Source organism: Lampris incognitus, chromosome 18 (genome assembly GCF_029633865.1).
Source record: "Lampris incognitus isolate fLamInc1 chromosome 18, fLamInc1.hap2, whole genome shotgun sequence".
Taxonomy (NCBI): Eukaryota; Metazoa; Chordata; class Actinopteri; order Lampriformes; family Lampridae; genus Lampris; species Lampris incognitus.
The window spans coordinates 26,941,607-27,013,695 of record NC_079228.1 but is presented as its reverse complement, the minus strand read 5'-3'; the positions used below and the strand labels follow the sequence as shown (position 1 = coordinate 27,013,695).

Here is a 72,089-nt window from a genome sequence, read left to right as displayed (position 1 = left end):
GGATCTGGCCTCGGATACTCTCTGATGCAAAAAGAGAGCGAGTTTCACTTTTTTCAAGTGACAGCAAAACCAGGGACCTCAAAGCCTCGTCTATGGGTTTTCCCCAAACACAATTATAGCACGCAAAGGCCAATGACACCAAATCCACTCGGAATGGCACAACCTCGAGAGAGGAAGTTAGGTGACAGGCGCAAATAAAACAGCCAAAAATAACTCCCGTTCGAAAACCACTTTCTAAAAATAACCCGAGGCAAGACCAGGTGGGTTTTCTTTTCCATTTCAAGCTGCCAGATTTATGCTGCACAACGTACATGTTGCAGCCCAGCAACGCTTAACATTATGAAAACACACACTGATGCTTTCATTGGCCAGTCTCATTTTCCAAAAGCCTTCGAAAATAAACACAGGACGGGCATGACTAGATTGGTAGTGTGCTGTAAAGGTGACGCTGTACTCGGCTGAGGAGGTTGGTGGGCTCATACCAACATCCACTCTTGGTATGAGGACATATGAAACTCTGTCTAACCACAAGATGTGCGGTGCACAGGCCGGGGTCACAACCAGGAGCAGAGAGAAAAGACCACCATGTGGGAACTGGGTTGAGGTTACTGTCCTCGAACCTGACTAAATCGTACCACAGTCCAGGGGGCCTCACATATAACCGTTGTGTACACACAAAATGGGGCCTGAAAGAGGCATATGCCACTTCGCATGCAAAAGTTGGGATCTATAAAAACAAACTTGATGGGAGAACATGCGCACCTGTATGGAAACTCTGAGCCATGCATACAAACATTTTGGAGACAGGAGAAATTGGTGACACAGATGGTGAGGTAGTGAATTGAAGCCAAATTGTTGAAATTAATTTCCCTTCATATCACATGTTACTCATGGATTCAAATCAGCAGTGTTATTTGTGCTTGTGCTAGTGAGCAATAACTATTCCATAAGCATCTTTCAACTGTAAAAGACATAAGCCATCTCATCCAAAGGAGTTGAATCAAGTGCAACTGGACTTGGTATATATCCGTGAAGACGTTTCGCCACTAGACCAAGCCAGTCTAGTCAGACTGGCTTGGTCTAGTCAGAAAGGCATGAACTGAGGAAGCCTCTGGGATGAGAGGCGAAACGTCTTCACGGATATATACCAAGTCCAGTTGCACTTGATTCAACTCCTTTGGATAACCATGACCTGGATGAATGAGAACATTCACAGACACATAAGACAACTCAAATCTCAAATCAAATTCTGTTCAATATTCCATCAGTGCCGTCTCACCATCACATTCCCCACACCTGGAGTACAGAGGAGAGTATGGACTGTATGGTAACTTACTGATGAAATTATCATCTGTTGTAGAAATCCAAGATGACACCAAATAGCATTAAAGAATTGCAGAACAGAGCATCAGTAGCTTTTGATAATGCCTTCTAATACTGTGCATAGATCACCAAGTACAATTTTAGTTCTCATATAGTCTTTGGGTGTAAAATCGCTGCAGTGACCATGGCGATGGCTGCCACACACACTCTGCCCTCTCCAGTCACCTCACCCAGCATATCTTCACCCCCTGCACATGCATTGTGTAAACTAGCCAATGACAGCTCTCGCACAATCACTACACTGCATATCATATCCTCATTACTAGTCCTAATCATAATGCAGACCATGTTCAATAATAACAAAACTGACATAAAAAATAAATTGTGTGCACCTATCAAACTTCCCATTTCAAATGATATTCTAGGGTGGGAGACACCACTGATTGACACGATCATGTTGGCAAGATGTGAAGCAATCAGTCTGATTGCTGTAAACATATAAATGCTGCGGTGACACTCGTGCGTAATGCTGCATGATGGATGCACTGGCACTGCTAGAGGACTATGTGAATGGAAGAATCAGCAGGGAACTAGTGTTCAGGGAACACGAAGATTTCCTGGCCCATGATGACGACTGGCTAATAAGCAGATGCGGATTCCCTAGAGCCGTGGTCTTGGATCTATGTGCTGAACTGGGTCCAGCATTAGACGGACCAACCTGATGGAACTGCGCCATCCCGGTACAAATACAGGTACTGACCATGCTGGGTTGTCTGGCAACCGGTTGTTACCAGCAGGAATTATCTGATGTGTGTTTTATATGATTAACCCTATATTTTGTTTACCATCCTGTCTAAAGCCCCTTTTGGGAATATTATAACTCTTAAATTCTACCCTAGGTCTGGGATATCACAGCCATACCTGACTTCAATAATGCCTGCCATTTTGAATGGGATTGCATCAAGTTCCCTTACACTGTGGGAGAGCAGGCCAACATCAAAAGGCAGTTTGCAGCAATATCCCAGTTGTCTAAATGTAATCGGCTCAATTGAATGCGTCAATATTGCTATAAGGGCTCCATATGAAAATGAATTCATTTATGTAAATTGAAAGCATGTGCATTCAATTAATGTTCACGTCATATGTGAATAACTTGGTCCGGACAAATGTAGTGGCACAATGGCCTGGCCACCACATGACTTTTATCCTGACACACAGCAGTGAGGGGAGCAGATTACAGGCAGGCGCTGTGTGTGATGGCTGGCTTCTTGGTAAGTTAATAAACAACGTATTGTAGAAATTCTATCCATTCAAGCCTGATGTATAATTACCCGCAGAGGAAATGCATTACAATGATGCACACACTTGTGCATGCTCAGTTGTGGAGCATGTCATCGACCTCATCGAATGCATGCAAATGGCGGTCTTTAGATGCCTCAGGTGGCAGAGTTTTATACCATCCAAAAAAGTCATATACAACATGGCACAGAGGACTGGCCTATGTCTCCCTCCTGGCCTCCCATGCATGACGGCCGTGACCCACAGCCTCCTCCCCGACAGGAAGGGGGCAAGAATCCATGAGGATGTATTGTGGCATTTGTAAAAAAGGTAAAAAAAAACAAACCCAGCATTTTCATTTTCTAACAAGATCTTTTAACGTTGTTGACATTTCACACGTCTCTTTGTCTCAGTTCGTCAGCTGCCTTTTTGTGTCTGTAAGACAGCATCAGTCATGATCCAGTCACTTCCGGAGGCGCCATGTACATGGGATGCATTGGTGCCAGGGACGGCCGGACACTCTACGGCCACACGCCCCTCGCCACCTAATGCTCCCATCGACTCTGGAAGAACTACAGAACATAACAACACATTAGCTCACTGCACTAAAAAAACAAAAATATTTAACCCATAAGTTAAAGCTTATGTATTTCAATTACATGTCAATTTTCCATCCAATTTGATCACATAACTCCAATGTAAAATATGACAATTCAAGAATAAAAATGTAATATTTTACACGAGTTATGTGATTAAATTGGATGGAAATTTTACATGTAATTGAAATACATAAGCTTTAACTTATGGGCTTAAATATTTTTTTTGAGTGATGTGCTTTCTCATGAGTCTGTTTGTTTACTTAGCCATGTACTAAAAGATAAAATAGTGCTTTCCCGGGTTCGTCTGTGGTCTTAGCCATGTCAGTGTCTCCCTCCTTCTCTGACACTATGCCACACACACACATTTGTTTCCCAGAGTATTGAGGCAATTTCTGTTTCCAGCGTTGTGAGCTCGGGTGTGTCCTGGCCCCACCAGTAGCACAATGATCTGACGGTGGGACACAATTTTTTTTTCACCTCCACCTTTACAGCTGACCACTTTTACTTAATTCTGGTACTGTCCTGTCTCATTGCATTAACCCCACCAGCAGCAACGTGTTGCCACTCACTGCTGTGGCCACCAAACAACAAGTGCTCTCTAACCTCCACCTCACCCACAAGCGCCTTGATTTCTGTCAGGAAATGTCTTTTTCTTGGCCTCCCTCTCGGTTTGTTGTTGTTGTTGCCACGATTCACAGTAGAAACCACCGATCAGCAGGATCGTTTATATGCATCAGCGTTGTCATGAGGAGTTTTGCATTGACCATTTATGGTTGAATGTGGGCGTGTCGAGGGCGGGGTATGAGGCTGAGCCACGTGCGCACATTTCCAGGTGGACTGTGATTTATAAAGGGAACATGGCCTGCAGGTGTGCGTGCGCACGGTTTTGTAAATATGATTTTTCGTTTTTTGGCGCACGCCATATTCAGCTTTTATACGCACGTACACATTTAGTACGGATCCTACGTACCGTTTTATAAACGAGGCTACAGCCCATTTATATTAATGAGGGCTAATATGACCGCTACAGACAGACACAAGCAGTCAGACAGTATACTCTAACCACCGCTCCTGTCTGCTGTAAATTAAAGAGAATTAAGGGCCCTAACCATTAAGACTACGTATGACATCAGTGCTGCACAGTGAGTCCTTGTCTATAAAAGAAAATTATGCTTACATTGTAAAGGTTGTGGTGGGTGACACAGTAGCACTGAAATGTCTGTAAGTCTATAAATAGTTTGCAGAGGCTGCTGTGCATTAGCCTCAGGCTGCAGACCCAAAAGGTGAGGAGCTGCTCCATTTGAGGACCGACTTAATATCGGTCTGAGTCCCTCATATACACAAATTAGCAACACGTATCCAGTCTTGAGCCGCTCACTTTTAACTGCGCTTTCATTTCTAGGAGTGTTTCTAGGCGACCACGCCCACTTTTGCCCAAATCCAGCAGGGAGGGGCACACTTCAAGCTGCTATAACTCTGTTTTAACGACAACGTCCATTTTTACATGCATCAGCCATAATTCCATGCATCGCGTCCTTTAAAAAAGTGTAGTCATGAAACAAACTTAATGTAACATTGTGTTTAATGTATACATTCATCTATATGTAATGTGTCATATAGTGGTGTCCCGTTGAACTCGCTCCCTTCATACGCCACACCAGCAACTTAAATGAAAGAGACAACACGTGAAAAACGCACGTTTTAGGTATGGGAGGTCAAACTCACCCTCTTCAGCAGACTTCATTTTCTTCTTGAAGTTGAGGGCAACGTGTGAAATCAAACTGTGAACACGGCGGCAGATGGGCACAGTCGTTTATCCATATAGCGGAATAAATATTCCCCAGCCCCTGCTTGATATCCTCTGTCACTGCACAACCGCAAGAAATCGGCTATATAATACAAAAATACGTTTAAAAAAGGTTAATTCAAATTCACTTTATTCTGATGCCTTGTCTAAAAACTGTCTTGGCAGTGAACTGAATTAAAAACACGAAGACGTGCGGGATGAGATCATGACGAAGAAAGACGCACGCCCGTCTGCTTTGGAAAAGTCTATTTCTGTCGCTGAAATGTGTAATATGGAGGAAGGGGATCCTGGTCCGTCCGGGTCTGTGTGACGCACTGCTTGCATCCAGGGAGGACTCTGGCGCTTATAAAGGCGGGGATCACCTCCCCGCCGGCGTACCGCCTCCCGATATGTGACGCACCCCCGCCTCCGACCAGCAGATGGGTCCGATGGAGATTCTCCCCTCACACTGGGATTTCTACACTAGACGCTAATTAGCCAAGCTGGCAATGAAGCCTGTAGGCAATAAAAATGAATAAAACAGGCTTTGCCAATGGAGAGCGCGGGGGGGGGGGGCATTGTTTATGCAACACAGCTATTATAGAAAGAGAGCACACTGGATTGGAAAACTGGAAAACATCTCAGTGACTGTAAACAGCAGAATAAAACAATACAAAAATATGAGGGGGCCAAGAGGTCCAAGCACATCCTCAGAAAAACATCTAGAGTCAAAATACTACGTTTGGTGTTAATACATCAAAGCGATGCTGAGATATGCCCTCACTTCCTGTTTGGCGGCTTTGCCTTGAATTCGATTGGCGGTGACGGACAAATAGTTTCGAAAATAAAAAATCCATCTTACAACATTTTTGTTTGTTTTTGTTTTGTCTGAAGATCATCTGTGCCACGTCTGGTGACGATTGGGCAAACTTTGTGGCCTATTAATTTACTTAAAAACATTTCGATAAAATCCAATATGGCAGCCGCATCAATTAGGTTGACATAGACAGTTGCTATGTCTCGGTCTTGGGACCTCCCACGGTATCGCCAGACATGTGAATCAGTTATTTAAAGCAAACACATCAACAGTTATTAGCCGTAACACATTTTTGCTTATTGCAGCATCCCAAGTGGTCAAATGATACATAATTTTTTTTGGCGCTTCTTCAGTATGGGGTCCCGAATCAATGTACCAAGTCTGGTTTTGTTGATACATCAAACAGTCGCAGAGTTATGACCTCACTCCCTGTTTGGCGGCTTCGCTGCCAATTTCGATTGGCTGTAACGGTCAAACGGTTTCGAAAATCAAAAATCCATGTAACTTTTGCGGGGCTTGGTCTTAAGATCTTACTTATGCTCTTTGCCCCCTATGGAGCATAAAACATCGATAGTGTTCCTCCAGTTGTGCCTCGCCTCATAGAGACCCATTTCCAGCAGTTCAGCCTTAGTCTGAACATCACCTGTAGCAAATTTAGTGAAAATTGGACAAAATGTGTGGCCTGTACATTTTTTTTAACTTTACCATGAAATCCAAATGGCGGAAATTGTCGTCATGAATTGCGTTGAACTCGGCTTGATCGAAGGAATCCAGCGGCACCTCATTTTTTAAAATCGGGCATACGGTTCCACTTACATGCCTGTACCTCCAACTTTAACCCATCGGTCGCGCCAGAGCGCTCAAGACACAGACATATAACCTGAAGAAAAGAATCATCGGCCTGTCCCCAGTAAATGTGCAAAATTTAAAACTTTTTACCAGGCGGTTCCCGAATATTTTTTCCTAGGATGAATCCGGAAAGTTCCCGCCCTCAGGCGCTAAGATTGGCCAGATCTGCCTGTCAGTCAACGCCGATGCGGACGCGCAACAACCCCAACCCTAGCCACGTTTGCTAGCTAACTGTTAGCCATTAGCCACGTTATACGGCATAGTTCTACGGGCTGCATAGACATCTCAGATAGAAGAAGAAGAAGAACGCTCGGAAAGCACTTTCGTCTGATAGATGGTTAATTGTTCCAGCAATAAAAAGTATATGTAAATATCAAAACCCCTGAAACTGAAATTTCTGCATTGTTTTCACGTTCACTCACAAACTGACATTTGGCTGTGCCATTTGCGTAGATCCGGGGGGTCAGGAACGCTCCGAAAACGATTGTTTGTTAGTGGCAGCATTTTAAGGCATCAACGATTCTGTGTTTGCTTTAATTAACATTAAAATTATCATCGGCACTAAAATTGGCACACAAAAAAAAACAATTCCCCCCCCCTCCACGTCTCTGTTCTCCCTGAGTCTCTGTTCTCCCTGAGTCTCTCCCTTGTATCCTGTTACTTGGTATTTCTCATTTGCCTATGCGGTTTCATCCGAGGTAGGATTTCACAGAAACTTCATCAGAGATGTAAGACGTTCTCCATCAGTGTTATTGTGCTCAAAGAAAAAAATGTTTAGATACAAGTATTTCTGATATGTCAGTGTTCTTTTTTGGGGGGGTTGTAGATTCGCGGAAACATTCAGATGAGTTAACTTTAGCATTGCTGGACAGCTGCAAAAGCATGCGTCTTACAACGTCGCTGTTCAGTCAGTGTTCAGTCGTGATATGACGTATACGTGTGCTGTAATATGTAAAGGTAGCTACTCATGTCAAAATGTGCAGTCAATACAAGGCCCACTTCCGATTTTAAACTTTATCCAGTGTCGTTCTGTTCACAACAAAGCCATACAATAGTTGCGCTAGTCGCAATTTCACGACTCTGCATTACGCCGTCCACTTTTCACCCACTCCGTCTATCTGTTCCCTTTCACATTCAAAACAAAGGCTGAGGAGTCGTTGCACGGCTGAATGTGCCGTAGCATGCTGCACAAGGAATCTCTTAAATCGAGATTTATGAGGAGACTAATCCTTGCGAGCGTTTTACATTAAACTGCTGCCATTTTCAACCTGATGTAGCCATTCATCAACTGATTACAACAGACGGCTGCTCAGCTGAAGGCCTATTGAGCACTCGCATCGCAGCAGTGGATACAGATACAGGTGATCTGAAGCAAACATGTCGGAGCACGGGCCTGGTTGTCAGTCACGCAGGCTAAATATATACGCTGCATCCTAAAACATATATATGACGGGATAAGACTTCTCTCAGATCTTGATATGGGCGTTCCATTGGTTTGAAGTTATTGCGAAGGCAAATGATCGTTTTTCCGCTTCCTTTCGACATACGGCATGTCTGTCAGGCGCAAAACACATAATTATCCTTACTTCCATAGAAGGGCTATATAAAAGTTAAGTCCTATACCCAGTCATTTGACACGGTGAACTGAGAATCTTCATAGACTTTTCCATAGGCCTCTCTCTTTGGTTGGTGTATACTTATTATTCAACTTAGCTTCTCGGTGTATGCTACGCCAGCCAGGGCTGTTGCTATCTTTGGCAGGTCTGGACATTTCAGCAGCTGGCTGTGGGCCTGTGGTTTCTGTGATGACAGTAGTCACATGGTGGCTCTCTAACAGTCTGCCCATCTCTGGAGGTGGGGAGCTACACTACAAAATGATGACATCTTATCAGCATGCTTCAGTCAGTATGAACCTGAGTGGAGCCATGTTATAATTGCTATCCATGGGAGGGTGGTGGAAGTTTTTAAAAGGTTGATGTTTTAAAATGTTCCAGTGGCATGTCATGTAATATTTTGGGCGTCCAGTGCTATCTCGTCTGTAAAATATCATTTTTTTCTTTCTTTTTGGCATTTCAGTGATGTGCTTCAGGAAAACAGTTTTGGGGTTCTGCCCACTGCTTTTTCGAAGGTTGAGCAGATGAAACTCACTGTGTCTTGATGTGCGTTGCAGCCTAGTCTTTTCGGGATGTGTACACCTCAACTGATGATGGTAAGCTGGAAGGGGAGGGGAACCAGCACACTCAAATAAAATATGAGGAGATGTTTCATATGACTCTTATAGAGCCAAATTTTGCTGGAAGTTGGCTAATCATTCCTATTTTTTGTTAGAGTGCATGTTTCCAACATTTCACAACAGTACACAAAATGCCACAATCTTGCCATGCTATAACACCAGTATCAAATTACATTACTGTTGTCAAAGTATACGTCTTTTTCCTCGCTTTAAGGCCTCCGTGAGATTTGAGTGATATGCTTCAGGAAAATAGCTTTAGAATTCCACTCTTAACCCATATTTGTCTCCATTTTTCAACAACGTGGCATGCACACCCCACGCATCCAATGCAATGTTTCCTACTCACCCATCAGGATTTCATTCCAGTAGAGCTTTCCAGCAGAGTATCCCAAGAAGTGACGGCACATGTGAAATCCTAGACGCCAGTTTCATCATGGGGACATGCCTCGGTTGCTCCCGAGTCATTTAAAGAGCCCCACTCATTTCTTTGACCTCATGGAAATCTCTCACCCGGGGGTCTGGGGGATGGATTGTGGTTGGGGACGGGGATGAAGGGGCCTAACTGGAGCAAAGCCGGGGTGGGGTGGGGTGGGGTGGGGGAGTTGGGTGGTTGGTCACCACTACTCCCCAGCTACATGTAACTGAAACATGTGCTCCAGTAAACGCTGCACCCCCCTGTCTGGAGTTAATAAATAGCTCTCCTGTTGCTGATTGACGTGCAGACCCATTCTACGTCAGGGCAGCGCTGAGGCTCCGTTGTTTTTCCACCCGGGCCTGTTGTTGGTTAGCGGACACTTTGGTAACGGGCCATCGCAGACCGGAAGGCTCCGGAAGCCGAACAGGAAAAAAAGGATCGTGGTAGATAATCAGAAACAGCGCAAGTGTCATGTCTCTATAATGTGGACTGGCCAAATCCTGAGACTGCTTTTGTTATTAAAAACGCTACTTTTTACTGACACACTGCCCGACCCCCCAGATTTTTCTGCGATTTAATGTGCACGTTGACGTGTATTTACATGCATGCACTCAGGATTAACACAGTGATTCATGGGGTCACGTTCTGGACTGCTTTGATTGGTAGCCATGTTTGAGGAGTTGTCCCAGCATTGTTGCTTTAATCACAGAGGCGCATCTTGTTGCCAAGAAAAAAAGAAAAAAAAACATTCCAAAAACATTTAACATTACCCTGGTACACCACCAGCCTGAACCCAGAACCTTTTAGATGGATTATTTGCATTATTCATAACAAAACAGATGCCATTTGATGCACACCTTTACCAAATGTGCAGTACGGCACATATAAGTGCATATATTCAGTGTAGGCAGCCCACATGGGACAAAAGCCCCCTTACATTTGCACTGATCATGCCGTGTGCTTCCAACTGAGAATGGCGAGCGCGGTTTCTTCTGGCTCGCTGCTTTTAGTCGGAGAAACCTGAGCCATGCTCACAACCAGTCTGGTGTTTTTCCTTGTACTCACCTCTTCTCTGGCTGTCATCCAAAGTATGGACAGACTCAAGCCAGTGACATGCAGGGTAATCTTTACTCAGCAACTTATTGGCCAGCTCTGATGGATAACAGATCCCAAATGCTTATTCCACACGATTTAAATCATAGATAGCCTATATCACAAGAACCTTTTGCTCCCAGGAATCATTTGAACTCATTTTTGACCCCGTGTCTCACCTTGTTCCCAACTACATTTCCTCGAATTTTGCCTAGTGTATCATTATCCTTTGGCCTTGTGTGTGTGCGTGCATTCATCAGGGATGTGTGTGTGTGTGTGTGTGTGTGTGTGTGTGTGTGTGTGTGTGTGTGTGTGTGTGTGTGTGTGTTTATTAAAGGGGGGGGGGGCATTCCTTCTCTGTTCGCCACCAGATTTTGTGGGTAACATCTGCAGCATGACACGGTTTGGCCGGCATATGATGGAAAAAACTTGACTCGTTTTTCTTTCCACAGTTCTCACCCCTCCAACATTCAGTGCCCGTCTTTATTTTTGTGTGAATTAAAAAAAAAAAAGGTGGAACATTGGATGATGCTGCCTCAAAGTTATTCAAAAAAACAGAGAAATGACCAGTCAAAATGTTTGGCTTTCCCACCGCTGAGTCACCCGTTTTTTGTTTTGGAAAAATGACTTGGAAGGAAACTGCAAAAAAAAGACATACTGTTACCCTTGTGCTTTTGTCCCGCCACCTGAAAGTACCAGTTTGAAATGTGATTCTTGATGCAGTGCCATAACACATTAGAGATTTTTGTTTTCCTCAACCATTACAACTAAAGTCACACTCTGCAACACCTAAACCTGTTTAGTGACAGCGTTTCGTTGAGCCGTGTTGGGATTATTATTCAGGCTGACAGAGAGTGGTGGTGTTGAGATTTGCCCCGCTGCCTCCTCCCTTGAAGTCAGCTTTCCTGTCTCCCGTCAATGTTCTCTTTTTTTTCTGGGGTGCTGTGACGGAATCCCCTGGTCTGTTTCCTGTTGTGCAGGGCCGTTGCCAGGCGACAGCGGCCCGCCTCCAGCAGGGTGGGCGGAGGTGGGTGCGTGGGTGTGTTTTGAAGGAGGGGGGGGGGGTTCTTCTGAGGCAGCAGATCCCTGAAGGCGGTGGGAGTGCTCGCTGAGCGGGAAGCTTAGATTCCCGCTCCAGGCCAGTCACAACACCGATCAACAGCTCCCCCATGCACGCAGCGCTTCCACGGCCTCTCAGCTGTTGGTTCTGGTTACACAAGCTGCACATACCCCAGGATTTATGCCACATAAATCAAGAATGCAGCTTGCGAGGCTGCAGGGAAGTGGAGTTGCTGTGGACCGGCGGGTCTCTGTGGTACAAAGTGGAGCAAAAGTTGACATAGCAAGATACAGGACACCGCGACACTGCTGGTATCTGGGCAGCACTGTGAAATAAGGCATACAAGAGGTTTATAAATGGTTACTGATGGGTAATAACACTTTGTTAATGCAATATAAATCACTAACAAGCTGTTGTAATACAGTTAATAGAGACTTTTGGTGCTGGTTACACAAGCTCCACATACCTCAGGGTTTATGTCACATAAATCAAGACTGCAGCTAGAGTGCAGGGAAATATAGTGACTAAAGACCAGTGGGTCTCTACGGTGCACACTGGTGCAGACCTGTGTGATTTACACAAATTCATTTGGGGGGGGGGGGCCCTCTTTTGGCCATGACAAATTGTCTCCATCACAATATTGAAAAACTCAAACGCCAATGCTTCAATCAATGTTACAACCTCCCCTTTTAATGGGGTTTTGTTTCTTTCAGGGGGGTCAAATTTTCATTCAGGGGTGCTCAGCCCCTCAGACCTGCCCAATAATTCACACCCTGCAGCAGACCTATGACATGGCCTACAATACAGGCCTGGAGTATACACCCACAATACCAATACCAGTATCAATATATTGTTAAACGGTGCTATTGGACTGTTTGATTGATAATTGTTGCATATTAGAAGGTTCAAACCAAAATTGTTTGAACATTTTCAAACACGTGTTCAGGATAAACGTTCGGGGTAAAGACACTTGGGCCCATCTTCAGGATTATCGCAATGTGAAAAACACCTTCAACAATGTGCAGACTGATTTCTAGGCAAAGGGTAAAAACAGCAGGTTGAGAAAGTTATCCGAAAGACCGTTTGTCCGCCATGTCAAACTGAAGCCTTTCAAGTTTGGGAAATACACACATCAATATTGTGTTTTGATGTTTCCCAGACTTGAACAAAAACTAGAAATCTGTGATTGTCAGTTGTCAGTAGTGCGGAGCCTCGTCTCTCTCTCGTCTGCTGTGATCTGAACTATCTTGTAGCGTGTCCCCGGCGTTACCAAACCAAAATTTGAAACACATGTTGATGAGTCTTCATTGAGCATGCCCACACAGCAGTTTGAGTCGCACCTCTAGGGGGCGCCATAAACGCAAAAAGGTTTACGTTTCACAATGGACCGCATCGCTCTTTATGGTTCAAGATTCAAGATTACTTTATTCGTCCGGAGGGAAATTTGTCTTGGACACGAAGGCTACCACATACAAATACATACAATATAGTGCAGTAACAGACAAAGTGCACAGCACAGACAAGTGCAGACGTAAAGTGCATTCAAACACTAGGTGCAACACAGCCCCTCCCTCATCTCACACCCTCCTTATGTCCTGAGTTTAGCAGATTTCCGGGTGGAGGGATGAAAGAGGTTTTATACCTGTTCAGGTATCATATCCTGTATTTAACTGGAACCCTGCAGCCTCTACCTGATGGGAGCGGTTCGAATCCTGAACACAGGGCACGAGAAGGGTCAGCAATAATGACCCTAGCCTGTTTAGCAATTAGCTTCTCAATGCGCCCCCATCACTTTCACTGCTGTGTGGACCAGTCTGTTTATTTGTGATTTTAATTTAACTGATATGCTACCAAACCAAGCTGAAATTCCCTATTCCCTCTGTCCAACCCCAAACACCTGGAGTCTGCACAAAAAGTAGAGTCGCTGTTGCATCCTGGTACATACAGAATCCACATGGACATCCCAAGACAGATGACAGTCAATATGTACACCCGAGTATGTGTAAGAATGAACCTGGGTAATACAAGCATTATGGATCAGTGCCCAGATGACTGTTTGTACAATCCTTTGCATATAATGTGAACAGAATGGGGGAAGTCACACATCCTCGAGGAATGCCTGTGTTGATGACTTTAGACTCAGATCATGTCTGGTTCACTCTGACCTGCTGGATGCTGTTGGTCAAAATACCACCTGATGATATATGGGTCAGCAGACATCTGTCTGAGCTTACTGAGAAGGACGTGTGGCTGCAGGGTGTTAAAAGCAGAGCTGAAGTCTACGAACAGCAGTCTGACGTAGGCCTTGGGGTTTCCAAGGTGTTGCAAAATAAAATGTATTAACGTTAGGATCGCACCGTCAGTGCCACGATTGTCTTTATAGGCAAACTGAGAAGAATCTAGCTGTCCATTTATGTTTGACTTCAGCTTCCACACCATCATCTTTTATAGAGGTCAGGGCTACTGGTCTACAATCACTATTTTCCTGAGGAACAGGCTTTTTTGTTGTTGTTGTTGTTGTTGTTGTAATAATTGCCTTTTTCCAGAGAGATGGAGCTATATGTGAATCATCAGCCTTTTGACAGACAGACACCCAGGCTGGTGCATGTCTTCCAATGGAAAGCGGAGACACCATCAGGGTCTGTTGCCTTATTGACGTTTGTTCTTTTTAAATAGTTTTGTGATTTCTTTGGTACCAACATCTATCCTTGGAGCACAATCATCAGTTGTTATGGTGTTAAGGACACCGTCACGTTCTAAGGGGAAATCATATGAATCAAACCTCATGTAGAAGTTGTTCGAGTCATTTGGCCGTAGCGCTGTCATTCTGTTATGCATGGCGCTTTCCTGGTGGAAATTGTGCTTCTACTCTCAAGGATCAAGTTGACTTGTGAAAATCGGTTGTGACTGATGAAAGAGACTTATTGCGTAATAACCAAATCTTCACAGATATTTAAGTTGAAATCTTCAGCGGACAACTGCCAGCATGTAAGGAAACTTCTGCTTTACTGGAACCTGTAGTCAACTGGGAAGCCCATCAGCGTGTAGCTTTCATGATGCAAAGTTAATTAACTCACATTTTGGATTGATACGCAGCCGAAGTCGGTGCACACGGTGTGCTCGGACCTCATTTATTTCTGCATGCGGCTGCATTTACAGTAATCATAACATCTTTGTATTGGAAATGCTGTCCTTGTCAGGGCCCTATAAGGAGAGGAGTGGTCTCACCTTATTGAGGATTTCTAACCTCCTCCCCCTCAGCATCAAGCCAGTCAGACGGTATCATTACTGGTAACTGTATCTGTACTGGTTGTTGCCTCTTAATTCAAACAGGGTGCTGTGGAATTTTATAGCGAGCACGGTCAGATGGAATATGGCTGCAGAAGCCACTCAGCCATTTAGTAACTAGATAGCATAATGGCATAATGCTAGGTCTCCCTCCAGCATGCGTCAAAACACCCCAAAAAATGTTGTAGAAAAAAATAAATTACTAATTCGACAAATGTTCCACACCTCGGAAATTTCTGCCACGCAAGCTTATTTGTAGCCCTCTAAAGGGGGTTGGGTAAAATCTAGTTTTGCTGAGAAGCGTCAGACTGATGGACACCATTCTGGAGGGTTTTGACATCTACTTGGCTGAAGACGGCAGATGAGACATTACATGACCAGCTGCCATCATGGCGATGTAACAGCTACACCAGCGTGTTCCCGCATTCGTATTATAGCCTCAGCAGTATCCCGGGTATCCTCCCTGGTAAGTTGTTGGCTTTGCAGTTGCAGGCATGCACGCTCACAAGACAGGGATTTACATAATATATGCACCGTTTGTGTATGAGCGCATTTGACTGTCAAAATGCTGCAGGGTCTGAAGAAGAAAACAGGCCTCCACTGTGACGCTGCACCATAGAGAGCGTCTGTGTTGAGTAATGCTCAGTTCAGTTGCACTTCAAGTCTAAAGCTGAAATGTCATTCTCACGCACTCATCAGGGAAGCGCCACAATCTCCAGGATGATATGAATCATTATGTAAATTCACACAATGCAAGACTATAAAACACAAACACCGAAAGCATGATGCAAAAGGAGGAGCACGCTTCCTCGGTCTCAGCAAAGAAGGTGAAATCCTATACGACCCGCCCCACTCCTCGGTACACATACACTACCGTTCAAAAGTTTGGGATCACCCAAACAATTTCGTGTTTTCCATGAAAAGTCACACTTATTCACCACCATATGTTGTGAAATGAATAGAAAATAGAGTCAAGACATTGACAAGGTTAGAAATAATGATTTGTATTTGAAATAAGATTTTTTTTACATCAAACTTTGCTTTCGTCAAAGAATCCTCCGTTTGCAGCAATTACAGCATTGCAGACCTTTGGCATTCTAGCTGTTAATTTGTTGAGGTAATCTGGAGAAATTGCACCCCACGCTTCCAGAAGCAGCTCCCACAAGTTGGATTGGTTGGATGGGCACTTCTTTGAGCAGATTGAGTTTCTGGAGCATCACATTTGTGGGGTCAATTAAACGCTCAAAATGGCCAGAAAAAGAGAACTTTCATCTGAAACTCGACAGTCTACTCTTGTTCTTAGAAATGAAGGCTATTCCATGCGAGAAATTGCTAAGAAATTGAAGATTTCCTACACCGGTGTGTACTACTCCCTTCAGAGGACAGCACAAACAGGCTCTAACAGGTACTATTTAATGAAGATGCCAGTTGGGGACCTGTGAGGCGTCTGTTTCTCAAACTAGAGACTCTAATGTACTTATCTTCTTGCTCAGTTGTGCAACGCGGCCTCCCACTTCTTTTTCTACTCTGGTTAGAGCCTGTTTGTGCTGTCCTCTGAAGGGAGTAGTACACACCGGTGTAGGAAATCTTCAATTTCTTAGCAATTTCTCGCATGGAATAGCCTTCATTTCTAAGAACAAGAATAGACTGTCGAGTTTCAGATGAAAGTTCTCTTTTTCTGGCCATTTTGAGCGTTTAATTGACCCCACAAATGTGATGCTCCAGAAACTCAATCTGCTCAAAGAAGTGCCCATCCAACCAATCCAACTTGTGGGAGCTGCTTCTGGAAGCGTGGGGTGCAATTTCTCCAGATTACCTCAACAAATTAACAGCTAGAATGCCAAAGGTCTGCAATGCTGTAATTGCTGCAAATGGAGGATTCTTTGACGAAAGCAAAGTTTGATGTAAAAAAAATCTTATTTCAAATACAAATCATTATTTCTAACCTTGTCAATGTCTTGACTCTATTTTCTATTCATTTCACAACATATGGTGGTGAATAAGTGTGACTTTTCATGGAAAACACAAAATTGTTTGGGTGATCCCAAACTTTTGAACGGTAGTGTAGGTTTCTTTTTTATTCAGTTTGTACGGATGGCAGTTTGTCGAGAGCCGACAAGGAGTTCCCACCACAGTTCATAGTTCACTGGCCCTTTTTTTAGTTACCACCCTTCCTCTGCTCCTTATGTCGTACATGAGCCTCTGCAGACGCATGCAGGGGGAGGTTAAGTATAACTTACAGTATACAACGCAGCACCTCTTTCCATCCCACGAACATGCAGCTACAAAGTGAAAACGGGGAGATGAAAGCGAACATTTCTTAACATGTGAGAGCCATCGGACCATCACATTCATCCCTGGGTCACCCGCTACCCACAAAGCACTTCCTATTCTCTGTGTGGAAATTGATAACATATTGTCTCTCTGCTGGGTGAGTGGTTCAGATTCCCTGGCTCGAAAAAAAAAAAAAAAAACAAGCAAAGAAAACCTTGTTCTCCACTTAATCTATCTGTGTCTCTTTCTCTGTAAAAAAAAAAAAATTCCATCGGTGCTGATTCTGTTTATCATTTATTTTGGCCAAATTGCCATTGATGTTACGCCGACTCCCACTGAGAGAAACCTTCCAATTAGTTTCAGATTTCTAAAGAGTCAGTATATCCTCTTCTAACAAAGGGTGCCTGTATAGTCAGTACATGGGTGTCAGTGTTGGTGACACCTATAACACTGTTTAATTTAAAATAACTGTAACAGAAAATTATTGAAGCAGATGTGTTGGCCATAAAAAACAGCACCATGCACAGAAAGTAAGGTCAGCCATGAGAAAAGAAATAATTTTTTGTATTGAACCTGTGAAATCTGAGGAGAAACCACCTTGAAAGTTAACCAAAATACCATAGTAGATGTGCCCTTTGAGAAGGAATCGTGTTCCTGACTAGTTTTTTGGTGTTTGGTCTTCGCGCCATCTTGTGGTCAGAGGAGGGTTTTCACCGGCGAGTGTAACCAAATGAGAGCGTCTCCCCCCCCCAGGGTAAGAAAAATATTTAGTTTGGGGAACTGTTGATCATTACTATTCTTTATTGCTCATTAATCAATAACAATACTATAAATACCTTTCATAATGTTAGAAATCTCAGTGTAAGACACGGCAAAGGCGCGTTCACAACACGGGAATGTTTACACAACATCATACACACAGAAAACAAAACAAAAGAAAACAGAGGAATAAGTGGGAAGGGTTCAATGAAAATCAAACATTCTTAACAGTAAATGCAATTTTTGCCTGAATGTCATTTAGCCACACTTGTATTTGAACTAAATCCTTCTAGAAAACGTCATCCTCTATTGTCTCTTTTGGGTAGTGAGGCTATGTTACACAATAACATCGCCGCATTTGAACCCCATTTAAATGCAGTTGCATCTGAGTGATCAGCCCATGTTTAACTCAAGAAAGATTTAAATTCAAACAAACAAAGCAATCAAATGACTAAACACACTAATTCCTGCACTGTGTGCACGCACGTAGAAAAAGAGCTCACGTTACCACATTTTCTCCATCATGTCCAGTAGAACAACTTTCAGCATCGAGCTGCAGGACGCGCTCAGGCTTGACACTCATCTTTTCCGTGGAGCGAATCATGAAAACGGATTCCTCCCTTGGCAACAGCCAGATAGCGATGTCCACAACAGGCCCCGACACCACACGGAGGCCCAGTGAGGGTCACACCATTACCGGTTGTCAAACAAATAGGCCCCGAATCACACACAGCCTTCAGAGCTTGACAGCACGTTGTGCAGAGGCTTTTCAGATGGATCTGTTGTCAGAAAATTGTCTGAAAAGAGCGTTTACCACCGCAGGATGTGTGTCACACGGTCAAGCCCACAGAGGCGGAGATCTGTCTGTGCTGTCGATAGAAGAAAAAAACACCCCCCCCCCCAAAAAACCCCCCAAAACAAAACACAACTCTGACTGCTTGATCCGACATGCAGAGCTGGGAGAGGCGGTTTTGAGACGATAACGTTATAATGAGGCACTCGGTGGGCGGCCGCCTTCTGAAACGAGGACTGGCAGCCACTGACAGACATCTCAAATGGATAGCTATGCAGATAATGATAATCAAGGTGCAATACATTGCCAATGCAATTGTCTTAATCAACCTTAAGGAGGTTAATTCTTATTATTGGTATGTGATGCTCGGAGGTCTTCAGTCTACCGTGTCTCAGAGAACTGCTGACACGGGAAATGCTCTGGCAGCGGCCACACTGACATTACGAATAAAGAAAAAAAAAGTAGTGCTAATTGTCAACGTTAAATGGATGGGATCATAGCGGCAACCCAGTTATGCTATGCCTAAGTCAAATCAATGACAACAGGTAATAATTATAATGTTTAATAGTTAAATGCTGCTGGTTTTTGCCCAGATTATGAACTGATGCTTGCGTAGCAGATCTCAGCTCCCATCGGGGTTTAAAATGCTCTCAGCCCTTGCACATGTTAGGTTTGCTAAGGACCAACCTCCAAACATCACATGGAAATAACAAAAATTCCCTTTAACTCGCAAACGGTGAAGTGCAAGTTTAAAACCACGAGGAACTATTCAGAACGATACGCCTTTCACCGTCTTGAAAATGTAGAGGACGTTAAGCAGCGAATGCAGAGAGGTACAACTGAAGCCCGCCACGGGTATGATTCCCAAAGCCATTACAATTTGCTTGTTTCGAATGCAACCGCCGTAAATGTTTTCATATTTGGTTAATGTACGTGTGTACAAGGTGAGTAGTTAAATGCAGTGAGGTTTACGATACTAGTGGTAGCAAAAAGCTGCACCAAGGCTTTTATACTACAGTGCAATGGAATAAAAACATGGAGCAGTAGAGCATCTCAACATTACACAGAGACACAGAGCAACTTTGATTACCGATGATAATAAAAAAACAACACCTTTAAAAATCCGTAACGCCATATAGAAAAATTGAAAAGCGGAAAGTTATGTACTGAAGTTGTATAAAATGACATTTGAAACTGATTGATTGAAATGCAATAAAACAGAAGGCAAGTCGTCCTAGGACTGTTCCAGTGCAATGGGGCCGCTCGTCTGCAACTGCCTCAGTGCAGCGAGTCAGTTGTAGAATTCACTCTTTTTTTTTTCTTTTTTGCTCCAAAAAAATCCACCTTCTGTTAAGTTTTCATTATGTGCTTTCACGTCTTTTTCAAGTAATTGCAAGTCCCAGTAACATAAATACTTTTTTTTCTTCTTTTCTCCTCTTCCGATAATAGTTCTAGTGGTCCCTCGATCTATACAGCCCCCCCCCATCCTTCATTGGGGATCAGCGAGTTTAAAAAAGTGCAAAAAAGAAAGGTCAGAGAGGATGGAGTACAAAACCAAAAGGAAACCATCCGAGGCGTTTTGGTTTTTTGCTCATGAGGACAGTTTGGAGTAGCTGGGCGGGGAGAACTTGCGCTTCAGGTACTTGACGATGTACAGAGGAAGACAGCTGACCAGGGTGATGGCCGACACCTTCCAAAGAAAGGCCTTGGTCGTGATGAAAGACAAGTCTGCGAAATGACAACAAGCGGGTTAAACAACGTTATGATACATCTTCAAATGCAGGATCACTGAACGCACAGAGGAACGTTCGGAAGTAGTCAAAAACGGTAGTTTCATGGTCACATGATCGTATGACGAAAGGCAATGCATGTATTCAAAATGGAGCTTGGTACTAGAGAATCCCATGCTTGATGTTACAAAGTGCAATCACCATGTAACTAATTATATTCAGAATTGGTGTATTTGACAAAAACATCTGACACAACACTAGAAACATGAACTCTGTATGGAATGGCATGAAACCAAGCAAAAAACAATGATGTATGGTGAACAAACAAAAAGCAAAACACAAAAATACACACACAGGGATGACTGATAAGGGGCATCAGGGAATTATGCAGAGAGAACATCACAGAGTAAAGAGAGAGAATGGGAGGGAGAGAAGGGGAGATGACTAAGTGAAAAGAGAGGTGGAGGCTTAAGGACGGTTGTTGGAGAGACAGGGCTGCACACCTACCCAGGAAAGCTCCTAAGGACACCCTGCCTATGCCTGCCAACCAGGACAACATACAGAAGCAAAAGAAAAGGTGCAGTAAAAAAAGAGAGTGAGTGCAGTACGAAGGGAGAGTAAGTTAAAGAGGAAGAGAAGGAGAGAGGGTACATAAGCAAAGCACAGACTTCTAGGGGACAAAGTAATACACAGCATCTAAGTGCCAAGTACATCCAACTAAACATGGAACAGGTGCAGTGCAGAGCACAAGTCTCCGTTTCTCTTGAAATGAGCTGTGCATTTAACATATGGAGTCAGCAAGTAGAAAGTTAAATGTAAAACTGTTTTTTTTCCCACACAATCATTTGTTGTTAGCATACAGGTCTTAAATTGACATTGAGAAATTTTTCCCACTGGCAACTCGGCTATCCAATACCGATAGAACAACCAAGTCAAACATAATCACCAAGTCACAGCTGACCTCCCACATCGATGGAAGGAAGTATGTGTGGGGTGTGTGTGTGTGTGTGTGTGTGGGGGGGGGGTGTTATTTTACCGAAGTATTCATTGAGGAAGGCGAGCGAGGCCACGTAGCAGCCCAGGCTGAAGAACTCGGCCAACACCATGAGCCAGTGCCAGGTGCGGATGGTGAGCGCCACCATAAGCAGCTCGGTCAGGATGAGCGCCGTGAAGGAGATGGCCACCACGTGCACAAACTCTGACTCAAACAGCAGCAGCGCGCCGTACATCAGAATACCACCTGATGGCGCCAAAATAGGGATTACCAACCACGCACACACGCACACAGAGCCAGCCCCCTGCTTCCACTATCCTAAATGAGTTTCATGCATTTTAGGAAGGAGAGATAATTCAACCACCACGTATCATGAGTTACTAAGTCATTTCCTGCAGAACATACTACGCAAAATAGAAATCAGATTCACTGGCTGAGCAAGATTTGAAGGCAAAGAATGTGATTTCGTGGCTTTCTCACGCACATGTTATTTGAAACACATGACAAAACCAACAATATACTAGTAACATGATGAGGAAAAGCAAGCTGTTGATGCTGAAATCAAAAATTAACCCCAGAAATGTAAGAAAAATTAAATGTATCTAATATTTTCATTATTTCTTCTCCAGACGTGGGTCAAATAAGACGTGCAAATGGTTTCCAGTGTTTGTTACAGCCTAGCAGGGCTAACTGCATCAGAGCCACTCAGATTAGCTCAGGTAAACTGTCAGTCAAAGCAAAGCAAACTATACTCATTTGATTTTCAAATATCATCACATGACTCTCAAAACGGTCTGTCACTCATTGCAGCACTGTAGTATTATTGACCTACTTTGTGATATACCATATGCACTTAAGGCTCAAATCATCCTGGACTAATTCTATAACAGCACAGACACTTCTCATATACCATGTGAACTCAATGTAGCGTCCCATGAGGCAAACCCCATCTATCTGGCACCCATGAGAGCGAACAGAAACCATAGAAAGCATTTCAAAGCACCATGCAGCCAAGGTCTATTCTACAAAGTTGCCCAGGACCATGGCATTAGGATTGCTGTCTGTCTGGAGATAAGGATTGATCTGATAACATTATTTATCAATGTAAAGGACACACAATGTGTCCCAGTGTACCCCCACCCTGGTGGATTTTGCAAAGGGACCCAGCACTCGATCATCGGTGGGCGCCTACTGTATTCCGATATCCTTGCATTTAATCATAATGCAGCGCAAATTGAGCTCAACAGTCTATAACTGACCGCTTTATTGGTTTTTCATACAGTCTTCATACAGTGCATTCCTGCGAGTTAAATGCTGTAATAAATTAAAAGTTGATTGGTGGATAATATTTTCCTCCTGTCCCGATCTAATGTCCACCTCATTTCTTTTATTTTTCCTTGAACCTGGTTTTAGCCTTTAATTAAAAAGCTCGAGCTGTCAGGAAGTCACGCTTCAGCAGGAACATAGATCTTTCTCTCACGCCGCATGGCTTAGCGATTACAGAAATATCGATTTACTGGACAGACAAAAGCCTGAATGTAAAAGTGGATGGCGCTGAGAAACCTAAGCTACTGAGAAACAAACTGACTGAAAGGCTGGAGGGGCCAGGGGATGCCGGTATTAAGCATAGTGAAAATGATGAGATGCTGGTTGTGGAGTGAAGTTTTGACAACAGACACTGGTACATAAAAATACGGTTCAGTAATCATCTGTTGTTGTTTTTTTGCCAACAGGGTTTAGAAAGCTTCATAAGTGGTGTGGTAAATAAACTTTTCCTTCAAGTCACAGCGGCGGTTTTGACTATGAAGCAGCAATTGTGAATTTGATGAGTTATTCTCTGAAAACCATCGGTTTAAACCCAAAATGGCTTGTTAGAGCAGCCCACAAGCCGGTCAAAACTGATCATTTCCGAGTGTGCTGATGAGGTGGAAGTGTGTAGTACTATAGGGTTGTTGAGCACGTCAGTGACACCAGGTACTGAAGTGTTACTGCAACATGTTCCAGCACATAAAACGTGTGTGTTCAGGTGGTTGGTAGGCATTTGTGTTACAACAGAGTTGCATGTGAAGATGTTCTTACCTTGATACACACTGATTAACACCCAAATAAGGAAAGTTTTGAAAGATAACGATCGCCCCTGCCGGAAAGAAAAGAAAAAAAGCATTTTACATTGCACATTTTAACCAACATGTTCAGGTTAACATGCTCTAATGTTGTGATGTTCACCGTGGTTTGGACATTATACATGTTCATATTAATTCATATATAATGACAAATCCTCAATTGTACAGAAATTTTTCACCAAGTTTGTGTTTCAATGCCTGTTGTCTTTATGTTCCCTTTGCTATATATATATATATATATATATATATATATATATATATATATATATATATATAAACTTAGCACAAAAAGTAAGGAAATTTGTGTTTGGTAGATTATTTCTTTGTTGTAACAATGCCTCTTGGCAATAAATCTTATACCAGGCAACTGATTTTCAGCACCTGGGGTACCAGAAGCTCAAAACAAGAGTCAATAGCAACAGCAAAATAAGCTGTTTGGCATTGGCAGAGAAGATTCGGCAAATTTTTCATGGGCGCAACCCCCATACTCAGCTCTGCTGCTCATCCCACAAATGCATGTTCCTTACAAATGTGGCACCATTTAAAAGGGAAATAAACAGGCTTTCCAACGGTGTAAAATTTATTGCCAAGAAGCATTGTTACAACAAAGAAATAATCTACCAAACACAAATGTCCTACTTGTGCTATATATATATATATATATATATATATACATACACATATATAGTGTTTTTTCCCCTCCGGAAACCATCAATGGTGTTGGTAAGAGTGCTCAACAAATGAGGAGCAGAATATTATATATATATATATATATATATATATACACGTATATATATATCAATACAGAAGCAGGAAAAAAAGTTTTAATACATTGCAGTACAAGCCTGTTTCATGCGTCGCGCATGATGAGTGCGCGATGTATGAAACAGGCTTGTACTGCTATGTATTAAAACTTTTTTCCTGCTTCTGTATTGATATTCCGCTCCTCATTAGTTGAGCACTTCTATCAGCACCATTGACGGTTTCGGGAAAGACTCGTTTATTTATTTATTTATACCCCCCCCCCTTTCTCCCCAGGTTGTACTTGGCCAATTACCCTATTTTCCAAGCCATTCCGGTCGCTGCTCCACCCCCTCTGCCGATCTGGGGAGGGCTGCAGACTACCACATGTCTCCTACGATACATGTGGAGTTGCCAGCTGCTTCTTTTCACCTGACAGTGAGGAGTTTCACCAGGGGGACATAGCGTGTGGGAGGATCACGCTATTCCTCCCCCCTGAACAGGTGCCCCGACCGACCAGAGGAAGCGCTAGTGCAGCAACCAGGACACATACCCACACCTGGCTTCCCACCCGCAGACACGGCCAATTGTGTCTGTAAGGATGCCTGACCAAGCCAGACATAATATGGGGTTTCAAACCGGCGATCCTCATGTTGGTAGGCAATGGAATAGACTGCCACGCCACCCGGACGCCCTTTGCCGTATTTCTAACATAATCCTGAAACACTTTTAACTTCTCCTTTTACCTGCTGAAACAAAGATCCAACTTCTTCATATGGCCATTATTGTTTCATATAATCTAATCATACTTTCATATTCAACAACCAGATAAGCCTTTTAGGAGCAAGAAAATGACCTCAACTATCTGGCAGCAAATTCAAAACGTACAGTCTTCGCCATTTAAGACTGATGTATATGTATAGCTCTCCTTGAAGAGTTTGGCCTATAAAAATGGCTTTTCCATTGTCTTCCCATCATCACAGATCATTTACTGCAGTGTTGTCAGGATTATAAATGACAACAGGACTCTCCCATGGAACGTGCTCGTACCTTGGTGAGGTCTTTATAGAGCTCCGGATACAGCAGAGCCATTTCTGGTTTCACATCCTGGTCCAGCACCAAGGAGAACACAGGGAACATGGTGTAGATGGTGGCATACCTGAAGTAGATGTTAACACATAACTGAGCAGATACTGCCGGAGAGAATCGCCAAGGAGAGAAAAAAAAACCCCTCACTCACTAACAGTGTAGTCACTCTATTTAAACCATGTTTTTTTATCGTTACTGAATCAAATCTGAACGTTTATTTTGGATTTATTTTAGCTTGTTATGATTCAAACCAAGTTAATGTATACATATTTGGCTATGTTCACTGTAAAAACTACAATGTAACATTGTAAGAATGAACAACATTGTGATGTTGACTAGAGTAAAGACAGTCTAGCAGAGTCACCCACATGTACCCAGAAGGGCTCTGTGTTATTAATAACCAAACACAAACCAAACAAAAAATATTCACATTCTTCCACTGAGACAAAATTATTCACAGACACACACACACGCGCACAAACATGCGCGCATTCATTCATACACACACACACAAACATTGTGAAAAGGGGCTCATACCCAACCATTAGAAAACCCTGGTACAAAGGAACTGAAGCAAAGTAGAAAATGGAGGAGAAGACGGCCTTAAGGAGGGAAAGACAAAGAGCAATATGATAAACATACAAATCAAACTCTACACAATCAATTGACAGATTTTTATATTTTCTGTTCAGCCTTTATTTAAAGAAAAAAATATAATCACAGGAGCCTCATTTTCTATTTCACCGTTATTAAAAAAAAACAAAAAAAAAACATTGTCATCAGTGTCGTACCTGCATGGTGGAGATGATCATGCCTCTGTGCATGACGAACTGGCCCAGCGCTGCTGAACGCTTGTAGCTGTTTCTGCCATGAACCATCAACAGCCGCCCAATGTGCTTAAACTGAGTGATGGAGAAGTCTGCAGCCAGGGACGCCTGCTTCCCCTCCTATATAGGAAAAAGGGTAGATAAGCATTATGTACACAGTTATGATGCTCCAATGATGTCATCGTATTTTAATATTTTCAGTACTAAATATGTCAACCTTTCGTTCACTTTTCAGTTTCATTTAATAACTGAAAGACCACATTCTGTCATAAAAAAAAAATTCAACTACTTTGCAGTCTTCGATGAGTTTAAGGCATCACTTAGCTTTTATCCTTTGGAGTGTACTGGGATAATTTCCAACTCCATGTTTAAATCATCTAAAAGGGGCAAGTTCAGCAAACATGACTCACCTCTGCACAAATTAATTTGGACTGATATTTTATTCTATCAGCTTATCAATCAATCAATCAATCAATCAATCAATCAATCAATCAATCAATCAATCAATCAATCAGTCAAGTTGCATTTTAAAAAGTGCTTATCTTAAAACAAGTTTTCCATACAGCATACACAAACCTAGTCTGGGAAAATACCTAGTATTTTCCCAGACTAGGTTTGTTTACTGGGAAAATACATTAAAAAAAACCTGAGAACAGAGAATGATTCAATACATGCTGAAGTAGCAACTGTGTGTGTGGGACTTATCCTCTGTGGTCTTCTGATAAGTTTTGACAAGACATATATACAGAATCAGCCACTGATCAAGCTATCAGGGCCTCTTACCTTTCCTTCTATGCCAATACCACAGTCTGCGGCCTGGATCATACTGACATCATTTCCCCCATCACCTACCACACAAAAAAAAGCCACATACTTTATCAGTTGAAAGGTACATGTGCACTAGAAATTGAGGATGACTTTACTAGGTTAGCTTTGATTGCCATCTTGTGGACACAAGAAATAATGCAGCTTAAAGCTTGTGTGTGTGTGTGTGTGTGTGTGTGCGCGTATATGCGTGTCTGAGAGTGTGCACATAATCTTGAGCGAAGATGCTTTTTCCCCACACTTGTTCAATGCCCTGCTTTAAACTTGTACAGATACAAAGGTTCACATCTGGGAGCTGCCCAGTGAAACTACAGCAATCTGGAGGTGACATGCTCAGCTGTGGCTGTTGGAGAGGGTGATACGATTCCTCATTCACTCTTCCTCGCCAGATGTTTCAAGCGCGTCTGCAGGATAGGACCGACCACGTGCCAGCCAGAGGCTGTTTCTCCAACGTTTAACCTTCTGTCATCCCTTGAGTGTGCTCACCTATGGCACAAGTTCTGTTGTCTGTGTGCTGCTGAAGGAGCTTGACAATCTGGGCTTTCTGAGTAGGGGAGCAACGACAGCAGACCACTGCTGGACACTGGCATGCTAGCTCCACAAACTCATGCTCATAATACCGCAAGCATACCTGTCAAGATACAGACATACAGATAAAATTCAGAATTCTGTTAGTTGTTTGCATAAGAACATGGCTGTTTTATGTGCAGCTTTTATTGTCTTCATTATCCTCTTTTGACAAGTCAGAGTTTGCTGGACCACCTAAAATTTTACATTTATTCAACTGTCCCATTGAACAGTCAGACTCATAGACAGTAAATGAACTTTTTGGCACTTTCTTTGCCTATCACCACTCGAAACACAGATCCATTACACTCCTCTGTTTGCAGATGCTGAGACATTGTACAGCTTTTTAATGCATATACAACTCTTACCCAGCTGTTAATTCTTACGCAAACTGTCAGCCTTAGTAGCAAAAGTAAAATGGTTTTTAGCTTGTCAAAAAATGACTATGTTTTTTGTGGCTTTCTTTTCTTCATTCCCATTGGGCTTTGGGTGAGTTCTAGTATCAGTTTTGGAATACTTTTTCAGACTTTTTTTTGCCCATTTGGCTGCATTCACTGCATCATCTGCTGTGCACGACAATGTCAGCATGTGCTCTGTTATGTTGTAGCACCTCTAAGGAGTCTCCAGAGATGACCAGGGCGCAGTCGTGTTTCCTTCTGAAGGCGTTGAGCTCCAGATGGGCCTCTCCTCTGTTCGAGACCTGCTCGAGAGCCACACAATAAAATTAGCCGCAAGAAATGTGCAGGCTGTCTTTTCATTGAGTATGTGCTCATTATCTTTACACCAAAACATCAAGGAAGTAGAGGGAGATGGCTCACCGGCTTGAAGACGTGGATGTCTTGGTTTCTGGAGACCAAGTGAGAGCTTTTGGCAATGCATGTGGCCGTCTCGAGCTTGTCTCCCGTTAGCATCCATATCTAAGCATAAAACAGCATAGGATAAGAGGGTGACTCATGTGACAACAAAATTCTTGTTTGTGTTTTTACTGTAAGAAGGATTAGATGGAACTTTATGGGGTTGATTAAACTGAAAAACTCCAGTGCCCAACAAACCTAATGAAAAGCTTTACTATATTGTCAGTGGGGAAATCAATGCTCTTCCTCAGATCCCAAAAGGTTTAATTTTTGCACTTTCCTACTTACATTATGTTTTATCTTCACAACAGTCACCAAAGTGTCCCAAATTATGGCCAGGTACGCAGCCAGATCTACACCACTCAACAATTTGGATTTGATTCTATTCCATCGTCTTTTTTACCGAGCTCATACAGAACATTTCATTGCCAGCAACTATTGCTACTATGCTGTACAGTTAGTGTGCATTTAACAAATGAACACTGACTTGATTTTATATGGGAAACAGTCTTCACCACTTCTATTGGTTTCACTGTGGTCCTTTTTGATTTTGAGGTGTTTTAAATTCCTACAATGAGTGCTAACAAAGATTTAATGAATTCTTGCATAGAGATATGCAAGTAGAAGTCTTTAAAATACATTTTTTTCTTGCTTTTCGTGTTCAAGATCAATCAACTTTGAGAACGGCGTTGTTTGTCGTGTTGATCCAAATGTGAACCAACTGTGTGCTGTAGCAAATTAAAAACTTTTTTTTAAAGAAATCACATTTTATGATGATCCTCACATCAATTAATCAGCCATTTTGTTTAAATGTTACGGTGGCTAGAAACCCCCCAATTCACATGCTATTGTTAATTTTACCCACTGGGGAGACAAGAGTAGGGCTGGACTTCAAGATACTGGTGTTAAACACACCAGTAGACTCAGCCAAAACCTACCAACATTTAGCCGGTGTCGAGTATCAACCCCCCACTGTTATGATCTCTCTGACCTTAATGCCAGCATTCCTGAGTAGCTCCAGCGTGGGCCTGACGTCAGCCTGGAGCTGGTCCTCAACCCCGGTCAGACACAGTAGCTCCATCTCTCTCTCCAGGCTCTCCACCACCGCTGCAACCTTCAAGGCCCGGTCATGAATACTCAGTTTGGCCTGGTTGTAGCGGTTCTGTGTACAGCAGGTGAAGAAAAAGGGAGCGAAAGAGTGAATGGGATGTGGTCAAAGATGCAGCGGTGAACTGAAAGGCAAATGGCTCAGTATCATAATGCAGGAATAAACTTGACAACAGTCTTATAAATCGCACAAAGGGGGACTGGTTTCTGTGCAACCTAGTGCATGTTTGTGACATCTTCTTTGGTCGATATTGGCCTACGCGATGTTTTTCGTTACACCGTGAGCATTTAGCTTTTATCTGGAGTGGCTAATAATACCTGCAACAGTAGAATAAGCTCAAGATTTTCATAATGCCAAAATTACAAGCAACCTGGAAAAAGTGCAAAGGTAAGGGCCTCTGTAGCCTGTCAATAATTCCTTTGGTCACAGATGAGATGTTATGAGAGAAAAGGACTATAAAGTAAACAGAATATACAGAGGAAAAGGGGACATGCCGTGTAAATGTCATCAATCTCAATGCAAACCAAGGTAAAGGAAAATTGTAGCAAATTTGTAAAACACTCAAAATAGAGCTGGTTAGGAGGACGGCAATCTAGTCCAAATTCATACGTCAAAACAAAGGAGGAGAATAATGGAAATGACAATATCAAAAGCAGTGCAAGCAGAGAGGAACTATCATGTTCATTTCATACCTCAAAGTCTTGATACTGTTCCTCAGTGAGAGACTTCTTGGCCACCACAAGGGTCCTAAGGCCCTCCCTGGCCATGTTACCGCACTGATGGACAGGAGAGGAAGATATTAAGGGAAACATTTTGAGGGTCTAAAGGTTTTTCTTTTTCAGTGATAATTTTTTTGTCTAGAATTTAAAATTTTGGTCAATTCTCATTAAGATACTGACAGTGGTAAAGCAATATCACAAGTCAGGCTGGGATCATCTTTCTTCATGACAGATGAATTGACAGTGGGTCTGCCAATATATGTAAATCAGGCCAAACAACACCCCCCAAACCCAGTTCTCTCAACCTTTAGCACAATTCCCAGACTTAACGCAACTTGGAAACTATCAAATCAATTTCCTGTACTTTTCCAGACTTTCAGCACCTATGTGCTACCTCAAAGGCTTTTGATTCATATCAACTGAAACACTGTTAAACAAATCCAATATAAGCTTAAATCAAAACAATTCCACAGCATCTCATCTATTATATTACAACAGCAGCTGCATGAAGTGCAACACGTACAGTGCTGTCAACAGCAACATATTGTTGTCAAGCAACACCAAAAGAAATCAATAGTGAATAATGTGGCCTCCGGAAAAAGTTCAGCGGTCACAATAAAACAAAACAGGGATGGCGGTTTATTTTTGATATGAAAAGCCAATGGGGGGAAACTGTCGCACTGATTGGTTATTGACAAGCACAGCAGCAGTGGAGTTGGAAGATCATTTGACAATGGGGGATATTACAGTGGCTGGAACATCATTCCCACCATTGTTCAAGAATATGACAAACTGTAATTACCTCAACTTTATCTAGGTCGCTAATTAAATCAAAAGCTGCCCCCGGTGGTAAATGACTCGATAATGCCAATATAATTATGAACATATGCACACAAGATCTTCGACCCCCAAGCCAGTGTTGGCGTGGTCAGTTGATCCCCCAAAGGATGTCCTGATTAACACAGATTACTGGACTAATTTAGACCGCTACAAGTAACTACGCAATTATAATTTTCAATGTTTCATAGTAATGTTAGTATCTCACCAAATAAGAGTTTCACATTTGGGGGATTTAGTCGATGCCCTGACCCACAGCAGTTATTGAGCAAGTAAGTGAGGGTTTGATGTCTGGCAAGGATATTCTGGCAAGACATGTGGCTGCTGATCAACACAATGGCTGTTGTCCATATCAAAACTATGAAATTTTTGTTACAGAAGTCACTATTACCCACAGTTCACCCTGCCACATAATTTTGTGAACAGACATCACGTGGTCATAGAGTCACACCTATGTGACAGGTTGGTTGATTCATAGTCAGAACGTTGTGTTATTGTATTGTGCAGTGCACAGACGAGTCCCTACCTCTTCCTCTAACCAGTCATTATACTGGACGATGCTCGCCATCGCAACATCAGCCCCTTTCATGTAAAATGTGATATCGCCTGTTGACTCCTCCTAGGTCAAATTAAAGGAGAAACACATAATGCATGTTTATGAGTAAAAACAGCACATCCATGTATCGTGAGTTATACCATTACACAAAAATAATATTGCAGTATTCGCACTGTATTTCGCACTGTATTTCATGTGCATTTAGCAACAAGGTCCTGCATAACATGACACAAACTAATCAAGAGGAGGTGTAACATTCTTCTCAGCCCACCCACCATTTATTCTATATGTTTTCCCTTGTGGTGTACAAGAACATTTTAAGCAGACAAATCAAGATCCCTTTGGTCTCCATGTGCAGTAAAGGTCCGGGACTTGGTTCTGCTAACATTAGCGCATTGAGATAAACTGACAGCTCCCCCAATGCAAACTGATACAAATAATAGCAACACAGACGTGCATGACATGAAGACAACCACACTGCCAACTTGAATGTTAATGTTAAAGGCCCATACCCTCACAATGATGCCCATCCTCTTGCTCTCGGAGGTGAAGGGGAAGATCTGGAGGATGTAGTAGGTGAGGATCTGTCCTGACGGAGTCTTCAGCTGCAGGGAATTCAGGTCTCTGTTCACCAGGGTCAGACCAACGCTCTCTGTCCATCGCACAAGTGCAACCTGAGGGATATACACACAAACATCAGAATTATAAACACTTTATTTGTCATTTCATTTCATGTTTCCCCAGCCCACAGCAGTGCAACACAAAGACAAAAACACATATCCAAAAACTACATGAACACATATATCCAAACTAACACATATATCTAAACTAAAAAAATTTTTTTTAAAAATCACTGTCCAGGAGAACAAACGCCAGCCAGGATGACTGTCGGAACTGCCGGTCTGCGTGGGCTAGCAGTTAGCTTAGCCTGCCCCGCTTCCACATCCTGTCAGACTTCCCTTGGTGTTTCCTCTTCAGGTGCAGCTCCGGTCAAGGCTGTGGTCCTTGGGTCCACAGGATGGAGAAGACCAAGCTCCCTCAGCTGATCCAACGCCACCTCTCCCAGCCAGACCCCCTCGACACACCTCCCCGCACTCAACACAACGACACTAAAAACAGTCAAGGCTAGGTGAGGCCGCCGCCAGACTGCGCTCGGTGTTATCGGAACTACAGGTTTGCATGGGCTAGCAGTTAGCTAGCCTGCCCCGCTTCCACGTCCTGTCAGACTGCCCTCGGTGTTACCTCTTCAGGTGCAGCTCCAGGTAGGCCCGTGGTCCCTGGGCCCACAGGACACAGCAGACCAAGCTCCCCCAGCCCATCCAGCGCCAGCTCTCCCAGCCATCAAACGAAGACAAACTTAGCGGAAAAAGACACCACATGGACGGTACTGGGAGAAGCGGCCGCAAATGTGAATTCGTGCCACCATCTTCCCACACCGGTACTGGGTGATGCTGCAGCAAACATGAACTTGCGCCACCATCTTTTAAAACAAGTGCATTACTGCACAAACACTGCAATTGTGGACACAGCTACTGCTTCAAATACAATATCTGCATTATATTAGCATGTGTGGTAAGCATGTGACACACACACACAAACCAACTTTCCTACCTTTTCTTTGGAGCTATTGTTTCTATATATATATATATAGCCCTAGGAATTGTTCTAGAAACACAGGAATGTCTCACTTGTTCTTCCATTGACGTCTGTCTCATTATGAGTCACTTTGGATGAACATCTTATTTAAATGTGCGTGGACATTTTATGTCATTGTCCACACATAGGTCAGAACTCTAAAAAACAAAAGTCTGTGTCCTCCGGCCCTCTCAGCAGAGGGTAACTACAGAGGGACATAGCAGAAAACATTAGTGTGTATTCATTGTGGGTCATACGGTCAGCTTTCTCAACATCCTGATTCAAATCCCTTCGCTCCCCAACGGAGGAAGAAAAGAAGAGTGTAAAGATAACTTGTTCATTGTATGACTTACACCTGAAGGGGAATTGAGTGAATCACAATGTGCAGCATTGTTTGTGTGGCCTAGAGTTTGTTTTTTAACCTTTGACCTTTATTTATCTCGGGAAGGCTTGTTGAGTGTGCATGCTACATTTTAGGCAACCTCTACCTTTCATTTACAGAGAAAGTAATATTTAGGTGATGCAAAATTTTCGTATAATGGCACACTGGGGTTGGTTGCTGACAACTGAGAGAAGGGATAATGCTACTCATACGCAATCTCCCATTTTTCAAGGTTGTTCACCAAGCTCTATATTTACATGTGATCTCTCAAAGGCGGGTTTTTTTGAGCTGGTTCCAGTATATGACACAAACAATAATAATTAAAAAAAAACCTTTAAAAGAGGGTCAAAAGCAGTCTGAGGTCTAATGCACTTAAGTTGTACATACCCCATTACAGTTAAAAAGCACATTTGTCAAGTAATTTGCTCGGGCTCTAATCTACTCAAGCAGGTTCAAGTAGCATGCTTAATTTGCAGTCAAAAGCCATATGAAGTCAATAATTGGAAAAACAATTAAAGGCCCGCACCTAAAATGACTACCATGCAGCAGACTCTGTCAAAGTTACAGTAATGCATGGGACATTTAAAGCAAAGCTTTACTAAAACTGACATCTACGTTGTTGTTTTGCATTCAACTGAAACAGAACTTTTACATTTATAACCCTTTTTTGTGTAATGAGCTCTAAGTGCAATTCCCCAGCTCCCCAAAAGTGAAAATAAATAAATAAAATAAAACAAACAGTATGAGACCTATAAACCTATATGGACGTGTTCCATTCAGGTTTCAAACATCTTCATAGAGGTCCAAGAAAATATTGGTAAAATTTACAAAATAAAAACAAAAAAAACAAAACATAATTACTTCCTATGAATTCAATAAAATTGATTACCTCGTGAAATACAAGGTGTGAAAATTCCCTAAAAAACAAACACCCCCGCAGAGAAAAACAGCGGAAACATCTTGGTTTTATGAAAAAGTTACTTTTGAAGGCCAATAAACAAGAAGAGTGAGACTCTACAAGTAAAACACATCGACTTAAACATGAGAAATGAGCAGGTCCACTGAGAAGAAAAGGTAATAATCTGGGTCTGGGGTCCAATATTTCGAAACCCCAACCGGTTGTACAGCCCACAGACCTGAAAACTGAGGCATATCATCACACTGCCCTTGCCAAACAAGGCATGAGATAGATGCCATATCTCCAGAGCTTCTGAGCGTGTCTCATTCAGCTCCGGATGAGTGTTTTTCTGTTTCTCTTACCCGCTTTTCTCCTCAGCAGGAACTGCAGCCCCCGAGTGAGAGTTCAGCTGCACACGACTCAATTCTCAATGGGTTCATTTTCAATTTGCTCCCTCAAAGGTTGCTATTATACTCTGACCTACAAATTGGAACTTCCTGCTAATACCCTATCATTTCTCCTGCTTCCCCCTTTGAGCTCCGTAAAAGGGCTGCCTATATTTACTTAACACACATCTGTGTGTCATTATCCTGTGTGTGCATGTAGCTGCACACATGGGCAGCTGCACACGGAGACATGTGAGATACACGTGCACACACACACACACACACACACACACACACACACACACACACACACACACACACACACACACACACACACACACACACACAGCTTGTACAGGATCTAAAATCTAGCTCCTCAATCTCCTTTATCAGCTCCATGGGAACCATTTAAAGCCATGTCAACTTTGATACACACTGTAGGTGAATCATGTGTTAGAATAGTAACAAGAGAGACGGCCCACGACTACTTCACCACAATGGCAGACTGATTTAAACAACCCAGTCAATCATTTCAATGATTGACAAATTGACAACAACACCTACAGCGAGGCCCTATCATGATGAAAATAGATCCCTGGTCCTCACATTCCTCCCCTGCCCTTCACACAGTATGAGGAGGGCTCTCTTACAGCCAAATGCATTTCAGAATAGCTTAGGATGGTTTTAACAATGGGAAGCTACAGACTCCGGTCACAGTGGATTCCAGATCAGAATCACAATCAACTTTATTGGCCAAGTGTGCCTATGCACACTAGGAATTTGACTCCGGTACACAGCAGCTTCTAGAACTTGCAGATATCACTCACACACAAAAAAGAAAGAAAAACAAAAAAACAAACAACGGAGGAGAAAAAAACCAGAAGAAACAAATGGAACAACAGGATATTGGAGGTAAGCGTGTATGTACGACAGGTATGTTGCTATTATACAGATGTATTTATGAAAAGCTTACAAAATGCCCATCAATTTTGCTGCTTTCTTTAAAAAAAAAACACTTAGTACTGCCTGTAGTAGAACTGCCTGAAAGTGATTATCATACCTGTGAATATTCAAGACTTTTAACCTATTCTACCATTTCCTTATAGTGTCACTGACACAAACTCCCCAACTACCTGCGATTGAAAATGTTAAAAAGGTCATGTGACCAGGCAGTCACGAAAGGCCATGGTCAAACGCTCTCGGCTGGTATTGCAGGGGGTCAGGGGTCACGGGAGGGTTCTGTTCACAACACAGATGACCAGTGGGTCAGATGACCCCTATGCTGACCACTGAGAGCCGGCGAGCTTCATCTCCTTAATGAGGGCTCATTACATTAGAGATACTGGGCTGAGAGTGAGATAAACTGCTAAAGAACATATGGGCCTAGCAGCAGTCCTGGGGGCCAGGTTTTGATAATAGGGTCAATCAGACCAATCAGAAAAGTGAGAGGAGGAGAAAAAAAAGGGAGAGAGGGCCAGAGAAAACAGAGTGAGAGAGCGAGAAAGGGGACTGGGGGAAGGGATGAGATAGAAACAAGACAGGGAGGGGAGGAAATAAAAGAGAACAAAGAATATGGTGGAAGGGAAGGAGGGGGGGTCCATTGACAACCACAGACCCTCCTCTCATCGTCTCTCAGAGAAAATTAAATATTGATCAATCCAAGCAGTGTGAGAAAATGGAGGGGTGAGCAGAGTGTACAGTGAAATAAATAAATATATATATCACAACCAGGGGGAGGACAGACAGACAATTCTAGAAAAGGATAAAACGGGGCCGAAATGTATCTTTCCTTATCTTTTTATCTTCATTTTGACTGCTAGAACCTGGCTCGGGGGGGCTGTGAGGTACTCGCATCTCACAAAGGCTTCACAAAGGAGTATCATGTCATGGGCGACAAAACATGCCAATGGCCCCGAACAGTGTGAGTGTGTGTGTGTGTGTGTGTGTGTGTGTGTGTGTGTGTCTTGTGTGTGCATAAGGAGATTAATTCGCTTTCAATATATATTGAACAGCTCTTGAAGCGAATAACGACAGTGACTTTCCTCATCAACAATCTTTCCCTGCACTCTGGGTATTCAACATCCATCAAGGCTCTCCTTGGACACTATCTGTATTGCCATTAGAAAAGGCCGTAACACACACACACACACACACACACACACACTATATATATATATATATATATATATATATATATATATATATATATATATATCTTCCTCAAGCTCAGGTCCTCTACCAGAGGCCATACTATATATATAGTATATAATCCAGTGAGTCAAGTAAATTCTTTGAGACAGTACAAGCCTGTTTCATGCCATAAGCAATCATCAGCTGTCAATAGGATTATTTTGCTCCTTATTTGTTGAGCACTATCCTACCATTGAGTGTTTCTTTTAACAAAGCTATACACACACACACACACACACACACACACACACAAACACACAAAGTAGGCTTAGGGAAGACCCTTGCAGTCATAAATGCTAGGGTTATGCTAGGGTTACACAGACAGGCAGCCACAGAAAGGGAAGCTGCGAGAATGCCTCCGGGGTCTTTTATCATGCTGGATTCTTCCTACAATTAGAGCAGTAAATTTTCAGGAAGCAAACGTCACTGATTAAATAGCTTAACCTCTACCAGGAGTTCACAACCTCTGACCCTCTGTTCATGAAATGACTATTATGACAAACTAGGGTTATTAGGTGCTGGCTATAAAACGCTAGGAGCAGGGGAACACTGAAGAGAGGGCCAGCAGGGGCTTGTCATGGTCATAAGCCTCCTCTCAGTAGCACTTTAGAAGAGGAAGATAGCAATATTGTGAAGATACTTATAGTACGTGATATTACCCTACCTGTATATCTTTAAGTACAAACATGCATAGCCTCCTACAAATATACCTCTCCGGAGGTATATTTGCAGGAGGCTATGCATGTTAGAACCTCAAGAATAGTTTGGAATTCAGCACCCCGATGAGGGCCATTTAGTTGTGATGGACAACACAAGATGCAATAATAGCAACCCTCTTATTGCCAGCTCCCACATGGAAACCTCCCTTTGTCAATGTGATGGAGCAGACTGCCATCAATCCGTATACTGATCCTACCATTTTTTTTTTCACTTGACAAATGTGACAGAGTTCACTGTAGTTTAAATTCACCTCATCAGGGCTGGAGGCCTGGTATGTGCGGTTGTCATCACTGAAGTCCTGGTCAGCCTCAGCGGACTCCGTCTCCCCGTTGACGCCAGCACGCGACTCATAGACAGGGGTTACATTGTGGCACAGAGCGATGGCCTTCACGGCCTCATGGATACGGCTGCTGACACTCTTGCGGACTTTTGGAGCTGCTGGCTGGGGCTTCCGGGATGGAGTGGAGATGCTGCTACTGGCGTTGGATGGCTGGGAGATCACCTGTCAAGGAAACAACCAATGTGACCATCAGGTGGTATGACTTGAAAATCTATGCTGACTGAATAAACAACTGAGAATAACTGAATGAAGTTCTAACAGGCTTTTAAACCTATACTACACAGGTTACGTATCATATTTACAAGTGTTTATGTTCAAATATTATTCATTCATTCATTATCCAAACCACTTATCCTTACTCAGGGCTGTGGGGATGCTGGTGCCTATCCCAACAGTCATTGGGCAGCAGACAGCGAGACACCCTGGACAAGCCACCAGTCCATCACAGGGCCGACACACACACACACACACACACACACACACTCACACCTAGGGACAATTTTGTACGGCCGATTCACCGGACCTACATGTCTTTGGACTGTGGGAGGAAACCGGAGCACCCAGAGGAAACCCACGCAGACACGGGGAGAACATGCAAACTCCACACAGAGGACGACCCAGGATGACTACCCCGGGGCTCAAACCCAGAACCTTCAAGCTGTAAGGCGACTGCACTAACCACTGCGCTACTGTGCCATCTGTTTAAATATTACTTTTTTTTAAATACTTGCTTTAAATATCAAAGATCCTTGGGGCTTAGGTCATTAAAAGAATTTTTTGGGGATTTCATTCCTGCAGATTTGTCTAGACCCACTTACATATTGAGCAATGTCGGTTATTTCAAAACTCATGACTTGCCTAGTTATTTGATAATTACTCTTATAACTGAAGAAACCCTGTCAGTACCAGAGTTGTATCTTATGTATACCCTACAATCGCAACAAATTCATTTTGCCACCTCTTTTTAAACTAAATGACACACCAAGGGGAAGTGCTGTATCACCATCTTTATCATGTCATATCTGCTTTGAGGGCCTTTTATGTCTTCCCCTCCTCTGACAACGCCCATCAATTTAACTGTGTGGTGGCTCGTGAGCAAGCAGACATCCCACTGTGCCAGCTGGGTTTGATAGGGGCTGATGTGCTTCAGTGGAGCGTGTGATTTTGGCTTATTATTAACCTTCACTCCTGCCAGGCGGTGGAGGGGGGGGGGGGGGAGTGATTCTGAAAGGATGCAAGGTGACAACTATTGGTGAAGAGCTACGGACTGAGAGATCAGCCAGTTGGACAAGTTAACTGGTTACTGCCTGCTTTTTCACAAGGAGAGAAACAACCAAAAATGGTATAATGTACCCTACCACACTACAGAACAACATTTTCACCTTATGTTACTTAGTTTCCCATAGATGCGGAAAAGTGGGTTCCAATAGTTTCTGAGTGGTTGGCACATGACGATAAGATTGTACTGCTCACTCGGCAGGCTCCTTAGGCAGCTTGTTTAATACTCTCCATCCTTCCACACACCGTGAGAGTATATCACATTTGATTTTAATTACAGGCAGCAATGCAATAACTATGTCATCATCAGTAAACACAATAGTGGCGTTTCATGCGAGGGCCTAGAGATAAATATGATAACATCTCCATAACGTTGCATGACCATTTTACAAAGTATTTGCTGATATGCTTGTGCAGTTTTCTGGTCTATTTAAATTCTAAGAGAAAATAAGGTACAAAGTCAAATGGGGCCAGCAAGAATTTATTCTTTATATAACGCAATGTTCTGCAAGACAAAAAACACTGGTTCTTCATACCTCTGATTACCTACAAAGATAATATGCTTGGGTGTAGTTCAAAAATAGTCAGATTCCTGAAATTCCATGGCCAGTGGGAGTCACAAGAATATCAGCTACAGCATGAATTCATCATCATTCAACAGATATCCCTGTTATATACAATGGATAACCATTATTACTTTGAGCAGATCTACAGTGATACTTGATGAGGGTTTATCACGTGTAGACCTACATGACTACATGTCGAGTAATACAATCTACTTTTCAGATCATTCCTTACACTGTGCCACTGCTCTGCAGACAGGGTCCTGCTGCCATTAAACTGTGACATTATCTTCAAATGATTATTCACAAATCCCTTTGGACTTAATGTACTTGAAATTTAAATCATTCTGATTCCAATATCTTCTAATACATCACACAAAGATAACAAACACATGCATGTAAAAAGTGTATCACTGGGAGATTATTTTTGTATCTATGCTGGCAATGGTATGTTACACAGCTAACCTCCAAAATGACCTTTTCATCTCAATTTCAGAGAGATGTTGGGGGGAAAGGAACAGCACAATACCAGTCTATTGGAAGGAAACGTTGCTGCTTGGCCCTGCTTATGCTCTGTGGTGCTAAAGAGACTAGTCATTTTTCATTAGCTGGGATTACAAGTAAGACCGTGGGCAGATGGTCTCAGCGCTTTGACCAGCTGTTTGGAGCTGGCTGAGTGTGAACAATATCATTCTGTCAGGCTTCCAGCCAGATCTGAGCCACCCAGACAAGAATACACAGGCTCACAGTACAGAGTCACTCAGGGACACAGCATGATGAATGGACAATATGGGCCTCTTTCCTGGAAATGTTATTCATTGTTGTACTGTATATGAGAATATTGAAAACTGACTCTGAAAGATAGGCAGGGCTAAAACTGAGAAAACAAGAACATGGGTGGTAGGGTACATGTTTGCCCTGTGCTTAATCCCCCCATATAACTACCCCCCACCCTGAATAACCCGAATAAATAAACCAAAATAATGGTTGTCAATTGCCTGGATGGCATGGGAGGAACCAAAAGGTAAAAATGTTAGATGGGAAATCCTGATGCGAATAAGTTATGTGTTTATTTCACCACAAGGATGCAAACGGTACCCCTGGACGCTCGTTTTTCCCCCCCACCCGCATTCCGGGAACTCTGCCTCTGATTGGCTAGTACTCGTTGCCTCCGTTGGTTAGGTTGGTTAAAGTTAGGGTTAGGGTGGGGTTAGGCATAGGGTTAGCCAATCAGAGATAGAGTAGGGGCAGGTCTTCCCGGAATCCAGGTGGGAAAAATAATAACACTCCCTGGACCAGTAAGGAGTTCAATGTCTTGCTTGAAGACACTTCAGCAGGGATGGACACATTTGCTATTGCTGCCAATTAACCTGTAACCTACAAGACATTATCTTTTGCAACCAGTTCAATGGACCACGCTATCCTTCACCTGATCAAACATGGGAAAAGAGAAGATAATCACCTGTGCGTATGACTGGACTATGTGGTTCTGAATCTCGTCCATGGTGTCAGTTCCATAAGACACAGTCCCCAGGTGTAGTCGCTTAAATATCATCTCGTTCTGTGTCAGAGTGCCTGAAAGAAACACAAAACAAAAAACATAAACATTACAGAACATTATATGAGGAAGTGACCTGATTCATACTCTACTGCTGAACTAATGTATTTTGCTAATGCTGCAAACTGTGAAACCAACAGAAGCACAACATATTGGCCAAACCCACCTTCTGAATCTGGTATTTTCCATGAATTTGGCCGTTGTCTCCACATACTTTCATCTCATATTCTCATTTGTTTAATTTGATAACCGTGGCTTGTATGGCTCTTCAGTTGAGAAATTTTATTATTTCTAATTCTTTATAATTCAGTTTCAGCTAAAATCTCTGCAGACAAAAATGCTTCACATAAAGATCTTTGTTATAAAACTGTAGCCATCTTTGTTATAACAATGTAGTTATCTTGGGCCTTATGACATAACCCCACCTATCCTTCTCCACCATGTAAACCACACACACACACACACACACACACACACACACACACACACACACAACAAAAAAACAGACAACAAACATTCAAACAAACAAAAAAGTGTCTCACCCATCATGGGACCTGCAGGGCCGATGTGACTTCCTTCACATTGACCTAAACTAATTAACTATATTTGCCCTTGTCCGCTCTGACAAACCAACAAGCTGTAACAGCCCATACAAAAAGACTAGGTAGAAGAAAAAAATTTTGAAAATGGAGGCAATGGCTGTGTTTAATGGATGTTGGACGCCAGAATGTATTGATAGAGCGTAAACCTGATTAGAGGGCATCTACCTTCCAATAACATTAGAGCCACAGGGTTATCTAATTCTAATGGATTGATTGTTTGTTCGTCTTTCTGTGTGCTTTAACTATCAACATGGATAAATTGGCTCTGTAGCTAATCTATTCCTACCCAGATCGGTCGCGTAAGACAAAGAGGCATGCTAGGACCACCCTGGGAGTTTATCACTACGATAAAATGTCTGACATTGGGAAAGAACGCTTGTTTGTTATAAAAGAGTCAGTCCATGAAAGTGAAGTAAGCCAAGTGGAGCAAGGCCTTAATGTGTGCAAACTTTGAAGCTGTACGTGGAAATGTCAACTCCCTACCTATTCTCCTCAGCTCCCTTTTCTTCACACACCTCTCTGTAATATAGCATCATCCAACTAACACAAGGGAAGTCTAGTCAGGCTAGGAATTTGGTGACTGTACTTTGCACAGATGAGGTCTTCATCACACTTATTACTTCTGTTCATTCTTTTTTTCTTCTTCTAATTCTATTGATCCGTGTGGGGAAATTACGCTCTGCATTTAATCCATCCTAGCTGTGCAGCTAGGAGCAGTGGGCAGCCGCCGTGCAGCACCCAGGGACCAACTCCAGTTATTTCTTCCCGTTGCCTCGGTCAGGGGCACAGACAGGAGTATTAACCCTAACATGCATGTCTTTTTGATGGTGGGGGAAACCGGAGCACCCAGAGAAAACCCACCGCAGACACGGGGAGAACATGCAAACTCCACACAGAGGACAACCTGGGATGACTCCCAAGGTTGGACAACCCCGGTGTTCGAACCCAGGACCTTCTTCCTGTGAGGTGAAAGTGCTAACCACTGCGCCACCGTGCCCCCCATGGTAAACAATTATGGAATACAATCTGTGTTGTATATGCTTTTACTGTCTTTTTATGTTGTAAAGGTTTGATAAAAAGATTTGAATTACACCAGGTGCACATTTTGTAAAATAACAGTGTACACTCCTACCAGTTTTGTCTGTCAGTAGATAGACCAGGCGCCCAAGTTCTTCAGGGATGGTGCTTGTTCGGACAACGGTTCCGGGGATGTTTTCATCTTTCGTGATCATCCAGCCATAGGCTGACTTTCCCATATCCAAGTTGACACGCAGACTATGCAGACAAACATTGAGCAAGACACAATCAAGAAACGAAAGGAAGCGTCTGCCATAATCAGAGCTATAGTGTTTAACCATTTTAAGAGAATGAGCTCCCAAAAGTGTATTTGTGCTACATAGTCAGTTGAAAATGAAATACCAGTATGAGTCAATTTCAAAGCAGGGATTGTCATATTCAATTATATTCAAAATTGTACACTTAAATTTCTTCCCTGTGGTTTTCATTCTTTCCAATTTTGGAGCACATGTGCTTCTTGAGCAGCAAGATGTCCCTAGACAGCCTAATTTGACTGTGGTCATAGACTAACAAACAAGAGACACTGGCAACATCGCTTTAAAAAGGTGAAAAAGATGTACACTGGGCATAACAACATACCTGATGGGGATGATGTAAGAGAACAGAACGACAAATCTGAACAGGTTGCGGAACCAAGGTCCCACAAACCCTTGCAGTGCCACCATGACAACAGACAGAACCACCTGGGCCAAGAAAAGGGCCTTGGTGAGGCGGTTCAGCTCTAGGTCAAGTAGGCCGACCTGTGGTTAAGACAGGATAAAAGGTCAGATCTTTCAAAAAGCAGATGACACAAAACACAATGATCAGACCCGGGTGACAGCATTTTCAAAGACTTGGTTCGTTTCAGTTTGCTTGGATGCCAAGTGGGTCACGTTTTTTGTTTTTTTTTTGTGCCCGGCCAATTACCCCACTCTCCCGAACCATCCTGGTTGCTGCTCCACCCCCTCAGCCGATCCGGGGAGGGCTGCAGACTACCACATACCTCCTCCAATACATGTGGAGTCATCAGCCACTTCTTTTCACCTGACAGTGAGGAGTTTCGCCAAGGGGACGTAGCACATGGGAGGATCACATTATTCCCCCCAGTTCCCCCTCCCCCCCAAACAGGCCCCCCGACCGACCAGAGGAGGCGCTAGTGCAGCAACCAGGACACATACCCACATCCAGCTTCCCACCCGCAGACATGGCCAATTGTGTCTGTAGGGACGCCTGACCAAGCCGGAGGTAACACGGGGATTCGAACCAGAGATCCCCATGTTGGTAGGCCACGGAATAGACCACCATGCTACCGGACACCTCGTATTTTTAACAAAGTCCACATGAAAATGTTCAAAAGGCTTATTAGGTTTACTTCTCCACTTTCACGACACCATCTGAACTATCTTGATACATTAAATTCTACCTACACTGTACTCTAAGAGAGTTACAAAGAAAAAACTAGTTGCAAAAAAAGTAATTAAGGTCTGAGGATTATTTTTCTACACTGCATTATCCCTGAATCATTTGCTTTTCCTTCAGAGGCACTCCGACCACAGGTTATGACCATACAATATTAGATATATATTACTGATAATGAGTAAACGTTCTAATCCATGTATGATAAGTCTATCACCTCATATTAGATAAGGCTCATTATTACTTTGCCACCTGCTCCCAAAACCTTTACTGTGTCCCACATGGAGTAAAAAACAAACAAAAGACATTCTTCGCAGCAGGCTTTTATCATGCAAACAGTGTTCTGAGCATAAATGAGTTTTATTGGTGGTGCTCTCTTCAGCTGAAGCACAAACTGAATTATTGTCAGGAAACCCCTTGAATGCAACAGAAGGTCAGAGGGACTTGAAAAACACAAAGTTCCCATATTGAGATGGCTTCCTCTTAAAGGTTCAGTTTTCTTTTATTTTTCGAGTGCGTCTCCCAGCCAATGGAGCATGTGGGAAAAAGATGTCAAATAAAGAGGTGCCCCTCCCCTCCCTGGCAGCGCTCACAGCGAAGCCCCCGAACACAGAGGGCTTTCATCTGACGCAACACGCTTACAAAAACACCAAAACATAACATCTCCCCTCCCTAAAATAAAGGAACTGGTCTGAAAAGGAGGAGGAGGGGGGAGAAGAAGAAGGGATACACATAAAAAGGAGCAGAATTCCTCCGTGGCCTGAGCATGCATGCACAGACACACACACACACACACACACACACACACACACACACACACACACACACACACACACACACACACACACACACACACACACACACACACACACTCACACACACACACACACACACACACACACACTTCCCCAGAGGACTGGGAGAGCTGGGAGAGTTGGGAGACTGGTGTGACTGATTTATCGGTTGCTGTTTAAACTCCCAGTTGCAGAGTGGCGAGAAGGGGGAAGGCCAAGGAGAGAGGGGTGGGCAGCTCCCTACCCCCAGTGCCTCGCTACATGGTTCATGCTTGAGCTATTGAGAAAAATAGGGGGTTTGGGTGGATTAAAATGAAGAAAAATTAAGACAGAGAGCACAGTGCATGCCTGAAAGGCAAAGGATCCCCTTTTGCTTGAACAATGGCTGGTCTAAATTTTCCAAGGCTTGCCGAGGATCAGATGAAGTCATTATTCATTCAGTCAAGGGGGAAAAGAGGGACTCAATTACCTCAACCTAAAGATGCTATCAATGATTAAAAGTGCATATTTTACTCCATTCATCCCCAAGCCATTAAAAGTGAAAGGAATGATTCGATCTGCCTATGCAACTTCTATTTTCACGTGTGTGAAATCTTACAAAGAATAACTAACAGCCCTGGTACATGAATATTCATCGACTTAAAATCTAAGACCCCAGACAGTCAAGTCTTGCTTGTAAGAGAAAACAGGAAAAAAAAATTTTTTTGTGAGAAATTATCCAATATTGAATTGTTGAGAAAGCAGTAAACAGTTTTCCATGTTTTATTTTTCCAAGCTGCAAGACTTGACAGGCCTCTGAAGAGCCTAAAGCTTTGAAACTTGTACAAACTTCAAACAAACAATCATTATTGAACAAAAGGCTCTTGTAAAGTGACATTGTTCAATTCTTGTGCTCAGTCAGAGGTCCGTCTAACAATATTGAGACAAAGAGGGAATCTACGACTGACGTTCTGTCAGATAGATCAAGTGCAGGCATTGTCCCGGCCGGTGTCACAGCAGATTATATGAGGCCAAAACGTTCCTGCGACTTTGGCCGCACTGTATCGACTTTCTCCCCCAATCTCCAGTCTCCATATTGGCACTTCTGACATCATCTCCTTGAAATATTGAATTCCCCTCAGCCGTGGAGCTTACACAAAACACTGGCCCCCGCAGTTTGACTGGCAACATCAGCGTTCTTATTAAAAGACCCTGGTGTCAAAAACTGTGCCGCAGTCAGAGGGGAGCCATGTCACAATGCGGAGCGCTTTAGAAAAGAAGACAATTGTAGGTGAGAACTTTGTGTGTTAATGTCAAATTGTGCGGCAGAGAAAGCCAAAACAGTGCCGGTGAGATCTCATTGATAGCCGCCTCTGTCAGTTGACCCGTGTCTATCTAGCCTGACAATCTTCCAGGTAAAATCTTATATTTAGAGGCACATTTTCATTAATCTCCTCAATCTGGGGACAAAACGCTTGATGGGGATTCTGCAGGATTAACTTTCTGCTGAAAATGTCATTTAAATCCTCGGTTAGTTAATTTCCCTCTTGGTTAATTAGCATCTGGCGGCGACCTTTTGCATTGACAGGTCCAACTTTATCTAGCAAGTCAAGGTTAGAAAACCAGCCCACCATAGTGATTGATTAGTGATTAGAGAAGGAGAAGGGAGACGGTACAGCGGGGAACTTTGAGAAGGTGTAACTTTGTAAAGTTTTATAGCTTCCATCGTTTTTTTCCCCAAGCCATTGCCATGAATAATGGAACAATCTGCTCTAATATGTCTATACTGTGTCTATAGCATCTTCACAGCTTTGGCACAGTAGGACAGAAATATGAAGATGTCCTCTATTGATGCAACACATTTCCATTTATGGATTTTGAAAACCAATAACTAATCAATCCACACACCTGTGAAATAATGAGCGAAACAGTCATCATAAGTGGTGGTATTTGGGCACATTTAAGAGTTTGACGCATAATTTTGAGTTTTTTTGGACAAAAAACAACAAACTCCTGTCCAACGATAAGATACTTACAAGGATTTAATTTTCTTGCCCCTAAACATATCCTTGGTTATTCAACAAATTATTATCCTCTCACTCTTTTATTCATTTCGTCTGTGAACACACTCACAAATCAAAGGACAGACTCCCAGTCTATGGAAAAAAGGGTATTCACCTTGTTCTTGGCATAGGATGTGTTCAATACACTTCTGGTCTCTTTGCCTGTGTAGATCACCACCCCTATCACCGTGCCTGCCAAAGAGGAAGACAAGGAAAGTAATGCTGCTCATTAACTGGACACCCCCCCCCACACACACACACACACTCATCTTGGTCAAGTAAGATGAACTGCATGAGAAGAAACACAATAAGCCTGAGCCACGGCCACCAACGTTCAGCCCAACAGACAGACAGGGTTTTAATATGCTTAGGCTCCCAGGCCTTCAGCCACCCTATAGAAGCTCATAAAATCTGATCAATATGCCACCATCGTTATTTGCTGATTCATTAAGGTGGCCTTATTACAAAGGATTAATGAGTCATTAATATTAGATGAGCTTAATGGGAGAGCAAAGTAACTAATACACTTAAATACAGCCCCCAAACTAGGAAGGTGTTAAGAGAGACTTAAAAATAGGGAGAGGGCAAAACTAGTAAGGCGAAAGAGAGAGAAAGAGAGAGCGAGAGAGAGACAGAGACAGAGATAACAAACCAGTGGTTACAAGGACTGATAAGAAAGGTAATGAATGGCCTTCTTTGACTTCTTACTTTGAAAAAGGGGACAATATGACAAATGATGTGTGGCACAGCATGTAGAAAGACTTTTCCATGTATGCGAGTATGTGAATGACTCAACCACTTGTCACCACTGGACTCGAACTCATAAGAGTTGATCCTTGGTGGTCGAGGCATGCCAAAAGGCCCAGAACACCACCGTTAAGATCATCAAGTGTCCATCAAGGAGAAGCTGACAGAGTGCAATGACATTCACAAGCACAGATGTCAGGGGTCTTAAGTCAGAATGTGTGTGTGTGTTGTGTTCTTCTAGGCAAGGTCAGGCCAAAGGGGGGGGGGGGGCACCGCAAATCAATGGTGTGGCCATTGCTTAGAGCGACGCAAATGCTCTGAACTGACACAAGCAGTTTCTGTAGGGAATTGCTTAGCAGGAACGTGGGAGGATTACTTCAGCTGTATATTTCTAAAAGCTTTTCCAAAGTGTACAAAATGGTTTCAAAACCGACCCTCTAACAAAGTTCAGTGTCATATGGGTGGATACTATGGGACACAAACAGCAGTTGAAATCACCTCAAATCACCAATCATGAAGCACAAATTGTTGTAAAGGAATTTGATCTGGTGAAAATGGTGCAGAGAACTAATGCCAATTCATAAGAGCTTCATAGCACATAGTGACTCGCAAGGAAAAGACGGCAAGATCTCAAGGAATAGTCTCAAATATACACAATTGGTAGGCCTGAGTCTGTACATACTAACTGGCATCTATCTATCTATCTATCTACACACACACACACATACACACACACACACACATAAACACACACAAGAATTTGCAGATATATTTGTCTCGAACACACTGCTGGCTGTGAGGCAGGAGAGAAGAGAGTGACAAGAGAAGACCATCTCCTATTTTCACATCAGTCAAAGATACCAACAGATATTAAGTAAATGTTGGCCAACAGAGTTAGCTTACCACCTACTTACCAGATGCAACAACTGTGCTGGCCCACAGGGTGTTCTCAATACTTAGGCTTTCGTGGATCTGGGGGTCAGTGTCTTCCTGCAGGGGAAAATGAAAGGCAAGTATGCCAAAAAAAACAAAAAAACATATATATTTGATTAAGTTTAATTACTAATGTGGTGAAAGGCGTCTGTGTGATTGTTATATGATCATATACTATTAAAAAGGATTTTTGTGAGTTGTGTACTTTCATGGTACAAAAAAAGTCAGCTTTACATATCCACATGTATTATTTGGGTCTTTAATAGTAAATGTTGCTATGCAATACATGTAAAAGTCAACAGGAACAAATCATCTTGTTGGGCATACAGCTGAACTGTGCTAGAATAGAGAACTGCCTTTTCCTATAAATCACTGGAATACTTTGAATTTATTTGTGTAGTCTGCCAACACCAAATTACGACTACCCCTCTGTGGGGCTGGGCAACAGGATTGAAAAAGTTCAACACTGGGAAGGAAGCGCAGTAATTTCCTAAACGACCATCGGAGTGGCTAAAGGATTAATATCTCAGGCATTCAAAAGAATACCAAGGTTAAACTGGATTTAGGTCTTTCACATTTTTATTCATGCTGAGTTAAAAACACGCCAATACTGGTGTGTCTCGGTGACTCAGCCAGTTAAGCGCATACCATATATATCTATATATCTATATATATATAGGCTCAGGGGTGGTCCTGTGTTTCAATCTGACCTCAAAACCTTTCCTGCATGTCTTCCCTTCACCCTGCATTCCTCTTCCATCTCGACAATCCTGTCTAATAAATGTCAAAAAGTCGAACAATTAATATTGACCAGAGCTTTTTCTCCTGATGACAATACGCCAGGATGTGTTTTGGGGACAGAAAAAAGGCAGGGAGATGGCAGGAAATATACTACTTCCAATAAGATCGATGGCAAATGTCAACAAAAATTTTAATCCTGTAAAGATTCAAAGCTATTTGAAGATTTAATATCCCTGCAGAAGGTACAAACCATAGTACAAACACAGGGTTGAATCCTTCTGTCTTTAGACAGCAATGTGCAACCATAGGCAAAATCTACAAGATGCACATCCTTTCTGAGAGGTCTAGCTGTCACATAAATGCATTGCTCAACACAGATAACCTGAACAGCTCATGTTCAGCCTCATATCATCCCATTATATTGAACTATGCAGTATCGTACCACTAGTCTCAACAGTCGCTTGATGTGCATTTGTATTTCATAATATGGTACATAATGTAGTGATCTGTGCTTTTTCAACACTTTCTACAAACCAAATCTCACAGCAAGGAAAATGAAGATGGCAACTGAAATACATTGAATGTCGAATATAAAGCACTTGACAACCACTTAGCTCTTCTGTGCCATGAATTTCCCTAAACACCTGACATGTTCGGCTCTACTGTAGCAATGCAGTGCATCCTTTGTCAATACGGGCATAGATTTGGGCTGATGATAGAGACAGCATTTTTTAAAAAGACAGTATACAGAGTGAGGGTAAATGAAATTTCAGCAATAATAAGCCCCTGGGGAGCTTCCTGTTTCACCCTCCCTATCCCACTCTCTTAAATGAAGACAAATGCTGAAAATAATTTGCGTCAGGACTGCAGAGTAAGACTCTAGTTTCGGCCCAAATTGCTGGCCTGATATGATAATTATGATACCTAGCACCCATATCCTGTCAAATCCACTCAAACATGGGAAGAGGTGCATGAAAAATAAATGGCAGGTTGCAGAATGCTTGACCGCATTGACATTGGCATTGAACCTCTGTCTTCATAACTGCTCAACACAGGGGGTCTAGCTGAGAGTATAGAAACAAAGCCACCATATCCGTCTCAAGGAAAGCAGGGGAGAGAGAGAGAGAAAAAAAGCTCATAAATTGGTAAGTTCATTTGCGGCGGGTCTGTGGGAACCTATTTTTTTCTATCCTGCTCAGACTAAAAGCACACGTTATGCAAAGGAAGGCCGCGGAGGATGAATGAGCAGAGGAAGTGCTCGCTCACTAAGCCTGGTGTGTGGCCAAGAGTGAAGACGGGCCACAAAGCCTCTCTTTGTACTACAGCTCTCCTCTCCGTGGGGGCTGCGCTAATCTGCTATTAATAAAGGAAAAAAAAATCACAGAGCAACGAGAGGGAATGGACGGAGCTGGGTGGACCTGTCTGTGATGTAAGAGGCAGGCCTGCTGGAGATAGCCAGAGGCCCAGGCAGACACAAAAGTCTTCAATGCTGCCATTCGTCAACATATTATAGCGGCACACATCAGCCATGTCAATCCAATTTCTATGAAAACCTGCATGTGTTTCTTGATCTGTCACATGAGTCATAAATATGTTAGTTAGAGAGGCACTGTACCCTGGTGAAGTTTCCCTCAAAGCTGTGGATGTCCAGCTGAGGCTTCTGGGCGTAGACATAAGCGCTGATGGAGAAAAGGTCCTGAGAAAAGGAGGACCGACAGATGAAAGTAAGATAAACTGTTCGGTACAGATCAGTGAATAAGGATTCAAAAGAATCTCAGTTCACAGAATTACCACAGCGAGTGATTCTATGGATGACCTTTTCAATTCTTATTATATGGGTTGTTTGTAATGTTGGTGTACAGTTGTAATGACGTCTACTGTTGGGTTCATTAAAAAAAAACTCCAGACAAGAGTATCAGCTAATATATATAAATATAAGGCAATCTTACATCAAAAGTTATTACCAAGATATTTTTTTAAATAATACAAAAGATAAAAACACACAAACAACGTGACATCAGTCTTCAATCATCTCATTCCCTCAGTCATCTAACCAAGTGAGATTGCAGCTAAGACCTGTCAAGCATCTAACACCAGTCCTGGCCCCCATGTGGAACAAAATTGATTGTAAACATTAAATTATTCAGGCAGGCAGGCAAGCAGGGAGCCTATGCAGCGACCAGGCAGCCCTCAGTCATGCTCAGATAGTGTTCTCCTGGTGAGAACATGGGCAGAGCGGTTAAGGAGGAGTAGGGCAGATTATTTTACTGTGCCCCCAGTGGAGAATAGGGTTGCTCCAGCCTTTTACAGATGCAGAGACACGGCAGAATAAAGTCACAGTATCTGAGACTACTGAACATCGATACTGAAACTGACTCGGAATCTTTGGTGAAGGAATGCGGATTTTGAAGAAAGGTACTCAAGTGTCGGAGTCCACTTGGTGCTCTGGAATACTTTGGTTTTTAAAATCTTATACATAAAATTATCAAAATCACAAAGTGACTTTGTTTCTCTCTGTAAAGCCAATCATGTCACTTAAACATCACTACTGTCCATGTATGAGATACTAATAATGACCAATAATCATACTAATACTAAACGATTTCTGTGCAGGAAATATTCAACTCGTTACACGAGGGTTAGGCAGTTCAAAATGCATTCATATTCACAAATATGCATCTGGTTTATGACAGCGTTGATCCAACGTGTCAGTTCTTTAGATGCTAGGATGTCTTCATTGCTCTACACTGTATCAGAATACTTATGCAGTAGGTGGGCAACACTGTACTACTGTACCTCAATGTAAACTTTTCTGAGTGGTGGCCCGTAAAATGATTTCACCTGATCTGATAATATTAAAGTCTAGTCTTAGAGGTCTGAAGTTGTGTGACAACAATAACATGTAAATTACCACTCTCCATCTGGGAGAGCAAACATTCTAGGTCTATAAATGGCAGAGACTGAATTGCTTTTATTTCTTACAATATGTGTCTGAGTTTGGGAGAAATACTCTGGCAATGACACCCTACTTTAGCTCTTTATCAGCCTAATTTTTGGTATGGGTATTGGCACATCCCCGAGTGCAGAGGGATAAAAACGTGGTATCCAACATGTTTGAATAATGACTAAAGAGGAAGACAACCATTGCCATCCTCCATCCTCTGGAAACCTAATACGGATGATAAACAGCTCAATCATCAAATGACTTCCTGAAACTTTAATTCTCTGATCACATTAAGTGGCAACGGAAAAAAAAATCGACTTAAATCTGAAGTGTTGAGTATCACCTCCAGTTTAAAGGAAGCTGCTGCCGGGTCTGGACTGTGCCTGCTGTCTGTCAGTACTGCTGGTTAGGTTTCCATTACAGCTCAGAGGCAAGCTCACTTGACGAGAATTGCATTCAGTGATAACAGAACACTCATTCACTTGTCTACTCGTCACTTCTAGCCGTTGGATCATCTGTTCCAAAGGAACAGAAGCAAATTTGATAACCAGAGAAATTCACTGCACTATGAGCAACCCATACCCCTAGTGCTGGTAGTCTCTGTGTACAGCCGACAGCAACTTTCAGTTTCCAGTCTGTTTCTCCGTCCAGCTGATCTGTTCTGATGAAACATGCACCTGGAGGTGCAAAAAGAGACGGAAACGGGATCAAGTCTTTTGTTTGTCTGCTGCCAACTGGCAATATCTGACTTTCTCTTTATCCTATATGTGCACCGCAGTGGAGCCGTTTTAGTATATTAGCTGTCAATATGACCACAAACAAATGTCACTTAGACAAACACCTGCTCCAACATGAACTCTAACTCATACAAATGAAGTACATTTGGGATTTAGAGATTAATAATACTGAATCAAGATATTCAATCTCTTTAAGATTAGGGCAGAGTGAAAAACATTTCAAAACACACACCGCTGAATGAAATAGGATCAAACGCTGTATGATAAAATGACACGAGTACTTAGCATAAAAAATGGATTTCGCTATAGTTAATGGCCATAGGTCAAAGTATGCTATCAATGGTGTAGTGCACAATACAGAGCCTTGCGGGCGCCAGGAAACCAACTGAGCCATCCACAAGAGCCCAATAAATGCTCAGAAGTCGTGACCTGTATTGATCTGAGGTAATATTCCATATGAAACTGATGGATGAGTGCAGCTATTTGACAGAGAGGCTAAAGGGCAGCTGTAAACGGTCCCTGCAGGGTTAAGTATGATGGAAAACATTATCACAAGGAGGATGATTCATGGCTTCCTTCCGCTGAAATGACAGCACTACTCCTCAAATAACATCGCCGAGATGTGTTTCTGTGTGCCCGTGTGAATATACGTGTGTGACCGAGTGTTATGAGTGTGCGCGCAGATGTGTGAGGCATAAAGACATCAACAGCTCCCTGCCAAGCATATTGGCACATCTGAGATTGATGGAAATGATGTACGCGGAACGTTTTCTCCTGGTGCCCCTGAGAAAAGAGCCTGGACCTAATGCGGCTCATTGATTAATTGGAATTTGCATCATCAGTCTTGGAGAGAAACTGTGATAAATCATATGCATCACAGGCGGGCTTGATCAGTTGATGCCAAAGGACAGGAGGTGCATGACAGAGGACATTTCTCACCCAGTTTAGCTTGACACTGTCCCTCATAATCCCTCATGACACCCAATTCTGTCATTACATAGCATCCTGTCTATTTCTAAGATGATGTCTCCCTTATGTAATGTGGACTCTGTCACCGTGTAAGCTCCCTGAGAGAAATGGTCACAGTATATTTCATGTTTTTTTCCCCATCTTTATTTAAACAAAGTAAAGGTTCTGTTGAGCAGGCATTTTCTTGTTTGGTACTGCCCTGCTCCCACATGCACAAAATGACGCAAACCATTTCTTCACTCACCATTTTTCTCTGACGTTCTCAGGAAGATCATGTCTGCAGGTATCCTCTGGTTCTACAGAAAAGAATGGAAAAAAAATTATGTTTCCAAATTACAGTATCTAGGTAGAAATTTCAAAGACAGCTGGACGCTAATCACAGCATAACAGGCCCTGCGAATCCTCCTGAATAATTGAACAAGGTCAGTACTTTGACCAGAGAATGAGGGAGTACCAGCTCTCTGAAGTCTATCTAACACTCAATAATGGAAAATCAACATGTTCACTTGTCAGAGATAGCTAGATTCCACACTGACCCTAAGGTCACCAGACCGGCAAGTGGATCTAGTGCACTGGTGTACATCCAATTTCAAAGTCACATTATTAGAAAAACTAGAAGGACAAATTTCACTGTGCATCTAAATCGATCTTCTTCTTTTTTCTTTGCCTCAAACTTGCTTTTGATTATTCAGAAAGAAGAGTTTGAATAGAAGACGCTCCTGACTATTCTCCCTCTTTTGTTGTTGTACAATTGAGCATGGGCATATGCAGGGGTATACTGAAACCATCTTTCAGAAAGCAACCAGTAGCATCGGGCAGTGGCCTCCATGCAATCTCTAAAACCTGAGATCAGTGAAACAAGAATGGGTTGGCGCAAGCAAGGGAAAGCAGTGGTGATTCTTCGTTGAAAAGAACTGCGCAGTTCAACGTCTTTTTACAAATCTACACCTATTCACTGACTTCAGAATGGGAACAATAGGCCAGGGCTTGCTAGGATGTCATTGATGCATAAGGTGGTTGAGGCTTTACAATAACAGTTTTTTATTGGACAAACTAAACTACAGTAGGGCTTTGTAATAACATTGCATTAAACTTTGACTAAAACATAAAGGATGCTCATAGAATTTAACTGATTTAAGTTTTAAGGCACAATCTGCAATTGATGCACAGACCAGCTGTCTGCTCCAATTCTGCCATTGTCAGACTCCATAAACATTGTTTGCTTTATTACTTGTAAATGAGAAAACGAATGAATGCTGCATTTCTTTCAATTCCTTTATAATCTTTTAATTCCTTTTGATCGTCTCCATTTCTCAAGAAAATTCACAATGTTGACCCGATGGTGAGATATGTCATGTTTCTTTCATGGTCACAGGACTCCACATAACCATGGCTGTGCATGCCATTATGAATTGTAAATAAAATTTAACTTCATTTCATTTCATTTAGTGCTATGAAATCAAGCATTCCCATTAAAGTTCATCTACAGAGAGCACTAAAATTCATCATGGCCATAACTGGCATACAATGCAACTAAATTTTTCCTCATTTACTTTGGCCATATGGCTCACACAAGAATGGGCATGGTGGAACAAGGCCTAATATGTCAACTTAAAGAGTGATTAGCCCCAACTGAATGACAATGACAGCATTTTACTGGTCCATACATGGGGTGAGAACGGATAAATCCTCTGATAACAGAAAAGTATGTTTGTCCTTCAAATTCACTCAATCATTCACCACACCGACTTAATCTGAATCAGGGTCACAGAAGTCTGAAGCCTATACCAACGGGCACTGCATTGAAGGTGGATGGGCATCTCAGAGAGGGTGCCAGTCCACTAAAGAATACAGACATATCATTCACATTTACATCTATGGGCAATTTGAAATCTCCAATGCACCCGATTTGCATGTCTTTGAACTGTGGGAGGAAACCAAAGCACAAGGAGGAAACTCATGCCAACACTGTGTTACTCACCACTTATACCACCAATGTGGTATCACCCCATCCCCCAAAAGCAAACATGAAATAATTTGGAAAGCCAAAAATGGACTCTTTGTTGCACAGGAATCTGACAAACACCAATAGCCACGGCTGATCATTGTGGTCACAATATTAGGCAAATCATTCAAAGAAATCATTTTGCCCATAATCTCAAAGTCGTGTTCCACATGACAAACCGGTTTTGTGTCATGTTACCTACAGCATTAAGAGGTAGCAGACTGTGATAATGACATAACATAATGGACTATGGGATCATAAAATCTAGGATGGTAATGTTTTCTAGTTGAAAACTCAGCCTATCTGCCTTGTTGGCTAGTGTCCAAGATCAATCTCTGTTCCAACCTTGTACGCAGTCATCCATAGAGGAAACTGAAGCCTCACCTTCTCAACAATGATCAAATCTCCAACTTGTATGTCAGAACTCTTCACTTGAGTTTTACCTGGGGAAAGGGAACAGAAATTACAGAGAGAGAGAGAAAAAAAAAGATCAAGCCAAATTCAGACAATAATTCTAAGGGCATAATTAAAAGAGACAGACAATTAACTAGATGTGCTTGAAATGTTTTAACAGGGGTGAAATAAAACGCTTACTCTTAAACCACAACTGGTCCCCCCCCCAACGTTGCTTTTCTCATTCTCCCTTAGTTTCTGAGAGATTGATTACCTCGGCCATGCAAATGTAATACCCCTCTGTTTTGATCTCTGGTCTGAGGCATGGACAAAAACAACGGCACACTGGGGTCACTCTCAATTATACCAACTCAATATCCTCCATGTCTCCTTCTCCTCTTGCGCAGTCAACCACGCACAAGTGTGTTGGCATGCGCACATGCACAGCGTGTGAGAGTTGCATCCCCCGGTCGCAGTCATAGATATTGCACAGAGGGATTTACCACACGTTCAACAGAGGGATAGATCTTAGATCATACAGTCTTGAGAAATTGGAGGAAAAAAAAATCAATGCAATTACAGCTAGAGGAATGACTTTTGTTACAAGTGAAGATCCAATGGAGTGGCGTCCCTTAATTGCATGGGGAAAAAGCTTGACCATACGCTGTATACACTGGATATATCCATTACTGTGAAATCAGCAATTGGTTACAGGCATTAGGAAAAATACCAATCGATCTCTTTCCCCCTCTCCCTTCCTCTTACCACGCACGGTGAGCTTGCTGTAGAGTTGGGAGTTCATCTCTTTGTCCCGCTGGTAGCGTCGGACCTCGTCTACCAACTCTCGTATCATGGTGACAGCTAATACAAAACCCTAGGAAGTGAGGGGGTGTCAAAGAATATCCAGGAAAGATTACCGCTATGTGTCAGCACTTGGAAAGACATGCACTGTAGAAGGCTAGTTATAACACACTATCACCATTTGGAATACAGACTAAATAAAACACAAGCACGTGCCACTTTGTGAAATCTAAACCAAAGTTAGCAACTCTTTTCACAATTGGAGTCATGCTTTATTGGAAATTCTTGCTTAAGAGACCAAATCTGTTTCCGTTGCTCCTTCTTCTTTTAGAAATGTAGCAAAATGAGTCCTATTCAATTTAATGGTTACTATGATCGACTACGACATTCACAGGGGATGACTGTGTGATACTACATTATATTCAGAAATATGGGAGGGGTGACATGCTAATGTTCACAGAATAGATATTTATCTTTTTTTAACAAGTAACTTAACAGCATCAGAAACAGTGACCTCTCAATATCCATATTACAAGGAATCAAATAAACTTTGGAAAATGAATAACCAATCACACCCTTTCCTCAGTGGTGGTGGGTGACATAGCAAGAGCATTAACATCACCACCTTTTTACCAGATAAAAAACTGTAAGTAAAGAGGAAAAGTGAAGAATAAATGAGGAGTAAATATTATTTAAGAGCAAATGCAAAAGAAAATATGTAATATAATTAAGACTTCACAATCTAGCTCGCATTAACTATGCCTCTGTTGTTTTGTTGTTTAGAAACAATTTTTTTAACCATCCAACTAATAGTTTTCATACTGCATCCCCTGCTAAAACAACCAGAGCAGGAAAGAGGGGGAAAAAATAGTCTAGTGCATTTACCAGAGGAGCCCAGTACGTGTACAAATAGCCAATTTTCAGCGATGGCACAAACTGGGAACAGGCCACCACTAGAAAGTAGAGGTTGAGGAAGAACTTGAACTGCTGGTAGAGAACCTGAGAAGGTAGAACAGACAAGCATTGGGCATGATGAGCGATTGTGTCAGCAAGGTGATACGAATGACGAAGACGACATCCGATGGAGGAGACAACCGGGACGCGGCCAGCAGTTGTAACAACGCTGCAGGCGGGATGGGTTACATGTCTGCAGGTGGAAAAAAGATACAACTTAATGCTGTTAACTTTAAATTAACGTGATGGAAACCTTTTGTGCTTTCTGAGGTTGTCTTTCGAATGACGTGCAGGGTGCGCATTTCATTTGGCAGGTCAATTTGGTAAAATGTCAGCGGTTGGTTGTTTCCTGAGCTTTAAGGGTTGAATTTGAAAGACGTTTAGAACTGCTCACCTTATCACAATAATGGAATAAGGCAGGGGACATCAATCGTTTCTCTTGATCGCACCGTGCCAAGTTTGTTACTTCCATATATTGTTTCAAGTGGAATTTACTGGAGGACTTCTTGTGTCTTGTCCGGTATACTGAAATCCTTTCACTAACAGACTATCAACCAGTCAATGGCACATATATAGAGGGCCCATTTGGTTTCTCTTTTGTTCCTGCTATTTCAGAGATCTTAGGTAGCAAGCATAAGGCTGTTCATCTCAGGTTAGATTTTGAATAATGATTGCAATAATGAGTCTGGCAACTAGTCACAGATTAGCATAGCCAATGGGATCGATGTACTGCACTCTATAGTTAATGAACCCCGTGACCTTTAGGGAAAAATGCACACTGCTAAACCCAATCTGTGTGTATTTAATAATTCAAAGTGGTGGGAGAGAAACAGAGGTCTTTGGCAAGCTGTCGATGAGAATATCTATGTCTTTGAGAGACAGTTGACATTTTATGGCTTGGGCAGAAGATAGGCCTCTTAATTATGGAGCTGTGAGCTTTTTAATAAGGAGCACTGATGGATCTCAAACATTCCCCACAAAGAAACCCTCACTTCAGCGATAGAAAGGAACAGTTAACAATCAAGAGAAATCCAGTGCATGCATTTATTCAAAAAACAGTATTATTTGAGTGGAAGGATGAGTTCTTTGTAAATTCAATACCATAAAAACATTGAAAGCACATAACAAGTGTACGGATGCCAAAGAACATGACACACACTTAGGTGAGACTGGTAGTCCAACACAAGCCCCAAGTCAAAGACATTCTCTAAAAGCCAGCTCACCCCAGGCACAAAGGTGAAGAAGTTGTACTTCTGGTTTTTGATGGCATTCTTGGGGTATTTCTCTTCGCATTTCTCAGGACAGCCAAGCCACACTGTCCTGGCCTTCAGCTCCTTCTTCCTACGACACGTACGGGTGAGGCAATCACAGCAGCTGAGTTGGGGGGCAGACATAAAAAGGGTCCAGGATGGGAGATTATTACCTGTATCATGCCAAATACCACTCAATCTCTTACTTGGTTTATTTACCCTATCAGCATGTTCTGCATGTAACCAAATGTAATTTGGAATGCACATTTTGCTGGTAAAAAGAGTGAGCTTTTATCCTGCTCAAAAATCTAATTAGCCAATAAAAAAAAGCTAATATAGTCGATACAGTTTGAAATTTGGCAATCCCTGCAACCAGTCAAAGCCAAAATATGTTAAGTTTCTTTTATTTACTATAGGGTCACATGTGTAACTTGAGTGAGCTGAGAGATTACAACACAATCAATAAGGACCTCTAATAACCTAAAATAAAAACAAAAGGAAAATAAATTGCTGCTGGTCAGCATTTCAACAGTACCAGAGCTCACGGAATGTAAAATCTCTGGATGAGCGCTGCCCTCTCATTTTTCATAGTAATGTGGCCAATGAGATGCACTGCTGTGTCCTACTTCATCCCACAGTACTTCACTAATGAAATCCCTTATCTTGTCTGTGTTAATTAGATCTTCAAGGCTTCTTTTGACACAATTTTAGAAGGAAACAATTCTCCTCTAGCTCTTGAAAAGGTTAGAGGCTCTCCAGGAGGGAATTCCCATGCTGTTGCTGCGGGAGTCAGACATGCTCACAGAAGAACAAATCTGCTCATCTCAAGACATACTGTATTGGGAGGCCTATCTTGATTTCATAAAATGCTGCACCTTTTCCTATGTGTATCCTGAATAGTTTCACCCCAGAGGCAGATTAAATAACATCACTGCTCACATGCAAAGTTCTGGTTGTAAATAAGGATGAGAGGGGTTGAGAGTGGACTGCAACAACTACATTAATTCAACACTTTGGAAAAAACTTTTTTGACTTCCTAGCAATCTGCTAACGGCTACGCGGTGGTTTATGTAGTATATCTCTGAAAAATGCAAACAGTTTGGTGGCGAGTTACATTCTAAGCGGTTTGATGTAAGCATGTCCTAAACTGGCACTAGTAGGGAGAGGAGAAAAGGTCTGGCATTGTGTGGGTGTGTACCGTCATGCTGATGGACTTGGCTTTTCCACTCTTTAAGCAAGTTGGCAAAACCATATGACAAAATAAATCAACTTTGGTAAAAAGAAATGTTTGTATTGGCCACGGTGTCCTTAGTCTGTACCCATTCGAGTTCAGATTCATAAGAGCGATTATTTGCGCAAATGAATGCTATCCAAATAATATGGCATTTGAATAGGCAGAGCTTATTCAGCGTGAATTATTTGTGTTTTATAATCCCTGGCTAAGCACACATAAAATTACTGGAAAGCATCAAACTGGTCAGCTGTGAAAAATCCGATTTGTTCATTAGTGGGGGGGGTGGGGGTGGGGAATCAATATGCAGCTTGGGGTGGAGATGTGCCTTGATAACCGAATGACACTGAAAACTTAATATTCTATGAAATTCATTCACAAATAAAAGTTACTTTTGGGCATAGAGATTCCATATAAACAACAAACATTTGTTTACAAATGTTATTAAAATTCATTGTGCTGGAATAAACAAATATTCCTCTCATACATGTAGCCAAAATGAGTGTTTTTAGAGGGCAAAACCTGTCAAATGAATCATTAGTTGGATAAACCACAGCCATTCTGTTTGACCTTAAAATCTTTTTTGGACTGATGGTGCGTATCGAGCAACTCGACCAAAAAACATTCCCCCTTATCCTCTCTTTGCACTTCATGCACAACTACTGGTGCGTTTGAAATCCAAACTGGGCATTACTGGCATAGGCACTGACAATATACACATAGAACTTCAAGGGTTGGAAGCGAAATATTCTAACTATACGTTCAAAATAAAGTGACTTTGCAGTGCACTGGCTAATTTGCAAGACTGATGATTATATAGATATGAAAAAGACTTGCAAAATATGAAGCGCCACTGTCTACTGCCTCAAAAACTACCCTTCCAAACTGCAAACAGCTCTGAGCAACATGGGTATATGCAGAAGTGTGTGTAAAAAAAAAAAAAAATCACAGTATTGTGTTCTAATTTTAATTACTGAAATCTTAAAACTGATTTGATACAGAGCAGGGCATCTCAAAATGGTCAGGTTTTCTGCTAAAACTTGAAGTTGTCACTACTCACCCAGATTTGTTAGCAGTTGATCTGATGATGAAATTGCAATGTATATTTTACCAATGAATGGCTGTTGAATGGCATTCATGCTATGATATCTCTTCCTATATACAAAAAAAAAAAAAAAAAAAAAAAAAACCCCAAAAAAAACACACACCTGCCACAGAGGACTTTCCAGCCCCCTAAAATAAACCAGCCAAGGCCTCTCTGTCTCTGGTTGACCCTGGCTCGAGGAAGGGTCTGGTAGTCACTCTCGTCATTCTCGAAGCCTTCCTCCGACATCATTAAGGGCATCTCATCCAAGTTAGAGGGCTCATCTTCTAGAGAGTATCTGTGAGGACAAAGTACAGCAACACATGAGCTGAAACTCATCAATAATAGAGAAAACAAAACGAAAATTTTGGAATTATACCTTGTAGCTAGCAGGATCTTCTACTCTGAATAAGGAATGCTAACAAATAAAGGGTCTTCTAGGGTTACGGCAAAAATAAAAAAATGGTTTCCCCTAGTGCCTAGTTTGAAGGCATCCCTTTAACAGACAATTAAGAGTAAAACAGCAAAAATTGGAAAAATGCATATCTACACATTACTATTGTCCATCTAAAGCTTTGGAAACAGCAGGGGGGGCTTCATGAGTGCAGGAAAGGTAATTGAACAGGTAGGCCCAGGTTTAAGACCCCACGATAGAGAGCACCCACCCTGTTGAAGTGTCTTTGAGTAAGACTGCTGACCCTGTGCTGACCCTGCACTCTGCTGGTTAAGAATCACAAAAAAGTGTTTTACAGATCGTAGCTTTTTGGTTTACAAATTTTCACACCTTAAACCAACACAGATTCTGAATAGTAGAAAGCCGCCTTATTTTGTCATTGTAGATTACAATGAAATCTGTCTTCTGCATTTAACCCATCCTACGATATAGGAGCAGTGGGCAGCTGCAGTGCCCAGGGATCAATGCCCGTTCTTCTTTCCATTGCCTTGGTCAGAGGCACAGACAGGAGTATTAACCCTAACATGCATGTCTTTTTGATGGTGGGAAGAAACCTACGTAGACACGGGGAGAACATGCAAACTCCACACAGAAATTACCTGGGACGGCCTGGGGTTCGAACCCAGGACCTTCTTGCTATGAGGCAACAGTGCTAACCACCAGGCCACCATGCTGCCCATGCCATACACGCTACATGCAGCCTATGAGAGCAAAGCCTGGCAAATTGAAGCACTTATGAGGGTGGATGGTATTCAACACTGAAAGAACGCTGTTTATAGCACAAGCTGTGCAGAGAAAACACAAATGACCAGGGAGACTTACAGAAAAGATTACATTAAAGTCAGTTAAAGCATTTGGTTCAGTTCCAGTCAGTAAGTACTGGAGAGTATAGCCTACCTCCCTTTTACATCACAGAGCCATTTTAAAGAGACATTGGTGATACTCATGAGATTATAACCCTACTATCTTGTTCATGAGGTCTTTCTACAGAACAGAAAAGCCTGCAATCAGTGCATGTAGGTTTACAACATTCACTATGTCACTGTGTCACAGCTGAGGGACTAAGACGCCTATTTGCAGAGTGATAAAACAAACATACATGGCGAAAACAAAGTCAGAAAATATATTAAAAAAAACAGGAGATGCAAATCATTAATTAATAAAGGCAAGATGAAATAAGCACTGGTCTTATGAAACATCTAACCTTAAAGTAAACAGGAAAAAAAAGAAAAACAAGATGATGAGCAATCAACCAACTGGTTGGTTAAAAGAAGGTAAATGAAAATTACAGTCTTAAACAACTGCTGTGATCTTTGAGTCAGTGTGCATCCTACAATGTAACACAGCTAGATGTTATATGATGCTGACTGTAAATCCAGACCACAATGAGTTGTGTACCCAAGGGGATATCAGTTTCACCATAAGAGCTGCAACCTGCGGTTACAGTAAAATCCAGGCTATTCTTCATTCTGTTTGCATGCAGCCTAGCTTGTGCTTCTCTCACATGCTTTTTGGAGAATCACACAGACAGACAGACCAGCTCTATGGCTATGTTTACGTAAAGTACATATTACTAATGATCCAATCAGAATCACATAGAGGCATTACTCAGAATCAGAAACATACACACATATGCATTTATCATTTGTATTGACCAACGATCAAAATTTGAGTAAAAATATCATGATTAGGACATTTAGTATTTTGCTCAATCTTTAAATTTACTGGTGTATGAACACATCTTAGCTGGGTTACTTTCAGCTTTTTGAAATTAAGCATATATAAAGAAAATATCTGCCCACCTGTCCAACCTTTTAGCAGGCGCAGTGGAGAACAAAGTTGACAATATGAGGAGAAAAAAATATCCACGCAATACTGCAATGCAAGAAAATCACTGCAAACAAACTTACAAATAAATATGCAGTGATTTTCTTGAAAGTGAGTGTTGTGCAGGGTGTTTTAAATCTCACTTGTGAAACTGAGTGTGTAAAACATTACAAGACTCAGTGAGTCGGGCGTTGTTTGTACAATACACCACAAAACAGCTTTTATCCAGTTAGCTGGCTGACAGCTAACTCTCAGATGGGATGGCAAATGGGAACACTCTTGTTATGGTGTTCTGCAACAACAAGAAAAAGAAGAAAAAAAATAATCAAGCAAAGAAAATTATCCAACATGCTTGCTTGAAGGCTGTCAACTGCAATGATTGGACGGTGAAAAGGAGAGGAAGCATTAAATGGGCCATAAAATAATTCATGAATACCCAATTACTGGAGAAATCCTGTTATTTTGAACCAATCGAAATGTTGCCTTACTTAGTATTTGTTTACATGTTAACATACTCTTTGCGGCTAATCATTTTTATAAGGGCTCAAGGTGCCAGGACTTTCCACCACCATAAACTTATGGGAGTGACTAGAGAGCCTTCTGCAATGCACAAAGCCATAATGCAGTTTATTCATTAAGTTATGGTTAATGCTTGTATAAGAACATCATGATTAATGTTTGGGTAGAAGAAACAAACAAATGCAAAATAATGAGTGATGATAACAGAAAAAAATGGTTGTTAATATTTCAAAAGACATCAGTTGTGAGGAGTAGATGAGGCACTCCAACACACTATGGATTTTAAGTATATTACTGAGCAAAGGACTCCATATAAAATTTGAATATGATGCAAAGAAAATAAGTGTTTAGTTGATGGTTGCTGTGTGAGACGATGCAACCTGAATAAAATCCAGCTGCATTTGAGCACGCGTGCCTTGTACCCACAGAAAAGAAAAAAACACACACACAAACATGTGAACAAGCATAAAACTAGCTTTAGGGGGGGATTATGAGCTTAAGACCAATGGTTCAGAGTGGTTCTTACTGATACACTTCTACTACAGAGCACTTCTCCATTCAAAAGCTGGTGAAACCTGACAAACCTTTCAGAGCTCCAGCTACTTTTGTTTGTTCTGACATACAGATAATGAGTTTGCGATAAAACGTTCTGTCATGGAGACAACCCGTTATTCATAATTGCACAATGTGTGTCAGGACTTGGCACACCCACGTTACCACAACATGCTTTGCATTAATTCATCTTGTCCATTTTGAATGATTCGGATGCTGATTTGAAGCTGTATGGTTGGCAAGATTTTGAGTCATATTATGCAGTTAATAACATAGAACTGGAATTGAATGAGTGGACTGTAGTCTTTCCCAAACAGACAACCAACAGCATCCCATCACAATATCTGATTGACCTACTACAAACTGACACCAGATCTCAAGTAAAAAGCCTGATTTGGCAATTTGTCAATATTGACAATTTCCTTGAAGACACTGCACTGTCACTGTACATGTGTGTGTTTATATACAGTATGTATATTATATCTTGTGACGAGCACCATAATAATTTAGCCAGCTTTTCCTGGATGCAAAAGAAAACTGAGTGGGGTGTGGTGGCACCTGTCTCAGTCAGCCTAATTGGCTTGAGACAGTTTAAACATGGCTGCACCCCAGACAGAGACACGCCAGGGACAGGGAGTGATGCACGCGCATCCTCTCTCCCTCAGCTAAAGACTTTTAGACACCTGAGAAGAAAACACCTTCGCGAGTCCTTTGGAAAGGATTGGTGGTGTGGAACCGCGACCTGATATTTTAACACCAGCGCTTCAAGCCACCTTGGCAACAGAAATCAACCTTGCACATCCTTGAGCAACACCGTGAATCCCTACCAGCTAAAGTGGTGCTGAACCTCTCACCTCCTGGTGGATGAGAGAGGTGTCCTGTGGGGGTGGGGGTGGGGGGTTTAGAATCGCCTAAATATTAATACAAATAATAATGAAAACATAACTGGGAACTGCACGTTGAACATCCAGTGTACAGTGTTTACCACAAGTATTTTAAAGCCCACAAGTTTCAAAAGGAAATAGTGTCCATGACAAGTTGAGGTGGGTATGACGGACATTTTCACAACAAAAGAAGAGACATGTTCACGGCACAACCAAGCTATGCCAGCTGAGGAGGAATTGTAATTTTTATGGGTTGTCTCATTCTCTATTGATATTGGGAAAGCAGCCCAACGGGCCACTCTGCTATAAGACACCAAGTCCTTACGTACTCTTATTCACTTCGTATATTAAAACTTCAGTTTCAGACTGGTCAAGTTTCATGTCCCCACTTGAAACATGTACAGTCAGCCAGGATGGACACTAGGAGTAAAAAATGAAGATGATGCTAGGCTTTAAAAAGTAAAGGTGAATGCCGTGGTTAAAAAAGAACTACGAAAAGACGTCGGTAGTAGCTGTCACATGACAACACGCAGGGCAGTGTACATTGTGAATGTTTGCCACTAATATAGCGTTATATGGTAACTAGCTCACAAGGTAGTCGCCGTATTTGTTGTAGTGTCCGCGTACCCGGTGATTATTGTAAAGGTAGATATAAGTAACTTTATCAAAACTGGAAAAGATCAAAACAAGCAGCTGTCCAACAGGAGAAGGGACCTGTCAGCGCAAGGTGAAAACAACAATGCTAACATAAGCTAACGCCACAGCCACGATCCATACACCCTACGAGCAGATGTCACCGGAGAAGCTAAATTGAGACATCCGGCACGTTACTATCGCTTCGGTGCTCGATAGCAGACACAAAATAGTTCATTCATACCTTGAAACTCTTGCTGATTTCCGATACGGGATTTTTTTCGAGTTCTTCCGCACCGGGTTTAATGGGATGCTGTCAGCCATTTTGGCTGGGCAGGACATACCGTGACGTCATCACACTCGCACAGCGTTAGGCAAACGCAGATCTCGTTAAAACTGGCTGCGTTAATTTGTTTTGAAAATTGTAATACATTAAACAAATTGACTTTAATGCAGAAAGGAATGGCGAGTCACTAATTGATGCAGACAGAGTCTGGTAATCTCTTTGCCTTTCACCTTTACTTTGGAAATGAGAAAAAGATAATAATTACTAGCTGTGGCACGCTTGTGCATTAAGTTTCTCACCCACACTTGGACGCTGAAGTCCAACTAGCAGATTGTGTCGTGTTGATGGGCTAAATTTGTGTCTCTACCGTATAATTAGTATGGAATATCGCTCGGACAGAAATGTATACGGTGCCTCCCAGATTTTATTATAGCAACTGCTTTTTGTCATTTATCATATGCTTTGTTTGAAGAGATCTCTCGCTGGATGCCGAACCTCTGGCGTTCTGCATGACAGAAACTTGGAGCTGCGTTTTTTGCTCGTCGTCTCCTGTTTATAAAACTGTGATATTGCTTTCGATCTCTACACTTTTAGGGTTATTTAACCGGTTGATCTCTACATATTCTATTCTTGTTACTTGTGAAAGTGCACTAAACTGATCATTTGGCACAAGACTTGGTCCTTCTTCTCATCGTGACCACCTGGTCAAGGAGGCTGAATTTCCTCGGTCTTTTGCTGTTCTCACTCTTGTCAATTTCTTTCAACTCTGTCTTTTTTTTGTTTTTATATGGGCATCCCCCCCCCCGGCACCTGGCCAAGAGCAGGGGTCTTAAAGAGGTTTGTAAACCTTTTTTTAAAAATGTATTTTTTGAGCTACAAATACATTTGTATGGGTTTAGGGTGGCAGAACGGAATGCCCTCATGATAAATTCAACAAAAAAACAAGGCGCCCCACATGGCTGCTTTGAGGGAGAAAATCTGTAGGGAAACGCACGTTACGATCAAGCCCTTCCAAATTACCTGTTTAATATGGGGCCATCAAACATGCCGAGACACATGTGATGTAGGCGACCCATGTGGGCTACAGTGCATTAGACCAATAAAATCACAAATAAAATATGAGCTGTCTGGAAGAGGCGAAACGCCGGCGTTGGGCAACTAAACTCTCCGGACAGACTTGCGAGAAGCTGGAAGCTGCCACCTTCACCCCCCCCACACACACACACACACACGCACGACTATCGCTGTCTTATTCATCTACGTCCTTTTTTACCCCTTTTCAAAACCTCTGTAGGTGGAAACAGGCCAAAAAAGGGGTTATGTACTCTTTAAGAAACATAAAAGCATATACTAACTGAATTTAGCTAGCCTGCTCGCTAACACTTTTGGCTGCAGCACTGCTCTCTTTTATCGGCCTTCTTGATCACAAAAAAGGGAGAGCATGTCTCTTTAATGCAATTTTGTTGTATCTTAGCAAAAGTGACCACATTTTTAGCTTTTTTCTTAAACCACTGTCCAAGCGGGCTACAGAAACTGCCATTTCCTGCTCTGGACATCTTAAAACACTGTTGATCCAGCAAGCAAATCTCTATATGTGAAACCCTGCAGCATCTCGGTTTCTGATCCAATTGTACAGTGAAATAAATCAGGCGACTTGAATGATACAGTTCCTGTTGTTTTGGCATTTCAAAAGCAGAAGGAAAGTAGGGATTAGTGGACCATAATTTCAAGTGGTAAATGACTCACTAGGTGTTGTAGCAGGTCTACTCAAGTCTGGTTTCATCTGGAGACATTTTGAGTGTCTAAGAATTGACAATGTGTTTAATTGTTCTGGGAATATGAGGATCTGACTCAAGTACTACAGTTTTATTTCAAGACCAGTCAACTACACCGTTTTCTTGTCATCATTATCATTTACCATGTCGTCTACTAGACCAACTGCTTCTGTATTTAGGGATTTTTTTATGGAGTGTATAAAATGCATTCCCCAGGCTTGCCTTTTCAAAGACACCTAATTGTTTCCAGATAGAGCCTCGTTCACTGTGCGATGCCCATGGGGGAGATTGCATCAAGCAGACGAGATCCATTTTGCTATGGGCTGCACAGTGCTGTGTTCATCAACAGTGGAGTAAGCGAGCTGTTGGCCTTCGACTTCAGTAACGGCACTGGACAACTTTTTGTTAGCAGTGCAGCGCAGTCTGTTTTGAGGTCTTTGCACAAACCAGATGTTCTGATCTACAGATAAGGTGCTTAAAAAAGGGTTAAACAGTTAATAGTGATATAGCTAACATCTCTATCACTGCATGGGAATCTCTGTCTTGTACTGCCAAAATGTAATAAAACAGCTTTGTTTCTCTTCTTTTTGTTCATTGTGGTACAACTTAAACTTTTGCATTTATTGGAATATTGGTTTACTTGCCAAACCTTTGCCAGCAGTCTCATCAAGGTAGCCTATGTGGTATTTTCAATTATAATACACACCCTCAACATTGCCACACAACTTTTTCACGCACTTCAGTCCAGCTTTTATTAGGCAACACCTGGTCTTGTTTCACTGTGATAAACTCCTCTGTACTCCCCTGACTGGCTAATTTAAAAAGTGAGAGCCAAAAAAAGGCCTGCCTGGAAGAGATAGTGCAAAACCTCAACAACTGACTGACAGAACATGATTGAACGAGCGAGATAGAGGGCCATCCTACCTGAGATGTCGGTAAAATTTAAAAATGCACTTTTTGCACACAAAGCACAAGGAGTTTCATTGCAAAACCACCTCCAAAGAAAAAAAACATCCTGTAACATGGCCATCAGCTTACATGAGCTGATATGTTCAAATGTTCAATCTGCACGGCTGTACTTTGAAGGCACCATGCTGGACACTGTGCTGTGACATATTTCAGGAGCTGTTTTTTAAGGGTAATTTTTACTGTTGGCAAATCAATACAGTGTTCAGATCTCAGTCTTTCAATTTGCTAGGCTCTGGGCTTGCTCTTGAACTGGACTCAACTTAGTGGTCTTTTCTGCAACACTACAATTCACATTAGAAACAAGTCACACTGTTGCTATTCACTCAGGTGAAATGTAGTGTATATCCCAGTCATAAAACATTAACCAAAATATAAAATCAGATGAAAGAATAAAATACCTCATAGTTATGCACTCTCTTCTTCATCCCATTTCCCCTTAATTAAAACAAGTTTCTATGTTGGAAAAAAAAGCTGACTACTCATTCCTATGTCATTTTCTTTTATTTAAGTAAATGAGATACTGTGAACCAGACAAAACATTACTATTTGGTAAGTGTCGACCCAGTAGGTGCTGCAAAAATATTTACCGTGAGAAACAGGAGACTTCCATTACTCGGTTTTTCTGGTGCATTTTAGAAAAATAGTGTCTCTATCCTCACAGGAAAGAAATGTACGGCAAGTTGACGCCTCTTCTTTACATCGACTGAAGAGATTCATTTCAAAATGAGATGTTAGCCATTTGAAAAATGTGACACCTACTCTTACAAAAGGATTGATAGCACAAAATTAAAATTAAATGTACGACTTCCTGTAATACGTCTCTTCAACTGATGTACAGAGAACACCTCGAATCCAAAAGCACAATTTCAAAGGGTGTGGTATGTTAAATTACTTAGTGAAGGCCTGCAACGGGCGGGAAAAACCAAAAAACACAGCCATACCAAATACATTCTGCTCGTGTGTGTATCCGTTTGCTACAGTACTTGACTCTCTTCCCAAAGTACATTATCAATTAACACTGTGTGTGCCGACAAAATAATTTATATAAGGGAAGCCCTAAACCCTTGCAGACAAAATGCATAACGTCAATGAAAGTCCAGCATAAGCAGCTCCCTGTGGCATGCATTTCAAGCTCAATGGAAAGAAAGAAAGAAAAAAGGACCCCAGTCCACGCTTAGCATTTCACCAAGCCATAAATTCTATTATGCAATTTGCGAAAGGAATTGATTTTCCATAATCTCTATTCAGTGTTTAACAAAGATTACATTTCATGTCATCTAATTCCTGTAGACTGCAAAATGGAGTGAGGTAGTGAACATACAGACTGTTGTTTGTTCTTGTTTTTATTCTGGCCATCAGTTGTGTGAGAATATGGGGGGGAGGGGCTAGTGTTCATCGTAACAGCTTTTATCTCGAGTTTCGAGATCCCTTTGACTTGGAATTATAAGATCATTTTCATTTTTGTGCTTTGCACCAACCAGCAACATTGGGCACAAGTCCAAAGGAACTAATAGATTTTTCATATCATCAATAACATTAAAAGGTCCTTTCTTGAATGTGCCAGGTGTCTTAATTAAGCACCTTGGGAATTCTTATATATGAATGAAACAACTCACCTGCTGTATAGGAAGACAAACATTCACAAATGACTGTAAAATAAAATAACAAAATGCAAAAGCCCACTATGCTCTGTCAATTGATAAAAAGCTATTTTTTAATCTGCATATAATACAATACATAAGAACCAACAAGATGTTCTACAAATCTCTCAATAGTTTGCATAATGAATTTATTCATTAATCAGCTTTATTCAATTGATCCCAATCTCTTTACTGTCATCAATCAACATTGAAAAATGCCTATTAGCTCCCAGGTCCATGCCCGTCTTTCCCAGACTTGTTATTGGATTTCCTCCGCTGTTGACTCGGTCCATGCCTGCAGTCATAGAATGAAGCTGAGGGATGCCTCTATTCTGGATGACTGAGATCTCATTGTTCTTCATGGC

General features: G+C 42.1%; 3 protein-coding genes across 6 annotated transcripts in view; all 3 read right to left on the bottom strand.

Annotated features, from left to right (window-relative positions):
* Positions 1 to 5,308, bottom strand: part of nfatc1 (nuclear factor of activated T cells 1) — a 39,508-nt gene extending 34,200 nt beyond the window's left edge. For all 4 annotated transcript variants that reach the window (XM_056298530.1, XM_056298531.1, XM_056298533.1 and 1 more), the window contains exon 1: positions 4,926 to 5,308. In XM_056298530.1, coding sequence (XP_056154505.1) covers positions 4,926 to 4,944 — 19 coding nt within the window. In that variant the 5' untranslated portion in view covers positions 4,945 to 5,308. The remainder of the gene's footprint in view (positions 1 to 4,925) is intronic.
* Positions 5,309 to 17,803: 12,495 nt separating this feature from the next.
* On the bottom strand, positions 17,804 to 67,378 carry atp9b (ATPase phospholipid transporting 9B). Its single transcript, XM_056298172.1, has 29 exons — positions 67,299 to 67,378; positions 62,310 to 62,483; positions 59,844 to 59,994; positions 58,552 to 58,665; positions 57,631 to 57,739; positions 56,857 to 56,915; positions 54,712 to 54,763; positions 53,344 to 53,438; positions 51,433 to 51,513; positions 49,058 to 49,133; positions 47,512 to 47,588; positions 43,745 to 43,905; positions 43,221 to 43,363; positions 41,391 to 41,503; positions 37,998 to 38,249; positions 32,049 to 32,210; positions 31,507 to 31,599; positions 30,117 to 30,200; positions 29,308 to 29,478; positions 28,281 to 28,379; positions 28,073 to 28,162; positions 27,382 to 27,526; positions 26,854 to 26,918; positions 26,035 to 26,190; positions 25,781 to 25,845; positions 25,205 to 25,313; positions 23,370 to 23,427; positions 21,333 to 21,536; positions 17,804 to 20,294 (listed from the first exon to the last, which is right to left on the bottom strand). The coding sequence occupies exons 1-29, from the start codon at positions 67,376 to 67,378 to the stop codon at positions 20,158 to 20,160; spliced, it is 3,375 nt and encodes a 1,124-aa protein (XP_056154147.1). The 3' UTR covers positions 17,804 to 20,157.
* Positions 67,379 to 71,808: 4,430 nt separating this feature from the next.
* sall3b (spalt-like transcription factor 3b) overlaps positions 71,809 to 72,089 on the bottom strand; it is an 8,881-nt gene continuing 8,600 nt past the window's right edge. The window contains exon 4 of the mRNA XM_056298598.1: positions 71,809 to 72,089. This exon is cut by the window's right edge and continues 198 nt beyond it. Coding sequence (XP_056154573.1) covers positions 71,895 to 72,089 — 195 coding nt within the window. The 3' untranslated portion in view covers positions 71,809 to 71,894.

Coding starts and splice junctions, on each gene's coding strand:
- atp9b (XM_056298172.1), bottom strand. CDS start 67,378: ATGGCTGACAGCATCCCATTAAACCCGGTGCGGAAGAACTCGAAAAAA. Junction 28,163..28,280: donor ACATCCACGTCTTCAAGCCG/GTGAGCCATCTC, acceptor GCTCTCGAGCAG/GTCTCGAACAGAGGAGAGGC. Junction 26,191..26,853: donor GTATTGGCATAGAAGGAAAG/GTAAGAGGCCCT, acceptor TTTCCTATATAG/GAGGGGAAGCAGGCGTCCCT.